The sequence below is a fragment of the Arabidopsis lyrata genome, assembly GCF_000004255.2.
Source record: "Arabidopsis lyrata subsp. lyrata unplaced genomic scaffold ARALYscaffold_5, whole genome shotgun sequence".
NCBI lineage: Eukaryota > Viridiplantae > Streptophyta > Magnoliopsida > Brassicales > Brassicaceae > Arabidopsis > Arabidopsis lyrata.
Window position 1 is genome coordinate 5,395,006 of NW_003302551.1, and position 69,739 is coordinate 5,464,744.

Sequence of the window (69,739 nt, forward strand, 5' to 3'; positions counted from 1 at the left end):
GATTTGAAACACCATTGGAAATGTTCTTAGTTTTGGTCCTTGTTCAAAAACGCGGGCGCCTAGGCGATTAATCGCCCAGTAACACCGCCGCGATTTTCAATAATCGGCCAATTTAATCGTTGACGGACTAATAGTCCATTAATCGTTGAAAATCGGCCCATTAACCGATTAATGGAAGAAAAAAAAACTGGACTAATTTTTACACATTTTGGGCCTTAATTGCTCAAGGCCTCATTTATTGATTTACAGCTAAACCATCTACTACTATTTATAAGACAAGTTTCCAAAAGCTTTTACTCTACTAACCAATGTGGGACTTTTAGTTTTAATTGCTTCCTTTTGTCTTTTGCTTCCAACAATCACGTTATTTCTCCAACGACCATATTATTTTTTATTTATATTATTTAGTTTGTGTGCATAACTTTTTACTTTACATCTAATTTTTATTTTGTAATAATAATAAAAGAAATATCATGGTAATAACTAAGTATAACTTAGATATTTATAATTTTGCTAACAAAACTAGTAAATTTTGAGTAGAGTCTCTTCAAACTACATTGAACATACCAATATTTTAGTAAATTTTGCATAAATGTTATATATATATATATGATAAAAATATCAAAAAAATAATCCCGATTAATTCCCGTTTAATCTCCGATTTTTCAGCTAGGCGCTAGGCCCACCCCGAGCGCCCGATTAACGCCTAGTGATTTTTTAAACAAGGGTTTTGGTTCATCTTCGTTTTTTTTTTTTAACCAGGTTGTCCGGGGCCCACCACTTGTGGTCCCGACTAGCACCGTATTGGGCATTGCCCTCAAGTGTGGTCCTGGTGGCCTTACATACCGGGTTCACGTTATCCCATCGCTAAGGGTGTGGCAGTGGCCAAATGGGATAAAATCCAGGAGTGTCGCGCTTGCAGAGAGTCGATCCCTGGCCTGGACCAACAGAGTCGCTCCTCTGCAAGTGGAAACCACTGGACCACCACCACTTAGGTTTTGGTTCATCTTCGTCATACACCATTCTTGGTTATTCCGATGTACTTATTATCATTGTTAATTTTTTGAAGTTATGTGTGGATAAGATATGTATTGAATAAGCTGTTCAAAGTATGAAACCCATTATATATTTGGTGTATTCATCATTAATTTGCTACATTCACAAAGGTTAAACACAGAGAGATTAATTTAATTTGTTGAAAAATTGGAAAGAGTCATTTTTCATATGATGTAGATGAGGAATTAATTCAAATTTAGCTGCTTTTTGTTTTGTTTTTTGGAATTAAAATTTTATTTACACAGTCTTACTTCCTCCAAGTTCTTGAAAAGGCAAAGGTACAGACTTGAAGGCTCTATATTTCCCCACGTTGTTCAAATGCTCATTCTCCAACCTGATTGCAAAAACAAAGATCATTAAAATTTTATCTTCCGATCTTTTTCTTCGATCAAAATACCTGAAAATCGGGTTTTAAGTTACAATCGAACCTGAAAAAGTTCCAAATGCCACGACGAACAATCTCTAAACTTGCAACAACAGCAACCAAAGCTCTTTTGTGCAAAAATGGAGCTTCTTTAATCCCAAGAACCGTCTGCATCCATGCCAGCCTCAGCACCACATTCACCACCTTTATTCCAAATCACAATCTAGCTGTTAGAAACCCCGCGAAAACACTACAATTCAAACCCGAAAAAGTGTATTTTTTCTTATTATTTATTTTTGGTTTACCATGACAATGAAGTAGATGCTTTTGTAAGGGACTAAGAGTTTGTCACGAAGCCACGGGTTCTTGGAGTTGCGGTTCATGAGACCCCAGTCCTTGAAAATGTCCCAATAAGTATTGAAAATCGTGGCAATGCTCGAAGTGGTTACAGCCACCGTGAGCCAGTAAGTCCCTCTCTTCATCTCAAAAATTGTCCTAGCCGCAACCGCCAATATAGTCGACAAATACTTCAGCGCGTTAAGGCCGTGCATTTTGTCTTTCTCCTCGACCAACCTCCTAATAGACTGAAAGAGAAAAAAACAAACAAAAGTAGTTTTAAACATTTTGAAAATGTTATGAAACCGTAAGAAATGCGGGTTCAATGTAAACTACGGAAACATTTACATGTTTAGCAACAGAAAGAGTGGCGGGTTTAATGTAAAGTATGTTTGTTTTTTCTAAGTACCTGAGCGAAGCGGAACCAGTAAGGAATAATGGCGACGACAAGGTAGAGTTCTTTGTAAATTTCACTATCATAGCATGTGTGTGTTCGTTTCTTAAAATCTCCGCCCCATCCATAGTAGCAAACATAAAACAATAAGCTTCTGAATGTTTGGACCTGTGAAACAAAAACCTAATTAATGATCTGTCAAGAAGAAAACATATAGATTAACCAGATGCTAAACCAAGCAACTTGTACCTGACTTGTCAATTGATCTGCGAGGAAGAAGTCCGGAAGAATAACCTGGCAAAGGAAACCATACTCACGAACTATATGTAACATTTTTTTCAGGTTTTATTTCTTGGATTGAACGTTACCTTGTAGAGAGGACTTAAAAGACAACGAAAGACGCTTCCAACAAAGAAATATCGGCTTGAGCGATATATTATATTGAATGGACAGAACAGCGCCATCATCAAGCACTGCGATCATAAGTAAAAGACGTCTCAGATCTAACAATGTTGATGTATTGTTAAAGATTGATATCAATGGTCTAATTTCAAGAACTTACGACTAGAAGAGCTAAAGGAACGAGCTCGGTGATGACACTGAAACTTTTGGTTCTTGGATCCATTTCCATGTCGAGATTTGAGATGACTCCTCCGAATGTTAAAACTGCTAGACCAGAGCCTACGAGAAGAACTTCTCTATAACCAAGATCATTTCCTTGCTCAAACCCGAAGATAAACGGGTAATTTACTCGGTATCGACTCCAGAAATATATGTCTGCCGCATACATAAACAAATGAACCGCAACAAACCCGAACAAGCTGCGGAAAAAGTGTTAGAAAATCGTAGGATTTATTAAGTTTCTTGAGGTTCTAACTCAAAATTAATTGACAATCGGATTGTTCTATGTACTTTATATTTACTTTTTCTCTATCTCTCTTTCGATGTAGGATTCCTATTCCTCGGTTTCAAAAAGGATGAATGTAACTTTATAACGGACCTGTAAAGAGGGAAAATGTTCTCCATGTACTGATGCCGGCCCTCACTTTTTGTTAAGCCTCTAATATGTACAAGAACCGTTATTGCAATGGCGAGAGCCACAGCGCAACCGGAAAAGAAGCCTATATATGAAAATGAGGTTTTAGTCTATGAGAAAGAGAAAATGTCTTTCTTTTTCAGTTTTATTTATAAAAGAACTTAAAATGATGAATTGAGTACCAAGGAAGTAGGTGATTCTGTGTTTCTCCCTCTTAGTTTTAGGCCTTAAACATTTCATTCCTTCTCGGTGATTTCCATTGGCGAAATGCTTAATAAACGTCGCTTCTACTCTCGACATGAGCCTCGAGACCTGAAAATGTACAAGATAAGTCTGGTTTTCTAACACTAAACTTAAAGAAAAGATGATCTGAAAATATATGTATTAACCTCATCGCAGCTACCCAAATACGAATGATCCACTGTATTTAGATAAGGCTTTGATGCATTCCTCGAAGTAGTCTGCGGAAACAATACACAGATATCACAGTAGGAACAAAAGAACAAATACAGAAAAAATTCGAAGTGAAAAGATTACAAACCTTGTCATACTTCTTTAGTATCTTTGCAAACGCCAATTGATTCAAGAAGCTGCAAAGAGAGATGCTGAGAAACAGAGTTTTTGAGAAACCAGAGGATCTTTATAAAAATATTCTTACCAATAACTCTTTAAAAACCTAAGTTTCTGATAGAACTCAACAAAAGCACGGTTCATAAGTTCCTCAGCTCTCTTAAGCTCGGGTTTGCTGAAGGTTTGCTCACTTGGGAGACCGAGGATCATCAATTTAAGAGTTGACAACGGAGTTTCCGGCTCAATTTTGAGCTTTATATGATCCAACATTTCTACTGGAGCAGGTTTAAATACTTTCTTATCTTCTGTTTGTTCCATTTCTCTGATCACATCCATTGGTGAAGTGGCTACAATATCAGATATATTCACATCAACCTTTATCAGAAGCTTAACGTTTGATTAAACATCACTTAATGCAGAGAGTTAACAACTTTACATTAAGAAAATAAAAACTTTAAACGCGGGAAAATTTACTTCTTGTACATGTCTTAACACATGTAATTTCTAGCACCCTTCAAACTAATTTGATTAACCAACTAAAAACATTTTTTTGTAACCGAGGTAGATCCTAGGCCGAAACTAGACTAATCTCCGACTCGGAAGCCTATAGAAAGCCGGGTATTATTGCAACTTAAGACTTCTATAGTAGCCGAAAGGTATTCCAACAATTTTGTAGATGGTGAGACTCATTCCCAAACCTAGACCCACTAGGAAAATCCTCACCCACTCGAACAAACCACTAGACCACACGCTCTTGGTTCGTTTTAAAAACTTTTCTGATACAAAAAAAAAAAGAAGATAAAACTATAAAAGAATTTGATGAAATGGAGCTAACTAAACCTGGAGTCCTCATTGTTGTATGAGGAGAAGCAGGAGCACTCGCGACGCTATTAAGGTCAGGAGGAAGATGAACATTAGGATTCTCAACTTTAACTCTAAGAGCAATCAAAACATTTAATTGTCTGCTTAGCTCATCAGCTTCCTCCATTACATTTTCAACCTTTTGCTTATAAAATCTCAAAACTTTGTTGAATTCTCCATCGAGTCGCCGAAAAAACTGAACCTCCATCTCCCCTCCTTCCTCTGCCGAGCTAAGAAACGTCGTCGTATAACTTGACGTCTCGTCTTCATTAATCAAAATGACCTGTTCCTCGTCATCGTCAAAGAGATGATAATGATGATGATGATGATGGCGTTTGCTGCTTAAAGGATTATGATGTTTGTGTGATTTTTTCGGAGAACGAGAAGCTCGGTTTGTTAGACCGCTAAATGCGCGGTAAAGAGAGATTCTTCTCGATAATCCTGCTGCGCCTGTTCCGCCTCCTCCGCTGTCTGTTTTGAGCGGTACGGTGTCCCCGTTGGGAGGAGGAGGAGGAGGAGCAGGAGGACGTTGTTGTTTTTGTAGGCGATAACGAAGGATCTGTTTAACTATTGATTTAAGAGAACGATAATCCATATAGGCTTCTTTCCATTCTTGGATCATCTGCGTTTCAAATTCTCTTCCAAACTTCATCTTTTTCTTTGGATCTGAATGTTTTTTTCCCCGGAAAGATTGGAGTTTCCCGGGAAAATCCAGCAAGAACAAGAACAAAGAAAATCCTCTGTTTTTGTTTTTTTTTGATAAAAGAAAAAAATCCTCTGTTTCTCCTTCGTAATCTTTAGTCTTTGAAATTTTGGTTATGGAATTTTGTTTTTTATTTGGGTGTGTAAGAGCTGGATCAAGTTTCTTTTTCTGGTAATCAAAGACTATATATGTGTGTGTATCAAGATTAATTTGGTAGAAAGAAAATTATAACTAGAAACATGAGAAAAACAGAGTTATTTTGTGCATTTTCATTCCCAAATCCGAATACAAATATCATGCAAATAATAGAAAAAAAAAATATAGTATAAACGGGAAAAAATCACTAACATCACATTCGAATCTGTGTCTTTTTGTAACCATCTATAGTACCAAATGGGATTTAGGGAAATACGAAACTTAATGGATTGCAATATAAACTTGTAAATTTATAATTCTAGTGTTGAAAATTCATGATCATATACCATAAACGTTCTTTATTTTCCAACCATGGGTAATATAGTTACAAAATATAAATTGATATGAAAAGAAAATTAAAATTCTCATAATGCGTTAGATATTAAACCCTTACTGAAAATAGCTGCATGCATGCTAAGGACAAAAATGTAAATATCTACATTTCCAAATCCCACATTTCCAAATCCCAAATATTTATCTGCTTTAGAGAAAAAATATCCTAATTGCAAAATTTGTATCATTTCAAACCAAATGATCGTCGAGATAAGAAAAAAATAAACAAACAAAACCAAAACTATGGCGGTCTAATTCATTTGAAAAAAAATATATGATACTCCCTCTGTTTCATTATATAGGATGTTTTTGAATTTTTATTGTTTCATTATATAAGATGTTTTACAAGTTTCAATACAATTTTAAATGTATTTCATATTTTTTATTATATAGATTATATGCAGTCTCTTTTGTAATTGGTTGATTTTTTAAAAGTCTAATATTAAATGATAACTTTAAAAAGAATATTAAATTTCTTACTTTTTCAAAAAAAATAAAAATATATTAAATTTCTTAAACAATGTGTTTTTAGCTAAAACTTCATATAATTTGAAACAGAGTAAGTACATTTTTTTCGAATATATGGTTATTAAATTATTGAATGGTTCTTTGTTTTCATTTTAGGCTAGTGATGGATGGGTCAACCTAATTTTATTTAAAATGGTTATCCCCTTATTATTAAAAGGGAAGTACAAATTGAAAAATGGTCAAATTTAGCCTCAATTTCAATTTCAATTTTGGATTTTGTTCTTTGTTAATCAAAATCGACAAGGGCATTTTGGTCATAAAGTTTCATTAAACTTTAAGAGATCCGCGTGTTAATACTCGGGTGGGTTAGGAGTAATTAACTCTTAATCACATAGTCAAGTTCTTAATCGGGTTTAGCATCCACATAAGTCAATCTAAGCCGTTCAAATTATTTTGTAAATTTAGTTCATTTTTGGTATCTAAATATGAGCATATTCGATCATAATAACTGCAAATTCAATGTAATTATCTCTCATAATAACTACAAATTCGATCATATATTGCCTAATCCCAAAAAAATCGTAATTACTATCTCTCATAAATATAATCCTAACCATAACCAACTCTACAATATTCATCATTTATCTAAATATAGCCAATCATTCAATTCTATTCCAAATTCGAATATATTTTGTTAATAGTATCTTTGATTTTATGCTTTGTCTCCAAGATATTCTCCTAGATTTTAAAATTATTGGAGCCAAAAACCCTAGCATCCTAGAATGCTATAAATATCAACGTCATTCTCATTTCCAATCCATCACTCAAATTCCTCTAACCTTAGCATCCTTCTTATTTAGATATCACAAATGGCTCAAGCAATTGCTTACCTCGATGACATCAAACCATACAAAACCACTTGGAGAGTTCAGGTCCGTGTCCTTCATACCTGGAAGACATTTACCACAAAGTTTGGTGAGACTTTCGACATGGTTCTGTCTGATGTCAAAGTAAGAATTCTTTGACATGTCTATATTAGTTCAATATATTAAAATAAGTTGTCTAATGATATACTAATATATTTCTATTTCTATGGTAGGGCAAGAAGATCCATGCGTCTGTGAAGAGAGAGCATCTCAACCGTTTTGAGAAGCTCATGGTTCCAGGAGAGTGGAAGGCTATTGAAAACTTTGGATTGACTTATTCAACTGGTCAGTTCAAAGCAACTGATCATCGTTACAAAATGGGCTTCATGGCGCAAACAAGAGTTGTGAGGATGGATCCATTGTCTGATTCTTATTACCTGTCATTGACTCCTTTCAATGATGTTTTAACTGCTGGTCTCAACCAGAACTACTTGATTGGTACATTTTCATATTAGCTATATTTTCATTTTTATCTAATCCTTTATGCAATATATATTGACGTTTTGATATTCTCTTTTGGTTCAAGATGTTGTCGGTCAAATCGTGAATGTTGGTGAAATGGAGACTATCGACGTGCAAAATAAACCTACTAAAAAGATTGATTTTGAACTGAGGGATCATACGTAAGTTTCATTCATTAGTTCTGTCGGCATTAAAATTAAATATGTCTTATTTTTGAATCTAATATTGCTATTACAATATTTAGGGATGAAAGGCTACCCTGTACTCTATGGGGTTCATTTGCAGAACAAGTTTTCTCTGCCTGTGAAGCTTCTGCTGGTGAGATGGTCATATGTTTGGTGAGATATGCTAAGATCAAGACTTACAAAGGTATTTTGTTTTGGTATTAATATCATACTTATAGTTTTTTTAAATCTTTTAAAAATTGAGCTGCTGACACTTTCTTTATGTTTTGCTTTCTAGATGTAAGGAGTATCTCCAATGCTTTCAATACATCTCAGATCTTGATCAATCCAGACATCCCTGAGATTGTTGCCTTCAAAGAAAGTTTACCAAAAGATGGGCTTGCTCTTACTCTTCTTGAGTCTAAACCAAAGCAGGAAATGATCGAGCTGACTACAGGGGATTTCTATCTTCAGTTTCCTAAGAAGACCATCAAAGAAGTCGCTGAGATGTTTGATGTAATAGTTCTTTTTTTCTATTACATTCTAATTTGATTGCATAGTTTATTCTAACCAACTTTTAAATGTTCCTATTTTCAGACTGGGAGGGTTAAGGTGCTCTGTACAATATATGATATTGACAGAGATTGGTCGTGGTATTATATTGCCTGTAGGAAATGCAATAAGAAAGTGTCTAAGGTTGTCACAACTTCTCTCAAGCCACAATTCTGGTGTGACTCTTGCCGATCACCTGTGTGCAATGTGGTTGCAAGGTATGGTTCATAATCTACTGATATATTAATGATTTATTTGTTACTGAAATGTCTAATTGTAACGATGAACTCAACAGGTACAAGCTACATGTTAAAGTAATGGATTCAACTGGTGAGATGAAGCTGATGCTTTTTGATAGTATGGCTTCTGAGATTGTTGGCTGTCCAGCAAACAGTCTCCTTGATGGATCGTTCGATGAGTTTGAGGACCCAGAGAACCTACCTGATGCGATCAGACATTTGACTGGTAAGACATACCAGTATCTGGTCTGTGTGGAGAATGAAAATGTGTGGAATGGACTGGATACTTATAAGGTATCCAGAGTTCTTGCTAATGATTGTGTTGGAGAGGAAGATCTACCAGATGATTCAATTGATCAGGTATGGAATATTATAAATTTTGTCTGAGGTCCTACCCCCTATGATTTGAGAAGAATTCGATATATCAATAATCCTAATCTTATTATGTTTTAGACTCAGGGGAGCCTGCTGCTTACCTACTCTGGAGAGCCTTCAGAGACTACTACTCCATCTTCTAAGAGGAGTAGTGACAGTTCTCTGTCACCAGCTGATAATTCCTCTACAACTAAGAAACTTTGTCTTGAGTCAATCAACGTTGTGAAGATAAAGCAAGAGAAGGGTGTGAAGACTAATGAAGATAAAGTCGATGGAGTCAAGCTCGAGTGTGTTGCTCTGAAGCAGCATGAAGAGAACACTGATGAAGACAAAGTCAATTTGGACAAGCTCAAGGGTTCTGATGTTAAGCAGAAGAACAAGAATATGAAGTAGTTGACATCCAACAATGTTTTTTCTTTTTAGATTTGTGTTTTCAATAAATGGTTTATGTTAGCAGTTTACACATTTGCTTCTGTTTTCTAAAATTTGGAATGTTATTTGGTTTTATTGATTTTTCTATTGGTTTTTATTACAGTTAATATCTGTTGTTTAATGTTTCTTTAAATGTTTCTTTAATCACTGGAAAACATACATCAGTGTTCTTATTATGTTGGTTTGATATTTCTCTAAAAACTTTTTCTTAATTGTATAAGTTTTTTCATTTGTTTTTTTCCCTATTGGTTCTTTAAGTTTTTAAGTTGAATTCTTCATCTTAATTCGATATATGATGTATAAGATATGTTCCAAGAAGCTAAACATTCACGTATAGTAAAAAAAGACTTACTTTTATGGTATTCTTCAGCATGTATTTTCCAACTGCACCATAAGGTTAATGCACCTAATCCTGTCAAAATGAATCAAATATGTAATTTTTACGGTTTATTGGACCAGGAGTAAGATACAAATATTCTCCTCTTACCAAATACACAAAGAGTAAATATATTAATATTTCAGAAAAATAATAACAAATATACGGTTTAAAGAATTAAAATCTTACCGGTGAGAGAAGTATGGAAACTCTAAATCTATCAAATCATTGTTATTATTACGTTTCCATTTTCAATGCTAATGTCAGTCCATATGTAATCATCACTTATAGATAATATTGAACTTTTATTGTTTTTTTAGGCTTAAACGTTTCATATAACTGCTAAGGAACTTCTCTTCATAAATATATAACAAGATCTCCACAGAATTAGTCATAGGGAAACCCTAAATCTAAAAACATTTTCCGCAATTCTAAAAGTTGCTGTAACGTATGGAACCTCATCATTATCTTTCTGATTTGAATGTTCATTCAACTAGATGGTTGGTGCATGTGAAGATCTTAAGTTTATGGAAAGAACCTACTTCTTCTTGGAGGACAGAGATCAAAATGATATTGGCTGACGAGAAGGTATAAAATTCTATGACTTATACGTTTCTTGCTCTTTTTTATAGAATGTTTCTTTGTTTTGCTAAAACTCATGCCAAAATTTTTGATTTCAAAAGGGAAACAGGATCGATGCAACCATTCCAAATCGCCATTACCACTGGAATTTCCTGGCTGTATTGAAACCAGGGTTATGGTATCGCATGTCTGACTTTGAGGTTGTGCGCCCTGATGAGAAGAAAACCAAATATTCTTGCTTCCCAGTCGAAATCAAATGCATCGCAGACACTACCATGTGGCCTATTACTGTAAAATGTCCTTACAGTTTTTTTGATTTTGTTTTCCCACAAACTGTTGAATTTGCACAGGAAGAGGAAAAAGAGTTTGTGACTGGTAAGAGATTTTTTAATGTTAGACAGTTTTAGATTATAAAAACCTTACTGAACTCTTTTTTATCTTAATATCATGTCCTTAGATGCTATTGGTGTTGTCAAGGCTGTGACTACCATCAAACGGTTTCCTTATGTCTGTCAGAATGGAGGGACAGATTATGAGTCAAGATATGTGGCTTTCAAGTTAGTGGACTATGAGTAAGTTTGACTTCAATTAAGTTTGTAAAATCCATTGTTGTTATTTTCATATCATTTGAAATTCTTTTTTTACATAAAAGTTTTGTTCAAACATACTATAGGGGTTTGGAGATCAAGTGCTGTGCTGTTGGTAGGTGCTGTGAGTTGTTTGTAAACAAATATGCTCAACAGATTAGTAAGATTACTTACAACTACCAACCTATAGTCGCTGTTCTCCGAGGTTGGAGAATCACAGAGGTTTTTGGTAAGTTTTTCTATACAACTTTCATGAGGATAATTTGTTTTGTCTATAGTTCAAGGGTTATGATATTAAGCAGAAGAACAAGAATATGAAGTAGTTGACATCCAACAATGTTTTGTCTTTTTGGAGTTGTGTTTTTAATAAGTGGTTTAAGGCAACAGTTTCAACATTTGCTTCTGTTTTTTTAAATCCGGGAAATTTGTTTTGTTCTATTGGTTTTGTTTTGGTTTTCCTTACAGTTCATATCTATTGTTTGTGTTTGTGTTTGTGTTTTTATATAAAGGTATCAAGTTAGCGGTTTTATTCAGTCTAAAAGAGTATTGCTCAGTCTAAACAGAGTACTTCTGTCTATATTTGTTATTAACTATACTGCACTTTCATCCATGAATATAGGTTCAAATGTTTTAATGAGTGAACATGGTTGTTCCCAGATCTACCTAAACCCAAGGTTTCCGGATGTAGATGTCCCAAGATACATGTAAGATTCAATTCTAGCTTATGATTCAAAAAACTACCTTCTTTTGTTGTGTTTCTACACTCACTCTTTGTGGAATTTACACAGTCATGATTTCATGGAGATGCAAAGAGCTGACGATGACAATGTCATGATGGAGGTGGTTGCAGAGAACCAGTAGATGTTCATTGCTGTTTGGTGGAGGACCTATGTTTAATTATGTTCTGTTTTATGTTTTCGTATTTCAGTTTCAGTATTGAACTCTTTTGTTTTTGTTTATGCAAACATTTGGTAACTAAGCTAGGACCCGGGTTCATATGTAATAAGTCAAACTTTGATTTATTACGTATACTTCTATCTATATCATGATAGATTCAAGCTATTTTCTAAAACTTTTTGTTTTACTATTCTAGAAAAAAATACATTTTTACGAAGCTTTATTTATCATTAACCATTATATGGTAACTTACTACAACTACTACATACAATTAAAAGTTTATCAAATTGAGAATAACTAACCTTTCCGTATGATAAGTTATCTGTTCCTTGCGTAATGGGACTTACTCATCTTATTGATCATAACCTGTTAATAGGAAATAAAATATGAAGATTTCTTTAACTAATTAATTATAGATTCCTTTTTTAAAGGTATATAGCAACGAGATAATATTCTTTTTTGGCATTAAAATATATCAAGAATATCTAATTGATTCTTGACAAAACAGACTTTATTGTTAGCAAGATATCAGACCCTACATGTTTAATCGTCTAATCCTTGAAACAATATTGATTATTTGATTACAGAAACGTTTTCTAAATGAAGAAAAGAAATTCATTGGTTGATAAAGGTTTAACTGACGTAACTCCATCTTCTAAGAGGAAGTGTTCTACACCTAAATCCAGAGTTATAAGTAATTTGCAACAACCTAATTCATCTGAAAAGCAGACATCAGTTCCTGTGAAGTCAATATTTGGTAGGGTATTTACAGACATAACAAATTTGACTCCTGTGGTGTTAGAAGAGTCTCTTTGTCCTAGAGGGAAAAATTTATCAGTAACTGATACAGGTAAATCATTATATTGATCATTCTGCTAATTTTATGATGTTTACAGTTTTGCTTTATGTTTTTCTAAATGTACAATTTAGAACTTTATAATTGTTTTTTAGGTTCACTAGATGAGAACTCATATCTAACACCTGTTTGTGTTAGACAATCATTGTCTTCTCAAGAACCATACTCTTTATGCTCGGTTCCAATTACTGCATCCATTCACTCCTCTCAATGCCAGGGATATATAAATTCAACTGGTATATTGATAGTACATTTTAACATATTCGTGTTTTTTTTTTTTTTATATAAATCTGACTTATGTATTAAATGTATCCTATAATATACTGCAGAACTTAGTGAATGTTTGATAAATGATGGAGCAAATTTAACAGATATACCAATTAAACAGTCAACCTCCTCACTGGCCAGCAAGGATTTCCTAAGTTCTATCAGATCCGAAGCAATCAAATGTGATCAGTTTTTATCAACATAGCTTCATTTTTTTCAGCTTTCGTTAGATAGTCTTTTTTATCGTACTCATATAATTATTCATACACAATTTTCAGCAACATTGGCTGATGAAAATGTTCAAAACCTTTCATCAGTCAGAATAAGTCAATCTTATGCTCAACTTGGAGCAGATACCTTTTTATCCGACATAAGAAGAGAAGCTACAAAAAGTATGTTTTTAGTAAAGTTTGGTTTTTGATATTGTATTTTATTATTCAGCTTATTTCACATAATATATATGTCCTAAATCTATTTGCTTTTTGGTTAGACACCATCATTCAGTCTAATTCAGGAACCCAGACCTTAAAGTCAGCTAAGAAGAGAGCACCTAATAGGGTGTTAGGAGACATATCAAACAAACCTGATAGAAGAAGACGGCATGAGCCACTTGGGAGCAGTGTATTATATTCTGCACAAAACAAAGAAAATTATACACCAAACTGTGAGTATATATTTGATTTCATTTGCAAATATTAATATCAATAACAAAACCTTTATATGACATTAGACATAAATTTACCATTTTATGCAATTTGTACAGTTGAATATTCAGAACAGCAACCAAAACAAAGAAAATCTAAGAAGACTCCAAATTTGGAAGATTGTCGTGTAAATTTATTTGACTCCACACCTTTTGAAGGTAGTAATCATCTTCTATATAGTTTATATTTGGCTTTGGATTTTTAATGTATACTAATAAAAGTTTGTTGTCAAACAGAAGAAGAAATTTCTGATCTAGAACAGGAATATGATGTGAGTAGTCAAGAAGATATGGGTTCTGATAGCAGTTCTGGATATGAAACAGAATTATCAGTTGAAACAGATGAAGTAATACATGTTCAGAATAAGAGGGGAACATGTAGTAAAGGGAGAAAAGGAATTAGTCTTAAACGAAGAAAATATACTAAAGGAGCATCTAACCACATAAAAAGAAAAACAGGTTACTATCAACCAAACTCATATGTCCATAATTTCAGTGTTTACATATAAAAAAATTATTTATTTGTCTTTATTTTATTTCTTTTTCAGAAGCCCTCATTGACATTCCTTATTTAGATCACGGTGATCCAAAATGGAAATGTCAATACTGTGGTGCTATGATGTGGTATGATGAGCGTGTTAACAAAAGAAGAAAAAGCAAGAAACCAAAATTCTCTCTTTGCTGTCTTCAGGGAGCAGTTAAATTGCCATTTCTTAAAGAAGCACCTGAGTTAATTAGAGAATTGCTGAGTAAGGATGATGCACTAAGCAGGCATTTCCGTGAGAATATCAGAGCTTACAACATGTTATTCAGTATGACTTCTCTTGGCGGTAAAGTTGATAGATCTAATCCACAGGGAAAAGGTCCTAACCAGTTCCAACTACATGGAGCCAATTATCATTTGATTGGTAGTATGATTCCTGGTGAAGGAGATTATGCTAAATTCTCACAGCTTTATATTGTTGATACTGAGAATGAAGTTGATAACAGATCTACTGTCATGAGGTACCATATATATTTACTATTATTTATTACTAATTTTTAGTTGTGTATTATATTACATTTTATGGTATTTTCACTAATTTAGCATCCATTCACTTTCTGTGAGTGTAGCAAGGGCAAAAATCCAAAGAAAACAACAGTCAAGAATCAAGTCAGAAAGGACCTCATTGCAAAGCTCATCAAATTGTTGGATGATTGCAATCCCTACGTTGAAAATTTCAGGATGGCAAAAGATAAGTTGGATAGTACTGATGGTGAACCGTTCTACATGAAGATTGTTAGTGATAGGGTAGGAAAAGATGGAAGAACTTATTCCAACCCTACAGCGTCTGAAGTTGCAGCTTTGATTCCCGGAGATTTTCGTCCTGAAATGCCTACACGTGATATTATTGTTCAAAATAAGAAAACAGGACAGCTTTCAAGAATAAGCGAAGTTCATCCTTCTTATGTCCCAATGCAATATCCTCTCATATTTATTTATGGTGAAGATGGATTTAGACCAGGAATAGAAAAGGGATATACAGGCAAGACAGAAAAACAAGCAAACAAGTGTATAAGTATGAGGCAGTGGTATGCTTTCAGAATACAAGAGAGATTTGATGAAGCACAGACACTACTACGTTCAAAGCGTTTGTTCCAACAGTTCTTGGTAGATGGATACACAACACTGGAATCCAACAGGCTGTCCTATATTAAGTTTAACCAGTCTAATCTGAGATGTGAGAATTATTCTACTCTTAAGGCTGCCTCAGAAGCTGGAAACACCAACATGGGTGAACAAGGTAAATCAATACGTATTCCATCTTCTTTTACTGGTGGACCTCGCTATATGTTGAACAGTTATTATGATGCTATGGCTACGTGTAAAATGTATGGTTTCCCAGACCTGTTTATAACATTTACATGTAACCCCAAGTGGCCAGAAATAACTAGATATTGTAAAGAGCGTAAACTTAATGCGGATGATAGACCAGATGTTGTGTGTCGGATATTCAAGATGAAGCTTGACTCTCTTATGAAAGATTTAACAGAAGACCATCTTCTAGGAAAAACTGTCTCTGGTAATGAATTGTTTTGTTTTTACAGATATGTTTTATGTTTGTTTATTTTATTGCCTGTTACTGTACGAATATGAGTTTAAAATGGTTATTGCTATTTGCAGCTATGTACACAGTGGAGTTTCAGAAAAGAGGACTACCACATGCTCATATACTCTTATTCATGGATAAAAGTTGCAAATTTCCAACATCTGATGATATTGACAATATCATCTCTGCTGAGATTCCAGATAAAGCTAAGGATCCTAAGTTATATGAGGTTGTAAAGGAGTGTATGATACATGGTCCATGTGGTGCGGCCAACAAAGATTCACCATGCATGGTTGATGGCAAGTGTTCTAAGTTTTTTCCTAAGAAATTGGTTGAGCAAACAACAGTTGGTAAAGACGGATACCCAATATATAGAAGGCGGGAATCTCAGCACTTTGTTGAAAAAGGTGGTATTAAGTGTGACAACAGTTATGTTGTTCCGTATAATCGCCTTTTATCATTGCGTTATAGAGCTCACATCAACGTTGAGTGGTGTAACCAATCCGGTTCTATCAAATACTTATTTAAGTATATTAACAAAGGACAAGATCGTGTAGCTATCGTTGTTGAACCTAATGACAAGAATACTGATACGGAGACTGGATCAGCAACTGGCAGTAAAGAAAAAAGTAAAGATGAAATCAAAGATTACTTCGATTGCAGGTATGATATAATATTCCTTAGTGAATATATCTACTATATCAGTTTTATATTTTCAGGTTGCAATAATTTACATTTTTTCCCTTAATAAATAGGTATGTTTCAGCTTCTGAAGCTGTTTGGAGGATATTCAAATTTCCCATCCAGTTTAGGACTACACCTGTGATGAAGCTTTCTTACCATCTTCCTGGAAAGCAACCATTATTTTTCGATGGCACCCAGAATATTGATGAACTATTGGATAGAAAAGCAAACGAAGATTCTATGTTTATGGCTTATCTTAATCTGAATAAGGAGAATGAGTTTGCTAGACAGTTCACTTACGCAGAGATTCCTCAATATTTCACTTGGGATGGACAGAATAAGCAGTGGAAGCTTAGGGAAAGAGGTTTCTGTATAGGGAGAATAAACTATGCCTCCATTAAAATGGAACCAGAATATTACATGAGGATCCTTCTTGGGATAGTAACTGGTCCAAAGAGTGATGAAGATATCAGAACATACAAAGATGTTGTGTATGAGACATACAAGGAGGCATGTTTGGCACGTGGTATTCTAACAGACGATCAAGCTTATATTGATAGTATAGTGGAAGCAAGCTTATTTTTCTTTGGAGATCATCTTCGTAATTTCTTTTCTATGATGCTTCTGGATAAATGTCTTGCAAGACCGGAGTATGTGTGGGAAATGTGTTGTGGAATTTTAACTGAAGACATCGAAACAAAGAAAAGAAATCAGTACAACAATCCAGGTTTGTTGAGATACAATTTTTTTCCGTTGGTTTGCTTGCTTTCCGTTTCTGTTATAATGAAATAGTGTTTTTCTTTTTTACTCCAGATTTAGTATTAACTGATGCTGAGAAAAGAAATTATGCTCTTCAAGAGATAGAAGATTTGCTGTTGTGTAATGGGAGTACTCTGACAGACTTCAAAGACATGCCTAAACCTACTCAAGAAGGTATAGATCATTCAAACCGTTTCATTACAGAAGAGAAAAATTATAACCGTGATAAGTTGCGAGAAGACCATGATGAGTGGGTTAATAAGATGACTTCTGAGCAAAAAGGCATTTATGATGAGATCATTGGTGCTGTTTTAGAAAACAGTGGAGGTGTCTTCTTTGTTTATGGATTTGGGGGAACCGGTAAAACTTTTATGTGGAAAACTCTATCTGCCGCAGTTCGAATGAGGGGTTTGATTTCTGTCAATGTTGCGTCTAGCGGGATTGCTTCTTTGTTGTTAGAAGGTGGTAGAACTGCACATTCTAGGTTTGGCATCCCTATTCATCCTGATGATTTCACAACATGTCATATCGTGCCTAACTCAGACCTTGCTAATATGCTTAAGGAAGCATCTCTTATCATATGGGATGAAGCTCCTATGATGAGTCGTTATTGTTTTGAGTCATTGGATAGAAGTCTAAATGATGTTATTGGAAATGTCGATGGAAAGCCATTTGGTGGTAAAGTTGTTGTTTTCGGAGGTGATTTCAGACAAGTACTCCCTGTAATACATGGTGCTGGTAGGGCAGAGATTGTTTTAGCTGCATTAAATTCATCTTATCTCTGGGAACACTGCAAGGTCCTCACTTTGACAAAGAACATGCGTCTTATGGCTAATGATTTGGATAAAGATGAGGCAGAGAAAATTAAAGAGTTTTCTGATTGGCTCTTGGCCGTTGGTGATGGTAGAGTTTCAGAGCCTAATGATGGTGAAGTTCTCATAGATATTCCAGAAGATTTACTGATTAAAGATGTAAATGATCCTATTGAAGCTATTATCAAAGCAGTTTACGGAGAATTGGATTTGTTGCAGCCTAATAATGATCCTAAATTCTTTCAAGAGAGAGCTATATTGTGTCCAAGAAATAGTGATGTCAACACCATCAACGACATCATGCTTGAGAAACTTAATGGTAAGAATTACGTTTTAATACTATAATCTTTAACTGTATATGTATAAGAAACTTATCTAACAAATTTTCCCTAAACAGGTGAAGCAATGACTTATTTAAGTGCAGACGATATTGATCCTCAGGATGGTGCTTCATTGAACAATCCTGTCTTCACACCTGATTTCCTCAATAGTATCAAGCTTTCTGGTTTGCCAAATCACAGTCTCAGTCTCAAGATTGGTGCACCGGTTATGTTACTGAGGAATATTGATCCAAAAAATGGTCTATGTAATGGTACTAGATTGCAGATAACGCAGATGGGTAATCATATACTTGAAGCCAAAGTGATTACTGGAGATAGAATCGGAGACAAAGTGATAATCCCTAAATCTCAGATATCACCTTCAGATACCAAATTGCCTTTTCGCATGAGGAGAAGATAGTTTCCAATATCTGTGGCTTTTGCAATGACAATAAACAAAAGCCAGGGACAATCACTTAAAGAGGTAGGGATTTATCTTCCTAGACCAGTATTTTCTCATGGCCAGCTGTATGTTGCCTTATCAAGAGTCACTTCCAAAAAAGGTTTGAAAGTTCTTATTGTGGATAAAGAAGGAAAAACTCAGAGTCAAACAATGAATGTCGTCTTCAAAGAGATCTTTCAGAACCTAAGGAATTAGGATAGTTTTAGTTTTTTTGCTTCTGTTATTTAACTTTGTAGATGTTTTGTATTGTTTTTTAGAACAGCAAGTTCCTTTCCATAGTCATTTTAATCCAAACATAATCAGACTCTCTGCAACTACAGTAGTGTAAGTTTAAGAGTTCATTTCTAGACAACAAAATCAAGAAACCTTAGTTCAATTATAACTCCGATTGAGACAAACAACAACTTCAATTTGTGTCTACAACTGAAAAAACAGATCCAAAACTAACCTTATAGAAATGACAATTGCTTTAAGTGTTGTCGATTTGCAAAATTTGATCTGCAAATGGTTTCATTCATCCTCTGTTCTTCACTGATCCCCTCTCCCAGATTTCTAACAGAAACAAATTCATCATCTCAAGTGCTTTATCCGAATCCTATATGAAAAAGGTAATTGATCACAGAATCTAAATTATCTTGAAACAATTCAATTGAATTAGAATGAAGCTTACATCATAAGAAGAATTGGCGCAGAGATGTGAGCTTATGATCTGATTATCAGCTTCTTCGGTATCATCGGTAAAGCTTAAGCGTGTCAATGGGTGTTAACTCTCGGTGGAGAACGAGAATCATCGTTCTCATATGTTTTTTTTTTTTTTTTTTTTTTGTTTTTTTTAATTTATTTAAATACACAACTTATGTGTCTTTAATTTTTAAAAAAACATAATTTTAATTTTATTTGTTTACTTTATCTTCAATTTTTTAAAAATTTTTAATAAATGTTAGAATCTTTGTTATGCTAAAAACAAATTCTCTTCAAAACTATATAGTAAAAGAACACTTATAATCACAAAAACAATTACACCACTTTTACTATTTCACATTTTAATATCTACTTTTACTTATATTAACATTACAAACCCATTTTATAATTAATACACCTATTTAAATATATTAAATCACATTCTTCTAAGTATTACATAACAACCAACCAATTAAAATACCACTTATTAGTTAAAAATGATTTAATTTAAAAACCAAGTTTATACCAGTTGAACATAAAACATAATCAACTACTTAATAAGAAAACCGCACAAAATCTACGCCCGCGGGATACCGCGGGTTAAATCCTAGTCATATCTAAATTCACAAAACATATTTAAATATTTGCATTACTTGTCTCAAATATACACAAAATCCGTGGACGAGGTTTTTCTTCTCTCCCTATTTGGGCATCTAAGTTTTTTTCATTTGTATACAACTTATAAAATCTATGTAACATAGATCTGCTAACAACTTTTGGTAAGAAAATCAAACTTAAACTCATCAGTTCCTTGTTACACGGAAGAGTGTAAAAACAAAAACAAGACTTGATAGTATTTTATTTTGTCTTTTTCTTTGAACAAATCTCAACTTTTCATTGTTGTTTGTTGTTGAAACTAGAAGATGGATTTGCTACCATCAAAATATAAGATTCACAAGACAAAGTTAAGATGGATCTTAACAACAATGACGATGATGATGATTAGAAGAGGAGAATCAATGAGATTAGATATGGAATCAGGTACCTCAAAATGTATCTCCGATGACATCAAAACAAATTACATGACCGTTGGGACTTATTCCATCGTCAATCCTAACGAAGGCCACCATCTTCCGCCTTCTCACAAACTCTTCGTCACTGTAAGTATTCACTATGAATCTATGAATCGTTTAATGGAGAATCAAATCTTATGTATATCTCTTTATAGGTGTCATCTCCTAAAGGGAAAAGCCATCATCATGCAGAGAATGTAGAGTCCGGGAAATTCGTGTTCACGGCAGATGAAACCGGCGATTACATGACGTGTTTTGTGGCTCCAGGTTATAGACCTACGGCGAGATTCGCGGTTGATTTCGAATGGAAAAGCGGTGTAGAGGCTAAAGATTGGACCACTATCGCCAAGAGAGGCCAAATAACCGTAAAAACTACATGTTACCTAACTATAGTTATTCTTTTGCATATATTAACACATATATCTCCATATGTATAACTTAGTTCTAATTTTCAATGTGATATGTTTATTCTCAGATGCTGGAGGTGGAGGTGAGGAAATTACTCGACGTGACCGAAACTATACATGACGAAATGTTTCAGCTCAGGGAGAGGTACAATTTAATTAAATTTAGTAACAGAAAATTTATTATAAATTTGACAATTTATCAGAATCGTATTTTTTGAACAAGAAGTTATATTTTCGTTATAGTATGGATGCTTTATACTAAAGTGAGAGCCTGTAACAAAAAAAATAATCTAATTAAACCTGTGTTCTATACTTCTTATTTGATTAGTTCGGTTGTTCAATTGTTGGAAAAAGTATGTTGAAATTTTTTTAACACTTTTTAGGGTTTCATATTTTAAAACATAATTTCATTATTTTCTATTTCTATCATTCAAAATAGTAATCAAATTTTTTACATTTTTCAAATCATTAGAAATAATTTTGTCATAATACTAGTTTACTACGAATTTGTTAAACATATAACTGCAAATAATTTAACACCGTTAATTTACTTAAACTAGTTTTTTATAGCGGTTTATGATTTGAAAATTTGTTATCCGATTACTTGACTATTCTGTTATTTCAAATAATTATCTAACATACTATTGAAACCGTTACAAACTCAACTATGAGCTTTCACTTTGATTGATGTAGGCAATGAGATTGTTTACAAATTCCATTTACCTGATGTAGTTAGCAACAAAAGAAAAAGCAATTCATGTTTATAACGGGTAATGTGAAATTTGTGACAGGGAACGGGAAATGCAAGAGTTAAACCGATCAACGAATTCAAGAATGGCAGCTCTCAGCTTATTGTCGTTTGTGGTAACAATGTCGGTCGCGGGTTTACAACTATGGCACCTCAAGTCATTCTTGGAGAGGAAGAAGCTCCTCTGATCATACTTGTTGCTTCGATTGCGTTCAATAGATTTTGGTGTTTTCGGTTTAGCTTCGTTTACTTACTTAACCAATCAATAGTCTTGATTTTTGAATTTTGAGAAATTAAAATTGCAAATTTGCTTAGACCAAAGTCCAGATCATATATTTGCACTGATTTGTTCTCTGTATTTTGGTTTGGATCTGTTTTGTAGTGTAGTATTAAGAAATTGGCTCTTTAGTCATCTTAGACACCAAAAGAGAGCCCTAGTTCTCACACGCTCGGAACACTATAGAGAACTTTATGTATCTCTCAAGAATGTTATGGAAGGCTTATGCCTCGCGGGTCCGCCCGTTTAGGCTCTGGAAACTCGAATATCAGTTTCATGTCATTCTGTTAGCAATTTTAAAAATCATCGACAGAAATGAGCTGGTTCCATAGATAACTCAACCCGCAAGTTCAGACGGCTGAGAGTAAAACCTGCCAAACCAGACGGCTGGGTAAAACCCGCCAAACCCGTTATTTTGCAGGTTAAAGGATCCTCTAGTAGATCATTTACGGGTCAGAAAGTAGTAGGCGGATTCGTTAAACCAAACGACATCACTAGAAAACACACTACAACTATTTCATAATAACTTATGAAGGTCTCATTTTGAAGTTAGCAAAAACACGAAGCAAAAAACAAAACAACAATTGACATAAACGTAGAGAGAAGTGTGTTTTTTTTTTGGTCGACTAGAGAGAAGTGTGTTGGTGGAGTTACTTATTTAGTCATAAGAATGCAATCCCAAATCATAAAGCTTTTAGTCATGTCCCTTGTGGTGCTTATCCTTCTTCTTCTTCTTCTCATCATCATCATCATGATGATCCTTCTTCTTCTTCTTCTTCTCATCATAATCATAGTGCTTCTTCTTCTTATCACCATCATCATCATGATAGTCTTTCTTCTTCTTCTTCTCATCATCATAATCATAGTGCTTCTTCTTCTTATCACCATCATCATCATGATAGTCCTTCTTCTTCTTCTTCTCATCATCATGATACTCTTTCTTCTTCTTCTTCTCATCATCATCATCATACTCATTCTTTTTCTTCTTCTTCTCATCATAATCATCATCATGATGATCCTTGTACTCATCTTTCTTCTTCTTCTTCTTGAACTCATCTTCTTCAGAGTTATTACCATCTTTCTTCTTATCCTTCTTCTTCTCCTTCTTCTTACTCTTCTCATCTTCATCATCATATTCCTTACCACTCTACAACATTTCAATAACCATTTCTTTAACATCAATGAATCTAACAAAAGTAATCTCTAACCGATTCAAACCTCCATTATCGAACATGGTAGTTGCTTCAACAAAATCTAATTTTCAATTTCAAATTTCTCAAACTTACTTGTTTTTTGTGACCATCGTTATCATCATCCTTATGACCGCCATGGCTAGGTTTCAAGTAATCGCTCTCAATTCTCCCACCATAGCCAGATCCGTGCTCCGATTCAGGTTTCCAGCCATACTCAACCTCCGTTCTTCCGCCATATCCAGAATTAGGTTTCCGGCCAAAATCAGATCCACCGGATCCAGATCCAATGGGTCCGGGTCGTGCATAGCTACTGTACTCGGTTTTTAGAGCTTGGTCGTCATAAGCAGAAGACTCGTGGTTTGAGGAAAAATTAGGTCGCTGATACTCAAAGGCGTCGCCGGAGCGAGACGAGAGAGGGTAACAAGTCTCGTCGGACGGTGGAATTGAGCGGCCGTATGTTACGGTGATGTCATAGCCTCCACTATACGGTAACGGATCGTATTCGGTGAAATCGTCGACGTCATTGTCGTCGTTGGTGTAATACGGCATCGTTTTCGCAGAATTCGTCTTCTTCTCTCTGATTCTTTTTGGGATCTCTGAAAAAATGAAGATGCTGAGTTTTGTTTTCCTCTGTTTACATGGCGACTACTACGTAGGAAAAGTCAATGGGTTCCACGTGGCTTTATCTGTATTGTCTAATAAGTTAAAGTAATGTTTATTATTTTAATCCAAAATTAAATGATGTGGCAGGACTTGTCCAACCTTAAAACTTCAAAGTATCACCAATCATCATTTCTTTTCGAAAATTCAAGTTTGAATTTGAATATTGTTGAGTTAGTAACATTTTTGAGTGATGTTCTTTGTAAATTTGTTGGATCAAAACTTAACTTATATAATTTTTCATGAATGCAGACAATAATTTTATTTAGGAAAAATGATTGTCAGCGGTTCAAAATATAACCTAACACATAGACCCTATTTTTTGAGTACCGTTGCGACAAATAGTAGCGACTCAAAATTGGAAAAGATATAAAGAAAAGAGATAAAAGTGAGATATGCGAGAGAATCGTTGCGATAAAACGAAGAGTGAAAGGAAACTAGAGTTGTTGGTGATTTTGAAGATAGTCACTGGAAATTTCGGCATCTCCGAAATCACCTACTAGAATAGCTGCGACATAGATGAAGGAGATGAAAAAGGGGAGAACTTGGGAGGCGAAAGAAAATTGAGGGTTATTTTTTTGTTGCTCTTAGCAGTCGTTGCATTTATTCGCTCAAGAGTGTCATAATCACATCTAAAGTCTAAACTAAGGCCATGACTGTGAATAAAGATAGTAAAACTACAAAAAAAAAAACTAGGGTATTATGAAGATATATTCAGAGGACTTAAAAATTAACTGACACAAAAAACACTATATGGAAAACACTATATATGTATAATTGACGATTACGCCCCCTATATATTTATCCAAGAGTGATTTTAGGATATATATAGCTGCATTGTTTGAGATAGCATGTTTAAGATCTTTTTGATTGATTTTCTTTAAAAAAACCAATATAATTTAAATTTAAATTAAATGATGTCTTTGAAATTCCAATCGTCATCTTCTTTGGCGGCTATATCAAAAGTTGGAATTATTTTTGTTTGGAGAATTAGAGAAACTGAAACCATTAATGTGAGAAAATTTCCTTTCTTTGGTGGAGGTCCTTGTGGTTGTTATCTTGCTCTATTGCGTGGTCTCGTTCATGCGAGCAACGTTCTTTGAGATGGGTAGGTCTTGCTCCTTGTCTTGGCATTTTCGAATCTGGTGAGATCGGATTGCTTTTATGATTTTTATCTAGGCGCTCCTTGACGCACCATCGTCTTTGCCGCATCCGGAAGTGCTTTATGAGGTTCAGTTTTGGCCTTTACTTGCCCAGTTATGAAGTCTTGGTTACTGGGTTTCGAGAGATCAGCTCTCATCGTGATAGGAGGAGGCAGAAGTTATCGATGGGTTGGCCGTGGGCAGCATTGGTTTTTCTCATTCGCAGGTTCCTCATTAGAAAAAGTGGTTTTTTGTGCTTGGGTTGAGTGTTTTTGTTCGGGTTTAAGTTTGTTTGCCTCTTTTCTTAGGTTTTGGTTTCGATTCCTTTCGATTTCGGTTTAAAAATTTCAGTCTTGTATTGTGTTCATGTTTCTCTTGTTTAGGGCTTAGACTCCGGAGAATTATCGTTTTCTTCCGGCTTAGTTTCTGGGGACTTTTCTGTTGTCCGCTGGCTTAGTTTCCCTTGTTTGGGCGTTGTATTTTAATTTGGTTCTTCAACAAGTTTCAATAATAAAATTTCAGATGACAAAAAAAACCATTAATGTTATGTTTTAGTAATAGATTTAGCGGACAACGGTTTAATAACCATGTTAATAGAATTTATACACGCTAACATTGAGACCTTTAATGTTATGTTTTCGTTATCATATCTCTGTTCATTATTATCATTATTAGCATAGTATTATATCACCATTGAGTCATGCTATATTCGCATATCCACGTTTAATTTATCCCATCATTTGTCCTGATACTAAGATAAATGCAGAAAAATATTTATCTTGGTCTGACGATAAAGAAGATGTGAGGGTTGATAACATGGTAAGTTAACGGGAAAAGAATTTCTATTCATGAGTGAGATGTTATCTTGGGAACACATCCAATCTAAGTTGGAAGTTACTCTGATTATAGTCTATTTATCACTTTATGTCAACGGTTTATCATCATGGTAACATTTTTTTACCTTATTATGTGTATAGATTTTCAATTTTTTCGTCTCCCATGTATTTATTTTTAACTCACCCAAAAAACTAAGTAGCTAAAAAAAAGGAAAAAGCATAAACACTATGTCTTCATATGTATAGTGTCCACCGTAAAAGAATAAAAAACAATTAAATAAATCAAATGTGGGCAAAAGTCATAATAAATGTATTTTAGCTAAATTTATTGCGCTAACATATAGTATTAACAGTCACATCCTAAATTAATATTGTATTAATACGAAAATGAAAAAGGAAATATGCATGATGACATGTACATATAAACAAGGGAGACTCACAAAAATGCCCTTTTTACAATACCTCTTTTCAAAAATGCCCCTTTTGGCTGTCTATTTTTAAAAATACCCCTTTTTATGTACAAAATGACTAAATTACCCTTCTTTTAATAAAAGATATCACAAATATATAAGAAAAATATGAGAATGTGCACACATCAAAATTACAAATTTGATTTTGTAAAAACTTGTAAAACCTTTAAAATAACTTAAAAAATTTTCCCGTAAAAATTTTTCCCGCCAAAAATTTTTTTTGCGGGAAAAGTGATTCCGCAATTTTTTTGGCGGGAAAATTTTTGGCGGTAAAAATTTACAAGGTATTTTAAAGGTTTTTACAGTGTATTTATAAGGTTTTACAATGTATTTTAAAAGGTTTTACAACGTATTTATAAGGTATTTATAAGATATTATAAGATTTTATAAGCTATTTTATAAGGTTTTACAAGTTATAAGGTTTTACAAGTTTTTTATAAAGTTTTACAAGTTATAAATACCTTATAAAACCTTATAAGTACCTTGTAAAACCTTTTAAAATACATTGTAAAACCTTACAAAACATTTGTAAATACTTTGTAAAACCTTTAAAATACCTTGTAAATTTTTCCCGCCAAAAGTTTTTCCGTCAAAAAAATTTCGCCAAAAAAATTGCGGAATCACTTTTCCCGAAAAAAAAATTTTGGCGAGAAAATTGCGGGATCACGTTTTCCGCCAAAAATTTGCGGGATCACTTTTCCCGCCAAAAAATATTTTGTATTTTGTGGACCTAATTTTGTTTCAAATAAGGGTAAAATGGTCATTAAAAATTAAAAGATGACAAACTTAAAAATGGACTCTCAAAGGGGACATTTTTTAAAAGGGGTATTGAAAAGGGGCATTTTTAACAATTTCTCTATAAACAATTGGAAACATATACCATTTCACACTTTAAGATATAGTAAAACTTCTATAAATTAATAATGTTGGGACCTGAGAATTTTATTAATTTAGAGAGGTATTAATTTATCGATAAATTAATTTATAGAAATTTTTTACTAATTTTGTAATTTCTTACAAAAATTCTAACTAAAAAGAATTTTTTATTTATTTTTTTAAATCAATTACAAGTAGAGAAGCAATTATAAATTTTAAAAAATAACACAAACTTTTTTTGAATAAGAGAGTCATATTTCATTCAAAATTATACATATAATATTTTAAATATATATTAAGGTAAATATACCTATATATATATATTTATAAGTTTATACAATTATTAATTTATGAAATTTATGGGACCATATGTATACATAAGATTTTTTAAAAAATTATTATATTATTAATTTATCGATTTTTGTCATTTTTTACAAAGGTCCCAACTCGAGATCGGAAAAATTTATTAATTTAAAGAGGTTATTAATTTATCGAGTATTAATTTATAGAGGTTATAATACTTTATTTTATTGTGTATATAAATATAAATAATAGAGAAATAATTTATACCCGCAGAAGAATCGGGATACTGAATAATAAAAAGATGAGAGAGAGATGAGCTTATTACTTCTCTTATAATTGAAATAGGGAATTGTGATTTACAACGATTGAATTCGATCGTTTATATAGGCGGAAAAAAATAAATTCCTATGTATGCATAGTGATGATAGGCTCCACACAAATTGATAAACAACAAAATATTTCACCATGTGTTTTACGTTCGCTGCATCTTTTGACATTTACAACAGTTAAGAATTTGCAAAAACTCTCAAAAACTATATTTTTCTTTCTTTAAGGAAACAAAAATTTCCATAATCTTGATTAGATACTTAAATGATTAAAAAAATCTAAAACCATTATAGAAATTACTACCATTCAAACTTTGGAATTTTTTTTTAGGTTGGACTGGTTTATAGGTCTCCGTTCATGAACATCGGGGTGAGTTTACAAATAAACAGAAATAAAGGAGATTTTACGAATTAAAAAAGAAAAGTATCCTGATCACTAAAAAAGACAAAACTAAAGAACAGCACACAGATGGTGATCGAACAATACCGACACATATTAATCGACGCGATTCATCATCACCCCAAAAACCTCTGTTTCGATTTCTCAACACTGTGACTAGGGGTTTACAAGTATGGCTACGACTCGAATAGTGAGGGTTGCGCAAGATGGTTCCGGAGATTACTGCTCTGTTCAAGACGCAATTGATTCGGTTCCTTTAGGTAACACTTGTAGGACTGTGATTCGTCTCTCACCAGGGATTTATCGGCAACCGGTTTACGTACCCAAGAGGAAAAACTTCATTACCTTCGCCGGAATCTCACCGGAGATCACGGTTCTTACTTGGAACAATACAGCTTCGAAGATTGAGCATCACCAGGTAACGTTGCTAATTCTTGATGTTTTGGTATGTGGATGGTTCTGATTTGGTTGTTTTGCAGGCGGCTAGAGTTATTGGGACTGGTACGTTTGGGTGTGGGAGTGTTATTGTTGAAGGTGAAGATTTTATTGCAGAGAACATTACTTTTGAGAACTCTGCTCCTGAGGTAACCATATAAAGTCTCTTCCTTTATACACAAAGTTTGGAAATTTCTTCTGCTGAGATTAGAAGATTAGTTTAAGTAGGCTTAATACTGAAATCAGTTCTGGGATCTATAAAGTCTCTTCCTTTGTACGTTCTTATTAGTGTTTAGATTCAAAGTTTGGAAATTTCTTGTGCTGAGATTAGAATTAAGAGTTGTGTATGTGTTAGAACTGTGGTGGCTTTAAAATGTTTAGTTTCTCTAAGTTATTACACTTTAAGTAGGCTTTATCATTTGCAAATGAATTACATATGTCAGGTCTGGGATATATCTGGTAATGATTTTGATCCTATTTATGTTATTTTGACTCTTTTGTATATAGGGTTCAGGGCAAGCTGTTGCTATACGAGTCACTGCAGACCGATGTGCCTTTTATAACTGTCGATTTCTCGGCTGGCAGGTTCGTTAAGCTGTCTCTTTATTCAGATAACATCAAATGTTTGTGTTTCTCAATTAAGTTCTGGAAGTTCATAGCGTTGTGGTTTGTTGTTGTCACTTTAATCCGATTGTCTTACAAATACTGGCGATGTACTTGAGTAGTTTAGAGGTGGTATGTTGCAAGTAGGTTTATCCAATTTTGTTATAGCTTATTGCAAAATGTGAAATGCAGGATACATTGTATTTACATCATGGGAAACAATATTTGAAAGACTGCTACGTCGAGGGAAGCGTGGATTTCATATTTGGAAACAGCACTGCGCTCTTGGAACATTGCCATATCAACTGCAAATCTCAGGGTTTTATAACAGCACAAAGCCGAAAATCATCTCAAGAATCTACTGGTTATGTATTCTTAAGGTGTTTTTGACATCTCTTCACTTGCCATCTCTTACAGCTTCGTCATTCTTCCTAGAAAACTAATCTTGTATTGACCTAATCGTGATCATTACCTTCATGTGTTGCAGATGTGTGATAACAGGTAATGGTCAGAGTGGGTATATGTATCTTGGAAGGCCCTGGGGACCATTTGGGAGGGTGGTCCTTGCTTACACATACATGGATGCGTGTATCAGAAATGTCGGTTGGCATAACTGGGGAAACGCAGAGAACGAGAGAAGTGCTTGCTTTTATGAGTACAGGTACATCATTTGACATCACTTAACTGTAACAAGTTACCATCAAGAAACAGTTTTTGATATTCTTTTGGATGTAAAACCTCAGGTGCTTTGGTCCGGGTAGCTGTTCGTCTGAACGGGTTCCGTGGTCGAGAGAACTGATGGATGAAGAAGCCGGACACTTTGTGCATCACAGTTTTGTGGATCCAGAACAGGACCGGCCTTGGTTGTGTCTAAGAATGGGTGTGAAAACACCATATTCGGCGTAGAGTACTGAAAAATGTTGTAACTGCCACTATGAGTCGAAGAATAACAAAGAAACCTGAAGAACCTACTGTAACCAATTATCGAACTTGGGATTATCTTTTGTCTAAGTGAATAAATGTACTGAAAAAAAAAAGAGAAATCTTCCATAGAATCTAGGATTGTACACTTCATAGTTTCTTCTTGTTACGCATTGGCAAGTGATATGTTTGTTTAACTAAAGTGATACAATGTTTGGTTATTATTTTGTATAACTAATACAATGTTTGGTTATTATTTTGTTTAACTAATATTAGACCAAATTGGGCGTTTGGTCTAGTGGTATGATTCTCGCTTAGGGTGCGAGAGGTCCCGAGTTCAATTCTCGGAACGCCCCAATATTTTGCTATTTATTTTTCACTCAACTAAAACTTATATACTACAACTAGGCCTGGGCATTCGGATTTCAAATCGGATTCGGATCGGATATATTCGGATTCGGATAATTCGGGTATGAGAGTTTATTATCCGTTCGGATTTTATGATTTTTCGGTTCGGTTTCGGTTCGGATATATTCGGATTCGGATAATTTGGGTAGGAGAATTTATTATCCGTTCGGATTTTATGAGTCATCGGTTCGGATAGGTGTCGGATTCGGATCGGTTTTCGGGAAAAAAAACTTAAAAATAGTTCAATCTTAATAAAAATTGGTTTAATCTTACTAAAATTTGGTTAAATTTTGCAAAAATATGTATAATTTTAACAAATATAACTAAATTTTTCCCAAATCTAGGATATTTTTGTTATTTGCTATAAAATTACAACTAAATATAACTAATATTTTTGGATATATAATTTTTATTTCCGGTTTTCGGATATCCTTTCGGTTTTCGGTTCGGATCGGGTTCGGTTCGGGTAATTCGGATAGGAGAATTCATTATCCGTTCGGATTTTGTGACTATTCGGTTTGGGTTCGGTTCCGGATTTTTCGGATCGGTTTCGGATCGGTTTTCGGATTTCGGGTTTTATGCCCAGGCCTAACTACAACACTACAAACAGAAAGCTTTTTCAATACTTCTATTTTATATATAGATGAATCAATTTACCATCTTCTTGACTTGCTTTTGCAGATTTTGATGGGTTTGGCGAAGAACATAAAGCAAAAGATTATCAAGAGCTTCATTGCCAATCAATCACACACAACAGCTTTAAATAGCACAGAAATGGACTGAGTTCTAATTTCAATATTAGATTCTCAGATTTACCATCAACAAAATCGCGACCATAACAATAGTTACTCAAGAGAAAAACACTCGAGAGAAGTAGACGAAGAGAACACAACACCAAGTTGTTCAGTAACAAAGATTTTGGCCAGGTAGGTGAAGAGAGAGGCTTCACCTGGTGAGTTTGAAGTACAAGATCAAGATAATAGCGAGGACAAGGACTGTGATGATCACACCGATAGTCCATTTGTTTCTATTCATCCTCCTTGTCATTGCTGTCAATATTTTCTTGCTCTTTCCCACGTTATCATCAACTCCATGAAGCGTTTCATGGGCGCGTAGGAGAGACTCTCTCTGCCCGTGCAAATCCTGAAGGATTGAAACACCAATCTCTTCAGTCTCCAGCATTGTTCTCCTACTGTCCTTGATTCTGTCTGTGGTTCGGCCTAAACGGTCTGTTGACATCATCAATCTTGATCTTTGATCAGCTGAAGCCTAACACCCATTTGTATCAATCCGCGAAATCAAAAATCTATTTTTGAATAATACGACCAAGATTGAACAAGTATATCGAGTCTTTCTACATACCGTCAATTTGTCAGCCATACCAGCTTCTAGTAACTCATCTCGAGCATTAGCATTTAAGTTTCCAGATGTGATTCTCTTCACTTCAGTCTTGAAATTGTTCAGATCGGATTTGTATTCCCTTAATTTGACAAGGAGGCTGGATTTAACATTGGGTGGAAGGCTTCTCGCCTCGAGGTCCATTTTCTTAACCTGGAAATAAAAAGCAACCATCAATCGGATACATGACTATGGTAAAACTTTCATATTCCATTAGAGCTCTGTAAATCACATACCAATGCTTCTGCTTCATCAACCCCAGATTTTATTTCAGATAGCTTCTGCTTCTTTTGTTCTGCAAATTAGTAAAGTCCAAGCTTATAAAAAAGGAAAAAAATCTTGGCATAAGTAAGCGGTAAGGAGTGATGATCTATTCATACTAATAACAAGTTTTTATCAGTGATCGATCAACGGCAACCTATGAAACTAAAGCAAACACCATATTTCTTAACCCTATAGGGAAAGCTTCTGCATTCTCATAGTCACATTCATAAGCTAAATAACTATACAACAAATCTATGTATATCTGAAGTTTTTATCGGTGGTCGATCAACCGCAAGCACCGTATTCGTTCTTTATTTATAGTCGCATTGACAAGCTACATAACTAAGGTTATTTGAATCTCTAATCACTATTTCTGAATTCTTCAACTACACTAACGAAAGATTTCGAAAAGAGATGAAACTATACCTCCATCAAGAGCATTGGCTGAAGTACATTTCTTTGAGAGATTTGCAGAAATCTCACAGTATTGTCGCTCATATCTTTCGAAAACTTGACTCATCGTTCTCAGAAACCACTACTTGTTAAAAATTCTGCAGAATCAATCACTTAATCAAAATCGCAAAAAACACGAATTAAACGATAATTGATCTTCTAAAACAACCTAATCCACCATGATATATATAGTTCACATTTAGCTAGATCGTTGAGAACGCATAAATTTAAGGGGAAGATAAAAATTGACATCGAAATTGAAGCGATCACGAAGGAAGATCGCCGGAGCAAAAAGCAGAAAAAATCATTTATTGTCTCTGCAGATTACATTGTTAAAGACGACAATTGGAAGAAGAACCGCCGGCGAAAAGGGAATGTGGATGACGAGGAGATCCGGCGAAGACAATTCTGGACAGAGCTGTGAGAAAAAGAAATTTTTTGGTTTTTATTATTTTTAATGAAGAAGAAATATATTTAGGTTTAAAACTGATTGTTTGAAAAAAAAAAAAAAAAAGTTTATGACTGAATAAACAAAGGAAAACTGTTATTTAATCTCCCAATTTTTAAATTATGGTCATTTTAAACATCATTTTCATTTTTATATGTGAATTGTGAGTATTTAAAATATGAACTAAACGTTGACTAACGTTTGGGATGTGGAAATTCGTTGACCAGACCAAAATATACATGTCGTTAACGAAATCTCTTACGCTCGTTATCACCCGTTAAGGACTCTGTTAGTCAACTTTCAAATTGTGGTCATTTTAAACATCAGCTTAATATGTGACCATTTAAAACATGAACTAAACGTTTACAAACATTTGAGACATGAGAATTCGTTGACCAGAGCAAAAGAGACATGCGGTCATCACTCGTTAAAAGAAACTATAACATCCGTTATTACTCGTTAACGATTTTGTTAGTTTTCCCAAAACGACGTCATTTTAAGGATAATCGAAAAGAAATCATGATTTTTTCCAAATGAAATCTCCGAATCAAAAAGTTTGTTTTAAAGTAGAACCCAATGACATAGTTTGATATAGAGACAATCGTAGAGCCAGTAATTGGAAGCAAACAGTTGTTTTTCGTTTATATATCTGTTTTAAATCTTAAAAGGAATCATGGAAGCAAACTTGTAGACCTATCATATGACTAAATGGAGCTTTCTGAAATGAGATATAAAAGGTCATTTTCTAGCTACAATTGGAAGAGATAGAGATAATAAGATTGTTCGTCTTGCTTGGGCTATTGTAGAAATAGATTTGAGGATTTGGGGTTTTTATTTGGCAAAAATCCTGATTTCTTCTCGATTATCCTCAAAACGAAATCGTTTTGGCATACTAACAGAGTCGTTAACGGATGTTATAGGTTCTTTTGACGACTGATGACGGCATGTCTATTTTGGCATTGTCAACAAATTCTCATGTCTCAAATGTTAGTCAACATTTGTTCATGATTTAAATGACCACATATGATCTTGATGTTGAAAATGACCACAATTTGAGAGTTGACTAACAGTCGTTAACGGGTGAACGGGCGTTAGAGGTTCCGTTAACGACTGATAACGGTATGTCTATATTGGCCTCGTCAACGAATGCCCATGTCTTAAACGTTATTAACGTTTAGTTCATGTTTAAAATGACTACAATTTTAAAAGTTGGGTGATTAAATGATATTTTTCCCGATTAAAAAAGTCGGAAGATTGCATTGTATAACCCCTAAAAAAATTATAATTCAAAAAGTAATCATTCTAATATAAAGATTATAATATGTTATGTATCTTTTACAAAATAACTATTTTATCCTAATTACATACATGCTCTGTATATACTTGGTAAAAATCCATGCATATTTTATATTGTTTAGTTTCAGTTACGTTTTAATACCACAAAGTTGTTGGGTTAAAATCATACATATTTATAGTTTTAAAATTTTAGATTGTTGATAAAATTAATAAGATTTATTTTTTTGTTTATGTATTTATTTAATAATTAAAAAATATTAAAATGGACTGTTATATTGATTTATTTTTTTTGTGGGAATTTTTAATGAGGAATTGCTAGAAATATTATCTTCACAAATATTTTTTAGCCATTTTCAAATTTATCCTTTTTAATTTGTAATGGTCAATTTACCTTTACTTGAAAAATAGTCAAATTAACAAAATAAAAATGTAAATTTTTCCGTCAAACAAATTTCTGTAAAAAATTCCAACCAAAAAATTTCTCGGCAAAAAAAAATATACATACTAAAACAATCTTATAAATACCTTATAAACGGTTTTACAAGACATTTATAAGGTTTTACAAAGTTATCTAAAAGATTTTAAATTTTACAAAGTTTTTAAAAAGGGTTCAAATACTTTGTAAAACCTTATAAATACTTTATAAAAATTTTCTACATACCTTTGTAAAACATGATAAATACCTTCTAACGGTTTTACAATGTATTTATATGGTATTTAAAAGGTTTTACAAAGTTTTTTAAAAGGTTATAAATTTTACAAGGTTTTTTAAAAGATTTTAAATACCTTGTAAAACCTTATAAAAACTTTTAAAAGGCCCTGTAAAACGGTTTTACAAAGATTTTATATTTTACAAAGTATTTTAAGGTTTTTATAAAGTTTTACAAGGTATAATTTTCTGTAAAATACGGAATCACGTTTTCCACCAAAAATTGTGGAATCATGTATTCCGTCAAAAATTACGAGATCACTTTTCGAAAATATTTTTGACGAGAAAATATCTTTGGCACCAAAAATAAACATTTTCATTTTTTACTCTCACTAAAAAGAATAATTTAGTCATAAAAATGAGTATTTAAAAAAATAAACATAAAGTATTTTTAAAAAAGAAAGTAAAAATGGCATTTTTATAAATGCTTCAAACATAATATAATAGCCACTGAAACACGGTTGAACAAAAAAAAAACAGAAAAAAAGTCACTCAAACACATTTATTTTTAAGACAATGATTAACTAAATTAATCAAACAGTAGAAGTGAAATTGAAGTTGGCGCAGTTAGTTTGACGGCCCAATAACGTAGAACTAAACCCAAATCTGTTACTCGCCAAATCAAATTCAATCAAATTATCCTCCAACTGAAACCCTCCGATCACCACAGAGGTTCTCGCGTTGACTCCTCCGTCAACGAAACCCAAACAGATGACATCATCACTAACACTCACCATCGAGTTACCTCCAAAGATCCTCCAAACAACGTCATTGCTATGAAGCACAAGCTGAATCTCCGGCACTGCGTATCCTAAGCGCGTGACGCCAACGTTCTGCGTGCTGAAACACGCGCTAAACGGTTTCACCGACGCTACTCTCGTCATGTTCCTCGCTGTTGCTTGTCTAACAAACATCGACGTAAAAGATTTAAAGATCGATGACTCCAACACAGTGTACGGATTTACGGAGCTGATCTTTGTACCTCCGAATCCAGTTTCTTTGTTGATCTTCAATAGCATTTGATTGATCGGAACTGTTTTCTCCACGATCTTAATCTCCCTTACGCCGATGAAATACTCACCTTGTGAATATACCCCCGGATTGATGAGAAGCGGAGTTTTTTGAAGACGTGAGATTTGGATTCCGGGGAGGAAAACGTAAGGTCCGTTGCCGAAGAAGGTGACGCCTCTACCGGAAGTAAGACACACGGCGAATTTACGGTTGAAGCTAAACGCGGCGGCGAATTGAGACGGTAAGCTGATTTTGTGACGTCCCATTCCAGCCATACCAACGGTTCCTTTAGCGAGTCCTTTAAGAAGAGAGGTTGATCCGCAACTGAATATTATATTGGGGATTTTAACGAACCGACCCGGGTTGGATCCGTTAGTTGACTGAATAGAGACAACGTCTAAAGCAAATTCGCCTGAAGTTGACCATCCGGTGACGGAGTTAGATGGAAAAGCGCCGCAAGTGTTGTTACTACAGCCAGGTTTTGGAGGTGAGAAGCATGTACCGCAGCTGATGGAGCCGGCACGTGAGCAGACGGCGGAGTTGCAGCGAGGGGAGTGGTATGTGGTTGAGACGTAGCCTTTATCACAGTCGACCCAGAGTTCTCGGCCACTGAGGTCGAAGACGACGGAAGCGGGGACGAGAGGTGTGCGTTGGTTGATGATGGTTGTGTATTGGAGGGTAGATTGGTCTTTTGTTACTGGGAGAAGGAGAGCTTTGGGACGGGAAGATGGTTTAGCTGATGATGAGAGTGAGAAGATGAAGAGAAGAAGAATGGAGAAGATGATTTGAGAAGATGCCATTGTTAGAGATGAGAGAGGATTGGTGTATAAGTGTATGTATTTCTAGAGAAGATTTGTGTGTCGGCTAATTTGAATAATTTGGATATGACTTTCAAAATGCAAATGATAGTAGCATTTGTTTAGTGCGTTTTTCTTTTTTGGCATCAGTTCTGTTGTTAAGACGATGATTATTTGTAGATTCTTAGCCAAATCTTAGTTAAATCTTAAGTATTAAAAAGTATTTAATGGTAAATGGTAAGTTTCTTATCTAAGAGCCAAAACATGTTTGTAAGAGATAAATCTTAAGATTTTAATACTAAAAAATTACTAAGAGTCATTGTTAAGAAACCTTTGATAATCATGTCCTTACTCTATCTTACTCTCCCTCTATTTCGGAATCTCCAACCCCATCCTATTTTTTCTCTAAAATTTATTATAAAATACTTTTTGTCCAGCGACTCTATATATTACTATTACTATAAAATAAAATAAATAATAGGATTGCTCTATATATATATATATAGAGTAATTCTATTTTTTACACTACCTTTATTTTAAAATAATAGATAGAATGATACATCGGAGAGAAATTATATTCTATTTTGAGTAAAAAATAAAGATTTACATTGGAGATGGTTTTATAAAAAATTGATGTTTTAGTGTTTTGCGTTTGTTCCACAAAAATTGATTTAGAAGATTTTTCTTTAATTTTTATTAATTGATATTAATAAATCCTAGATTTTAAGACGTAATGATTAATTGTTTTATATTACTACTGGTTCAAAGTTATTAATAATAATATTTAGTTTTAAAAAGTAATTGTCAAATAATTAAACAATAATTATTTATTAATATATGTGAAATTTCTAAAACAACAATCTTTTAAGAACATATGGAGTAATTATTTTTTTGGCATCGGTCTTTGATTAAATGAAATGAATTGTTACTACTTTTAGTTCAATATTGTCGGTATTTGAAATAAATTACATGTCTAATTATTTTAAAAAATGCATGTTTGTGCTTATGGAAATTTAGATTTTGGTTATTCTTAATCAACATGTAATTTGCATAGATTGGGATTGATTTAGAATAAAAAAAAATATTCGAAGAGAGGATCAGGAGGAAGCACCGTGGGATGGTCATATAAGCAAAAGTTGGGTCATGGACTGATGATGTGGGCGTGGGGCGGTGGGGGCGTGCCTTTTTCGACTGTTTCTCTTTCTTTCTCGATTGCTTCCATTTTCACAATTTCAAAATTTGTCAGTCTCGATTGAATATATATATTTGTTACCATATTCATAATATACTCTTTGACAAAAAAATATATATTCATAATATACTCTTATAGATTACTCTGACACTTCCATGGATTCCTTCTTTAATAATATCATCTTTTTCTGTCAAAAAAAATAAAAATAATATCATCTCTTTATGAATATCGAAAACTCCACGGTTTTACGTTACCACTATTCTTGAATAAGATAAGGTCATGACAGCATACTATTATATTTTATATGATCAGGCATAAATAATACATCGAAATCATTTCATATTAGTCTTCCAGTTTTTTTTTTTTTTTTTTTAAACAACTATATTAGTCATCCAGTTAAAAAAATATCGGAAAGGACACTAAATTGTTTATCAGAATTTTTGTTTATTTTTCAAGTTTGTGATATATATACCTATTTAGAATATAATGTTGACATACTAGTAGAAACTAGAAACTCATTAGGATATCTATTCTTTTTGGTAGAAGCTTAACCCCACTCCACACCGAAGTTGAAGCACTAATCTGGGCGATGAGATGTATGATCGGCCAAGACAAAAGAGAAGTAGCTTTCCTTACAGACTGCTCCGATCTGATGAAGATGGTGTCTTCCCCGCAAGAGTGGCCAGCGTTCACGACTTACTTGGAGGCGATTCAGAGCGAGAAAGAAGAGTTTGATTTTTTCTCTTTATCGCTAATTTCCGGAAATTTGAATGTGAAAGCGGATAAACTGGCACGAAATGTTCGTACCTTACCGCATTTTTCTACTTATGTAAACAATATTCCTACACATGGGCTAATTTGAGCCAATCTAATAAAGCTGTTGAAAAAAAAAAAAAAATCTATTCTTTTTGGTAATTATTTTTTTAAATGAACAAAGTTAAACATTAAAGCGGTAGTATTATATGAATAAGAGAAATTGTTAAAAATGTCTTTTTTCAATATCCCTTTTCAAAAATGCTTCCTTTGAGAGTCCATTTTTAAGTTTGCCCTCTTTTAATTTTTAATGACCATTTTACCCTTATTTGAAACAAAATTAGGTCCACAAAATACAAAATATTTTTTGGCGGGAAAAGTGATCCCGCAATTTTCCCGCCAAAACACTTGTAAAAACCTTTAAAATACCTTGTAAAATTTTCCCGTAAAAATTTTTCCCGCCAAAAAAATTTCCCGCCAAAAATTTTTTTTTGCGGGAAAAGTGATTCCGCAATTTTTTTGGCGAAATTTTTTTGGCGGGAAAAATTTATAAGGTATTTTAAAGGTTTTACGGAGTATTTACAAGTGTTTTGTAAGGTTTTACAATGTATTTTAAAAGGGTTTTACAAGGTACTTATAAGGTTTTATAAGGTATTTATAACTTGTAAAACTTTATAAAAAACTTGTAAAACCTTATAACTTGTAAAACCTTATAAAATAGTTTGTAAAATCTTATAATATCTTATAAATACCTTATAAATACGTTGTAAAACCTTTGAAAATACATTGTAAAACCTTATAAATACCCTGTAAAAAACTTTTAAAATACCTTGTAAATTTTTCCCGCCAAAAATTTAACGCAAAAAAGTTTGAGGAATCACTTTTCCCGCAAAAAAAAAATTTTTGGCGGGAAAAAATTTTATGGGAAAATTTTACAAGGTATTTTAAAGGTTTTACAAGTTTTTACAAGTGTTTTGGCGGGAAAAATTGCGGGATCACTTTTCCCGCCAAAAAATATTTTGTATTTTGTGGAACTAATTTTGTTATATTTCTTTATATATTTGTGATATCTTTTATTAAAAGAAGGGTAATTTAGTCATTTTATACATAAAAAGGGTATTTTTAAAAATGGACAGTCAAAAAGGGCATTTTGGAAAAGGGGTATTGAAAAAGGGGCATTTTTGTGAGTCTCCCTATGAATAAACTGACAAATACATTAATCGGAGCATTGATTTTGGGTCACATACTCACATTAATGAATAGATTATGCTGATGAATATAATAAACACGTTACTAGCTGATATCATTATCACTTACACTATTTAGGAGTATTAAATTTTATTTTGTACTAGATAAAAGTTCGCTTTATGCAACGGGATAGAGATGAAATTTAGAAAGTTCTTAATTTTTTTTCTTGTATTTGCTCGTATTTTATTAGTTTTTATTTTACTGTTATTTATGTATATAAACATTAATAAACATATATTATATATTATTTATACAAAATAAATTATTGATATAAATTTATAGATAATATATTAGTTTATTGATATAAACTCTCAGACCGTGTTCAAAAAATCGCTAGGCGCTAGTCGGGCGGTGAGGGTGCGCCTAGCGCCTAGCAAGAAAATCGGGGATTACACGGGGATTAATCGGGGATTAGTTTTAGGGCTATTTAATATTTTAAAAACATATTAATCCATTATAATTAAGAAATTTATATAATATTGTTTTTAAAATTGTATTAAACACATGAAAACAAGATTTTAATTTCAAATTTATGATTTTTATACAAATTACGAACATAAGTAGGACATTTTGAATTTTAGATGAAAAAAAAAAAAAAAAAAAAAAAAAAAAATTGGGCTAGGCGCCGTCTAGGCGGGCTAGGCGGCCGCCTAGGCGGTCTAGGCGGACAAAAAATCGGATCTCCGATTTTTCTCACCGATTTGGACAAAATCGCCGCGGTGCTCCTCCGATCAGCGCCTAGGCGGCCGCCTAGGCGGCTAGGCGGCCGATTTTTAGAACAGGGCTCTCAGATAATAGTTTAAATTCATATTATTTTATAAGTGACCAACTAAATTTGTTTTGGTTCATAAAAATCATATATGAAGTTCAATTTAAAGATTTTTCTAAAAAATTCTAAGGATAACTTCTATCTCTTTTTTTTTTAAATTTCACTCATCAATTTAATTATAGTGCTAGATCTCATACTAATGGTTTCATCTTTATATGATTTAATAAAATGATTTTTGATTTAATTATAGTTATTTTTTTCTATATTTCATTCTATTTAAGTATGAATGCTAAGTTTCATTCTATATTTCACACTAAACCTCAAATTTTAAATAAAATACATTATGGCGATCTATATATAATTATCTATTGGATCACAAACACTAAATATAATGATAGATATATTAAAAATGAATTACAAAATTTATTTGAGATAAGAAAAAAGGTAAGAAAAATATATTTGATAAATTTATTACAATAATTTATTTCATTCAATATTGCATAATTAGAAGAAAAAAAATACATGAATATGTTAAAAATAATCAAACACCAAAGTAGATAATGGAAATGGATATTTTCAACTTCATTATCTTGTTGTGCGATGATTGAAATTGATATATTGGAATTGAGTGCTAAGTTTCATTCTAACGGTTTCATTCTAATTTTCTATTCTAACTAAATTTAATTCTTTTTAAATATATGATTTTTTTTTAATCTTAAGGACCCAATATTTTTAACGAATTTCTTTTTGTTTTATAAAAACACTTAAACCTAAAATTTTAAATATAATAAACATTATAATGATCTTTATATAATTATCTATTGGGTCACAAAAATTAAATATAATGATACATATATTAAAAATAAATTACAAAATTTATTGGAAGATAAGAAAAATATATTTGATAAATATATTACAATAAATTATTTCATTAAGTGCTGCATAATTAGAAAAAATACATGAATATGTTAGAAAATAATCAAACACCTAAAGTAGATATGGAACTGGATATTTTCAACTTCATTATCTTATTGTGCGATGATTGGAATTGATATAATTAACTGCATCACCAATAAACGTGAAATTTTTGTTATAACCATCAAAATTTTATTTTATATATGTGAATTTAAATTAGAAATATGAAAATTAAAGAAGAAATAAGTATAATCTAGTATGGCTTTAGAAATATACAATGTTAGATATAGATAATACTTTCTAAAATAAATTTAGAATCAAATTTTTGATTTTCAACCCATAAAACAACATAAAAAATAGACACATAAATATAGTAGAAGAGGATGAGAGAATGATTACTTATTAGATGATAATCGAAAATAGACATTGAAGATATGTCTAATGTAAAATTTAAAATATAGTCTCTAATATAGTTATTATAAAAAAAAACTCATGTAAGATATATATCATATAGTCTCTAAATTTAAAATTTAGAATACAGGTTTTACAATAATAGTTAAATTGATTTTTTAATCTATACAACAACAACAACAAAAAAAACAAAAAACAAAAAAATATACAGTAAAACCTCTATATTCCAATTAATAATGTCGGGACCGGAAAATTCTATTAATTTATAGAGGTATTAATTAATAAGTTATTAATTTATCAATAAATTAAATTAATTTATAGAGAGAATTTTCTGTTCTCATATTTTTGAAAATTTCCTATTTAAAAATAAGAAGCTTTTGGTTATAATTCCATATTTAAAAATATTTCTTTTATTTATAGTACCTTATACTTTTATAATTTAAAAATTGAGTAAATTTGGGAAAATACCCTCTTTTTGTTTAGACTTTTGAAAAATACCCTCTTTTTCTTTTTCTTTTAAAAACAATTTTTAAATTTATAAAAGAAATAATTTGAATGGGTACCTTGCATATTAATAGAAATTTGAAAACTACACCATAATTTTAAAATATTTGAAACATACCTTATTTGTTTCCTAAAATGACATTTTTGCCCTTAATCACTAATTAAAAAATCAGAAAATAAAAATAAAATAAATTGATTAATTTGTTTTATAAACTATAAATATTAAGCTTGTTCATATTTGGAAAAAAAAACAAATACTCAAAATATTTTAGAGAAAATTTGTTTACGACCTTGTTCGTATTTTTTTTGTTATAGATATTTTGTTTTTAATTATTTAAGATAATGATTAGTATTTTCTTAATTTGTTTTAAATTAAGAAGATAATTATATATTAAATATATTTATAAGGTACGAAAAAACTAAATTGAAATAAATTTATAAATTTTAAATATATAATAAAATATTATCTAGATTTATGGTTATTTAAATACAATATATTTCATTCATAGTAATTACAAATATAATTATATAACTTAAATTAAATCGTTTGAATTATTAAATTATTATTTGAAAATTATAGACAAATAATAATTATCTAATTTTTTTTTATAAAAAAATCAGTAGTTCAAAAAGTCCACAATGTAAAATATCAATGAACCAAAATATAAATCGACTGTCTTAATATAAGTCGATAGAAAAAAAAATTAAGTCGATTAAAATAATATATAAGTCGATGGTTCAAAAAGTCTACTTTATTACTAAATCAACGGAAAATATAATAAATCTTTGAAGAATAAATAAGTCAACGAAAAAATTTATAAAATCAACAATAATAATAAATAAGTCAACAGTTTAAAACATCGTCTATGTAAAAAACCAATCAACAAAAATATAAGTCGAGTGTTTTAAAAGAAATCGATAAAAAATAAATTTAGTCGACGAAAATGAAATATAAGTCGTCAGTTAAAAAAATCGACCTTATTAATAAGTCAACGTAAAATGAAATAAGTCTATCATGAATAAGAAAGTCGACATAAAAAAGTTATTAATCGACGAACAAAAATATTAAGTCAATAGTTAAAAAAAATCGACTATGTTATTAAATCAACGAGCCAAAACATAAGTCGACTGTTTTAAAAAAAATCGAAGAGGCAAAAAATTAAGTCAACAGAAGTAAAAAATAAGTCGTTAGTTAAAAAAAGTCGATTTTATTAATAAATCAGCATAAAATGAAATAAGTCTACAGAAAAATATGGAGAATAAAATTTTATAAATTATTATTTTATTTATTATCAATTATATAATTTTAAATTATTTCTGTTTTTAATAAATTATGATTATAAATAATATTATCAACAATAATTTTTTTTTTTTTTTTTTATTCAAAATTTTAGATTAAGATTAAACTTTAAAGTAACCATTGTAAATAATTTTTTAAATATTTTTTCATAATTTTTTAATAAAATTAACTACCTTTTTAATAAAAAATTTAAAATATATCGTTAAAAATTAGTTTTAGATTTCATTTTTATAATTTAAAATTAATATTTAAATAATATTTAAACTATTGTAAAGGGTATTATTGTCAATTTTTAACAAGAAAAGAGTAGTTTTCAAATTACTATAAAATTAGGTGTAATTTTAAAATTTCTTATTATATTTAGTATATTTATAAAAATCTCCCTTTATAAAATTACTAAAAAATCTTATTGAAACTTAATAATAATTAAACCAAGAGGATCTATATTTTTAATATCAAATCAATTAATTGGTAATAATTAAATATCTAATTTTTACAAAGTTGTCCGTTGACCAAATCATGTTCGTCTTTCACCGTGGAAGTTGTTTTGTAACTTTGAATGTTATATAACTAATAGTTCCAAAGATTCATTATCCTAAATATTTTTTAAGAACAATAATGAATAATAGCATTCTACCAATGTTAAATCATGATTGTTTGTTAAGTCATATGGTGCAGATTTTAATGATTCATCATTATTGAAAACACATAAAATAGTTTACTTTGCAAAAATATGTTAAAGAGAATCGTTTAATTGAAACAAACTTTGGTAATATGTTTAGTTAAAAATGTGTTTCGTACATTGTAGATTTTTTAATTTATATAATATGATAGATATTAAGCGATAGACTTTATAATATTGTTAAAATTTAATATATCAAAATAAATAAACTATCTTGTGTTAAAAATATTTATATAACCATGATTAATATTATTTCGAATTTAGTATATTTTTTTCTCTAAATTTCGATTTTTTATTTATTAAAAATATAGCTTTAAATTTAAATTTGAACAAAATTGTCATCTTATATATAATTGTAGTTTTTATTAAAAAAAAATAGAAAAGGGGTATATTTCAAAATATAACTCAAAAACAGGGTATTTTTCAAAATCACCCTTAAAAATTTCTTTTAAATTTTTTTTATGAATTTTTCCATTTGTAAATTGTTTTAGGATTTTTTTTCTTTTGATTTCCTAATTGCTATGGTGTTTGATGTAGATATTTTTATATTAAGAGCATCGTAACATTAGTTTAGTTATTAATGCAAATTCAAAATTAGAGATGAGCTCCAACAAAAATGCAAATTCAAGAATAAACAAACAACACTAGAGTCATATTTCACTAAATTTTCTTAGATATATATATATATATATATATATATATATATATATATATATATATATTATATTTTATCTAATTATTAGTTTATAATATAGATGAGACCATATGTTTACATAGGATTTTCAAAAAAATCATTATCTTATGAATTTATCGATTTATGTCATATTTTACATTGGTACCAAATCACCGGAAAAATTTATTAATTTAGAGAGATTATTAATTTATAGAGTTAATTTATAGAGGTTTTACTGTATTTAAGATTTGAGATATAGTGGAAGAGGATGAGAGGATGAGAGAATAAAAAAAATGAGTATTTATAGGATGAGAAGTGAAAAAAGTTACAATTAAAAAAAAATTATGGGAGTTACAATTCTAATTTATTGTGAGTTAAATAAAATTAAATGAAGAAATATAGTTAAAGCATAATATATATGATTTTAGTTTTATATTAGAGTGTGAGTTAAATGTATATGATTAAATTTATTTTGTTAACTTTTTTCTATTTAAGTTAGATTGCCAAGTGGACCAATAAGGAGAGAGTAAAACAATTAATTTCTCCACAAACTTAGTTATTTTATGGGAAAAATGTCATTTAAATCATCACTTTGCCATTTGTGGAGGTTTAAAGCATGAACTTTGAGCCTGATGTTTTTAATCCTCAATTTCTAGTTGACTTTCAATTTAATCTCTAACTTTCGTTGACGAAGCCGATTGAGGCACGTCTTTAACTGGACAAACGGAGGATTAAGACGCTGTTATCTGTCCGTCTAATATATCCGTTAATAAGCGAAACGACGTCGTTTAATCAAATGAAAACTCCCAAATTCGATTAAGCTCGAACCCTAGAATACCAAATCGAAATTAGAAATACAAAATCGAAGATTCTCTCTCGTTTTCTTCTCTAATCTCGATTTCTTCTCAAATCTTGATCTCATCTTTATTCCTCAAAATCTGTTGACTCGATTCCGATGAGTTCTGGCTCCTAGACATCGATAGTACTCGCGGCACGAGTAGTTCCTTCAAATGAGATTGAGTGTGGGTTAGGAGTAAGGATCTTTACATTGAAAACTCACCACAGCTATGTAGAAGTCTTGATTAGAGAAGAAAACGAGAGAGAATCTTCGATTTTGTATTTCTAATTTCGATTTGGTATTCTAGGGTTCGAGCTTAATCGAATTTATTGGTTTTCATTTGATTAAACGACATCGTTTAGCTTATTAACGGATATATTAGACGGACAGATAACAACGTCTTAATCCTCCGTTTGTCCAGTTAAAGACGTGCCTCAATCGGCATCGTCAACGAAAGTTATAGATTAAATTGAAAGTCAACTAGAAATTGAGGATTAAAAGCACCAGACTCAAAGTTCATGCTTTAAACCTCCACAAATGGCAAAGTGACGATTTAAATGACATTTTCCCCGTTATTTTATCAGATTTGTACACATAACTTTGAGTCGTGCTGATAACTACGTGAACTTAATAAAATTTTGAATTTCTTATACAAATATTCCAAATACTGTTAAAACCATCAAATTGATAAACGATGTTAATATTCCGTTAACTGATGCTGATTAAGATGCCTCATAAGCATTGTTTCATTTAAATTTTAACATAAAAGCCATAGGAGGATTCGAACTCAAGACCTTTACTAGCAATGAGCAAACTCGATAACAAGTATGCTACCACAATTTTTTTTTCTACACTCTAACACACACACACACATATACATAACCAAACAATGGTTATGAGTTCGAATTAAAGATGGTGTCGAGCAATCTTCGGTCTTAAGCATTAAAGTCTTCCAAACTTAAGCATCAGCTAGAAGGACTTGGGAGGCTAATTACTGGTGTCGGATCCCGAACTCCCAGTTCGGACCTCAAGCCACGTGGTTGCAAAATCAACTAAACTTTCGTCAATAGTCAAACTCCGAGCCGAAGCGCCAGTTCTATTCCGAGCGAACCAAAGAACTCAGAGAATATCAGCAAAGAGAAGGGAAAGTTAGGAATTGGGCAATGGGCCAAACACTCAAAGGCCTAGTAAAAGCTAAGAGGAATTCAAACCATGGACATTATAATATTTATGATGGAATCAAAACGGACACATTAATGAGAAATTTTTACATTAATTAGACAATTAATGTAAATTATTGTGTATAAATATAGAGTTCCATAGAGTACAAAATGGACATAGAAATCTTACTATACTACTAATACTAGACTATTTCTCTTTACCTTCTGCAAACATTTTTCATATTATTTTCTATACATATTTATCTTGTATTTTTGATCTTGAGATGTTTAACCAACAAATAATATAAATACTTGAGTATGTGAATCCGACATCCACACGTGTTATGTAGTTTACCACAGAAGTATTAAAAGCACTCTTTTAATATATATTGGATTATTAGGAGGTGTTATTGGTTTGTGATTTAAATAGAGTTTTAGTGACTTCAAATGTTATTTAGAATCTGTTGTTATTCAATCAAGATTTTTAAAAACTTTGGTATTATTAGTTTAAGATTTGAAAAAAGTAACTTAAAATCTTCATAAATCTAAAGTTACTTTGGTATTATTAGTTTAAGATTTGAAAAAAGTAACTTAAAATCTTCATAAATCTAAAGTTATTGGATTCATACTTTTATGAAGTCACTAAAAGTTTTATGTTATTCAATTAAAACAAAAGAATATGTGATTGTTAATGAATTAAATTATTATGTTATTGGTTTATGACTTTCTCTAAACTTTTCTTCACAAAATAAAGTTATGAAAAGTATCATCAAAATAGAGAAATTGTTTGGAAACTTTACAAGATTATGAAAATCTAATCAACAAAATTAGAGAAAATTCTCTAACAATTGTTTAGAATCCTTCATTTTTTTACTTTCTATGTTTTTATTAAGTTATCAAAATTCCTTGTAAAATAGGAGCCAATAACACCCCCTTAATATAATGAGTTTTAGAACTACGTCAAACCTATTAAAGATGGAAATATGTCGCAAGACCATCAATGACTTTATTATGGAACTGTGAGAAGGCAGATCCATTCAAACCAGCAAGGGCTCCCAGAATCTTAGAGGGATTAGATTATGGAATGTGTCGCAGGACCATTGATGACTTTATTATGGAACAACAAGAAGGCATATCCATTCAAGCCATCAGGAGGACTTATACAAGGAGATCCACTCTCTCCCTATCTCTTTGTACTCTGTCTTGAGAGGTTGTGCCAACAAATTGAAATGTCGTTTGCTTCTAAGGAGTGGAAACCGATAAATCTGTCTTGGAGTGGTCCAAAGGTTACACATATCTTCTTTGTGAATGACCTAATCTTGTTTGCGGAGGCATCAGTGCCTCAAATTTGGGTAATAAGGAAGGTAATTGAGCGGTTTTGTGTTGCGTCGGGTCAGAAAGTGAGTTTAGAGAAATTAAAAAAAAAATTTCAGATAATGTGTCTCAGGACCTAGTGAAGCTAATTAGCGATAAAAGAGCAATTAAGGCCACCAGGGATTTAGGGAAGTCTCTTGGGATGCTAATCTTACAAAAACGCATAAATAAGGATACTTTCAGTGATGTTATTGAGCGGGTGTCTTCACGGCTGTCAAGATGGAGGTGTCAGTTTAAAAGCTTTTCGGGTCGGATTACACCCACCAAAAACGTACTATCATTGATATCAGTACACAAAGACCACGATATCCATACCACAATCTACTTTGGATAAGTTGGACAGATTGTCGCGATCTTTTTTTTTGTGGGAAGCACGATGAAAAAAACAAAACAACACCTCCTTGCATGGGATCAAGTGTGTTTACCCAAAGCATATGGGAAGGGGGACTGTAACGCCCCGACCGCCACCTCTCTTAATAGGCCCTACGTCCTCTCTCGGCCCATAGGCCCACCATCTTCCGACGGCCGGTCCGCTACGTCTAGGAGACTTTAATGACTTGTTTACGACCCTACAAATCCCCACATGATATTTTCCTGTGTTTTATCCTCACTCACACAGTTCCGACAATCATTTCTCGGAAGGTCACCCATCCTTAAATTGTTCTAGATCAAGCACGCTTAACTGTGGAGTTCTCTCAGGACAGTTAACCGAAAAGATAAGTGCACTTTGGTGACATAGGTGGTCAAATCAATTCTTTTAAACCTCTCTGCATGCACCACCATATTCCTGAAACCGGAGTGTTACAAAAACTACAGATTTGCTCTACAAAACAGATAAATAAGGCTTTTCAATCGAAAGCGGGATGGCGTGTTTTACATGATAATGTAATTCTTTGGTCACCGATCTTAAGGAGTAAATACAAAATTGGAGACTCACATGATAGATCTTGGTAGGTATCCAAAGGTAATTGGTCCACATGGAGGAGTATAATGGCAGGACTGCGAGATGTGGTGATACCGAGTTTGAGCTGGGTTGATAACATCGTATTTTCGCCCACTTTTACTATGTTTTTGTTAGGTTTACAATGGAGAAATCAAGAGATATTTGAGACTTCAAGGCTATTTTCATGTATTTGTGCTTCAAGAAGGGTTTAGGAGTTTCTAAGCAAAATGGACCAAAAGACGAGCAAAACCCGTTTCAGGACAGATTTGAAGCTCCAGAAGTTAGGCGTCCGTTGGAGGCCTTCCTGTGAAGAAAATTTGGAGATCTTGGACTCTATGGAAATCTGGAAGAGTCAAGATTACTATGGAGGAAGAATCAACTCAATTCCAGCTGCCAACCAGAAGTTACAGCCGATTAAAGTCAACCTATCCGAGACCGGTTGCAAGGCGTGCGACTTGTGGTGGAACCCTTGTTGGGACCGGTCACAGCCCCACGTGACCGGTCTGGAGCATCTTGGTGAGCACGGTCACAGACCCTCATGACCGGGCTTGGCCAACTCGTCCCCGCACTTATCGAAACTACGTAGTTTTGCCAAAAAACCCTAAACCGACCTTGAGGAGCCCTAGAAGACTTGGAGAGCTATAAATACACCTTGAGGAGCCCTAGAAGACACAAGCCGGCCTCTGGCCGCACCTATCTCCATATAACTCGGCCTCTTGGCCGCAAGTTCTCTCTTTCACTTTCACCATAGATCTAAACACTTTTTTTTTCATAGTTTCTTCGTTGTTCTTTGTTCTATTGCTTCAAGGGAGATGGATCCTTCTCTTTGTATCTCATAGATAAGTTTTCTGAACCCTTTTACTTCTATATTTAAGTTTATGATTTTGTTTTCTCTTTGCTTTCATCTCTTCTTATAGATCTAGGGTTTTGTTGATGGGATTATCCTATTGATTCGTTTAGTTGCTGGATCTAGGGTTACTTTCTCTTAGTAATTCTTTTGGGACATCTTTTACTCGATGCACCGTAGTTAGGTTCGCTACCTAGCTGCTGATCCAAGAGGTTAGGAGCTCTAATTGGGTAAACCTAACCTCGGACATTGTGTTACCAATCCTTCGTGTTGTTGCCTGCGTAAGTTAAGTAACAGGGCTTAGAGTACTTAGCGAATCCAATCTTAATGCGTCGAACTATGCGTTGTTGCCTGCGCAAGTTGAGTAACGGAGTATAGGGAGATTTGTCGGCTTATACTATAACCTAGGATAACTCGTTTATTCTCCTTTCGTAGTTATGAATTCGATTGTAACAAATCTAAGATCCTTAATATGCTTGAATGAAACGATCCTTAAATCCTATACGAACCCCTTGATCTCTAACGTTTATTTCCTTTGCTTTTTAGTTTCAAAACCGTTTCCAAAACCAACCAAATATATTTTTATCTTAGCCATATTCTTACTCTTAGTAGACTTGTGCCGCAACCTCAATCTCTATGGGATTCGATCCTTAAATACTACATACGAATCACTGTGCACTTGCAGTAGGCGTGTGGTCTTTTGAGGTAAAAGATTGAAGCGAAATATCACACGCATCATGGGTCCTAGCGACGAAGGAGATATATGCTTCTGGAAAGATAAATGGTTGTCAAATATGTCGTTATGTGAGTTGGTAATTGGAGCCAGGGAATTGGGAGGAAGTTCAAGTCAGCGATGTATGGAGAAATGGTACGGGTTGGGATTTACAACGGATCATTCCATATGTTTCAGAAAATATGAGACTCAAGCTAGCAGCCATCGTGGTGGATACAATAACAGGGTCGAAAGACAAATTGCCCTGGGGGAACAGATGGGACGTTTATGGTAAGGTCAACCTACTCTTTTTTAAGTCTGGATACGGCACTGAAACAGAGTTTAGGAAGCTTCTTTGATCGGATTTGGAGAGTTGTTGTTCCGAAAAGGGTGCGTGTGTTCTTGTGGTCAGGTGTGAATCATTTGATAATGACTAATGTGGAGAGACATATAAGACACTTAGGTGATTGAGGTTAATGTATGGTGTGTAAGAGTGGGGAGGAGACAATTTTACACATCTTTCGCGATTATCCCGCTATGGCAGGAGAGTGGAATCGTCTTGTACCTCCACGAAGAATACAAACTTTCTTTTCGAAATTCTTGTTGGAGTGGATCTACGGAAACTTAGGAGATGATACAAAAATAAGTGGCTGTCTGTGGGCTACGATATCTACACAGGCGGTCTGGAGGGGCTAGACATGGAGATGTGGAAATGTCTTCCAGAGTGGATGAGAAATGTCGGGATCGAGTTCGTTTCATCAAAGAATTATCAAAGGAGGTTTGGGCTACGCATGAGTCAAGGCCAAGAGCCTTGGATCAGATTGTCAAGGAAGAGAGGATGATCACTTGGACTCTACCTATAAAGGGATGGTTTAAGTTAAATACTAATGGAGCTTTACATGTTAACCCCCTGTTAGCAACATCTCGAGGGGTTGTGAGCCTTGGGTTACATTCATATATTCATAGGTAATAATAAAGAGATAAAAATTTTATTGTAGTTTACCAAACTAAAATCAAGGGTATCTTAGAATTTCAAATAAATATATTTTATGTTTATTGATTTTTCGAAATTTATTGGTTTTAAACTATAAAATAAATATTTTTTTTTATATAAAATCTGTATATATAATTAGTGAGTACTCTCTCCATCTAGGGTGTACACATCAATATCCATGTCATCATATTTTATATTTTTGTGGGCTCCACATATCTTATTTATTAAAACAAAAACTAAAATTAATTCACACACTTTATCTTATAAAAAAACTTAAAACTAAAATTAGTTCACACTCTTTGTTGGGGTCGGATTCCATCCTTTGGCGCCGAGCCAGACTTAGAACACCTCGGGAGTTTTACAGAGATCACCTCGGGATATCGCATCATCCACCCCGGGTTATCCACCTAATCAGCCTAGGGTATCCGAGCCCATCACCTCGGGGGTACCCGGACACGACATTAGGGATACCCGAGCCCAATCGCCTCGGAGTGCCCGAGCCCATCGCCTCGGGGTACTCGAACAAGACAGCTCGGGGTACCCGAGCTAGTCTCTCCTGTATACCCGAGCCGATTGCACAAGTTCTCCGAGGCGAAGTCTTCATCATCACCCGAGGCAAAGACTTGGTAAATATTCATCTTCAAAGTATCATTTCCAAGCAAGGCGTCATTTCCGAAGGATCATTTCCGATAGACCCGGAAATGATAGGGGAGAATCTCGAAAGATCAACTCAAATCAGGAAACCTTCCGAAGACCCCCGAAAATAAGGAAACTATCCTAATCCGCGATATTCTGAGCCGACTTCAAGATAAATGGAAATCTTCCGAGAATATCGCTGGAGAGGCGATTTATCACCCCTATATAAAGAGATTCAAGGCTCTCGCAGAAAGGAGGAGATATCGCTCTAGAATTTACACCACGCAAAGCTCTCACAGCACAAACACCTTTTTCTTTTACGATCAACTCGCAAATCGTATCCCTAAATTAAAACCCTAGACAAATCTCGATTGTATTAGTTTCGACTTCCACACTGTTTATATAATTATCTTTTTCTAAAGAAAAACATTAATTTATCAAAACAAAAATAAATATAAAAACGGAAAAATATACAACACAAAATATAAAATTTTTAATAGAGAGATAAATATAAAATTAGATAATTATATCTTAACTTATAATGAGTAAATATTTTTAAAGGTTAGAGATAAAAAAAATATATCATATATTTTAATGGTACAACAATCATTTTTAAGAGTTACACTTATTTAGTAGAATAAATAAAATAAGAGTTAAGAAAAAAAAACAAATTTAAAGGTTTTTACTTAAAATAAAAAGTAATTAATTTCTAAAAATTCACATTTAAAATTTGAGAATATATTTGTTAATGTTAAAGTATTAATTCATGATATGATTAAATAATAAGAAAGATTGAGTACATATAATTATTTATACCTCTAATATAATAAAAATAGGTCAATTAATAAAATTTTCTATTTTTATTAATGTTTTCTAATTGAAAAGTGGTGGTTTTTTTAAAAACGAATGAATACCTATAGAGAAATTGTTAAAAATGCCCCTTTTTAATACCCCTTTTCAAAAATGCCCCTTTTGAGAGTCCATTTTTAAGTTTGCCCTCTTTTAGTTTTTAATGACCATTTTACTCTTATTTGAAACAAAATTAGGTCCACAAAATACAAAATATTTTTTGGCGGGAAAAGTGATCCCGCAAATTTTTGGCGGGAAACGTGATCCCGCAATTTTCCCGCAAAAAATTTTTTTTTTCGGGAAAAGTGATTCCGCAAATTTTTTGGCGAAATTTTTTTGGCGGGAAAAATTTACAAGGTATTTTAAAGGTTTTACAGAGTATTTACAAGTGTTTTGTAAGGTTTTACAATGTATTTTAAAAGGTTTTACAAGGTACTTATAAGGTTTTATAAGGTATTTATAACTTGTAAAACTTTATAAAAAACTTGTAAAACCTTATAACTTGTAAAACCTTATAAAATAGCTTGTAAAATCTTATAATATCTTATAAATACCTTACAAATACGTTGTAAAACCTTTTAACATACATTGTAAAACCTTATAAATACCTTGTAAAAACCTTTAAAATACCTTGTAAATTTTTCCCGCCAAAAATTTAACGCCAAAAAAATTGCGGAATCACTTTTCCCGCAAAAAAAGTTTTTTGGCCGGAAAAATTTTTACGAGAAAATTTTACAAGGTATTTTAAAGGTTTTACAAGTTTTTACAAAATCAAATTTGTAATTTTGATGTGTGCACATTCTCATGTTTTCCTTATATATTTGTGATATCTTTTATTAAAAGAAGGGTAATTTAGTCATTTTGTACATAAAAGGGAGTATTTTTAAAAATGGACAGCCAAAGAGGACATTTTTGAAAAGGGGTATTGAAAAAGGGGCATTTTTGTGAGTCTCCGATACCTATAATAGAAAAACTAATGTTAATCAGTGTTTAGGAAATTAACATAGATTTAAAAAAATTAACGTGATTTGGAATCCAACCAAAAAAATCCTAAAATCACAATTAAAAATAAAATAATCTAATTGAATAATAAAAATGTGTCATAATAATATTTGAGAATGCTATTTGGAAATTAGAATAGTTTTTAATTGGAAATTGGAAATGGAAGAGTTTTTAGTTAGAAATAAGAAGGTTTTTTTAAAAATAGACGTATTTTTAAATTAGAATAAATTTTAGGAGTTTGTATGTTACACATTTGAGAAAAATCAACATTAAGAATACTATCTAAAATCATAATATACGCCAAATTATATATGTGAGAAAAGAATTTTTTTTTTAGTTGGTCAAAATAAATTGTAATATTTTACGTTTGAATCTTATGTTTATATATAGGAATGAGTATATATATGAGATTTTTTGTCTATAAAGCAATTTTAAATACACCAAAACATGGTCAAAAAACTTTATGAATAAAATCTCCCCAGATATTCTGATGTTTACTGATATGGTTCAAATTAACTCCTACAACTACTCTCTCAAATAAGAGATCGGATTGCAGTACTGTGGAAGTCGAAACTAACACAATCAAGATTTGTCTAGGGTTTTATTTTAGGGATACGATAAACGTGAATTCTCAAAGAACAACAGAAACAATTGTAACCAAAGATGGTGTTCTTGATCTTATTGACGAAAAGAATACTTTTGATCGTACAAGAGTTTGATCGTAAAAGGAAAAAAGTGTTTGTGCTGTGAGAGCTTTGTGTAGTGTAAATTCTAGAGCGATATTACTTGGCCCTCTATGAGAGTCTTGAGTCTCTTTATATATCGATCATAAACCGCCTCTCCAGCGATATTCTCGGAGGATTTCCATTTATCTTGAAGTCGGCTAGAATATCGCGGATTAGGATAATTTCCTTATTCTTCGGGGTTTTTGGAAGTTTTCCTGATTTGCGTCGATCCTTCGAGATACTTCCTTATCATTTCCGGGTTTATCGGAAATGATGCCTTGCTTGGAAATGATACTTTGAAGATGGATATTTACTAAGTCTTTGCCTCGGGTGACTCACGATCTCTTCTCGGGTAATTCAAAGGCTGATTGGAGAATCGGCTCGGGTACACGAAAAGAACCGGCTCGGGCACTCGAAGAGAACCGGCTCGGGTTTCCGAGCTTGCTGGCAGATCCTGAGGTAAACTACGGGCGTTTCCCGAGGCGACTGGCACACTGCTCCGAGGTGAATGGCTTGCTGCACCGAGGTGAATGGCTTGTTGTACCGAGGTGAATGGCCTGCTGTGCCGAGGTGAATGGCTTGTTGCCTCCGAGGTGTCTTCGGAAGTTCCCCGAGGTGGTTCAAAGTTTGGCTCGGTACTAAGGGATGGAATCCGACCCCAACAGTTACCCCCCCCAGCTCGTTGTCTTGAGGAGCAAGTGGCGAGCTTCACGATTATTAGTCCGAGCAGTTAAAAACTTTGTTCCGAGCCTATCCTTGTATGCCGCCGAGGCTTTCCATGTTTCAAAGATGGTTCGTGTCTTTTAGTGACTCGTATTCTCCTGACGATTTGGATTCCCTAGACGTTTCGTCTTCTCTTAGCGTATGACGTTTGAGTTTCCACCTTGAGAAGCGGAAAGGTCTTTGCTGATTCCCGAGATTCGTGCAGACGCGAAGCATTTTAGTGTTGTTCGCGCGTGCCCGACGCGCCTGACACTCGGGCGGACGCGAAAAAATTCTAAGGTCCACGCGTATCTGACGCGCCGAGGCATTCTATAAATGACGGATTCTTACTTTGTTTTCTCATTTCGCAATCTGCAAGGAAAAAATTTAAGGTTCGCTTCTTTTCTCTCTGATCTTGATTTCTTTGTTTTCCTTTGCTTAGTTTTGTTTTCCGTCGTTCCTCCGCCGCGTTAGATTCCAGATTCGATTTCACCGAACTCCAAATCTTGTTTCTCCGACTTCTTCTGATTTACCCGAGCTAAGAGATGTCACTTTCCGATTCAAGCGATTTGTCCCGAGGCAGAAACATTCCTGTTCACAAAAGAAAGATGGTTTGGAGCAGCTCCTCGGATGGACCCAAGGCCAGTTTATCAGATCGCTCCGAGCCAAACAGAGATAGCGCAGCGGAATCGTCATTCGAGGACCGAGATCCGAGCCGATTTGTGGCTCGGGAAGATGCAATTGCGAACGTGGCTTGGGATGAGGAGCTTCCTGATGACCCCGAGGCAACTTTAAACCAGAGGAGAATGCGTCCTCCGGCTAAGGACGAAGCTGGGGGTTCTCGATGGCAGGACGCACCCGAGCCGTCTTTGCTCCCTGTAAAGGCCGAGGCGATTCACTATGACTCCGAAGCGGAGGCGAGAATGCTTCAGGCCAGGGTGCAAGCGGCCAAGGCTCAACAGAGGAAGAAACGAACAAGAAAAATGAGAAGGCCTGACCCTCCCGGTTCTACGCTATCCACCGAGGACTCCCTTAGAGATTTGAGAGTTCGGTTCGGTTTTAGTGAAGGAATCACTATGAGGCTTCCGACCCCGAGCGAACGAGCTGATAGTCCTCCCGAGGGGTTCTTCACGTTGTACGAGGGGTTTTTCAATTTTTGTTTTCTGTGGTTCCCTCTCCCGAGGCTAATCGTCGAGTAATTATAGTCGTATAAGATCGCGTTGGCTCAGATCTCGACTCGCGGATTGCGGCACCTTGTTGGGATCTTAGTGAGGAGTTTTGAGGCGGACAAAACCTTATCCCTCGGGCATTTGAGGAACTTTCTGGAGGTTCGTCGTAGCTCGGGTCCCCTAGAAAGGTATTACATCTCGCCGAGCAAGAATAAAAAGATCATCGGCGGGTTCCCAAGCAAGGATGAGAAGTACACCGACCACTTCTTCTTCGTCGCGATAGATGAGGACTCTGTCCCCGAGGGCTACCTTGATAAAATTGTTGCGAAATGGGGCATTATCGGTAGTTTATCCGAAGCGTTTGAGTTTTCTGTTTGTTGGGACTTGATCGATCCGTCCTAACCCTTTTTGTTTTTATTTTCAGATCGTAGCCTGACGTTCCTCGAGCTCATCCCTGAAGATCTTTTGGAAATTCACGAGGATTTGGCCTCCCGGAAGTGTCATTGGACCAAGCACTTCACACTCAAAAGAGTCGAGAAAGCGCTGAGGCTTCTCCGAGGCGTGTCCTGCTCATCGTCATCATCCTCTTCGGATCATCGATTAAGCGGCTTTGTAGAGATGCAAAAGGCAAAGATGACGTTAAGGGAGAAGAAGGCTACTGAGAGGGAAGCGGCCGAGCAGAAAAGAGCCCTCGAGGCAATTTTCAAACCTTTGAACGAGGTGACTGACGCGCCTGAGGGGTCTGGAAGGCCCGAGGTGTCTTATCTGCCCGAGGCGACCAGCAGGCCCGAGGTTGCTGGTGGTCCCGAAGGATCTGGAATTGGTCTGGCCGTTACTTCGGTTCCTCCCAAAGCGTCCAAGGACGTCCCAGCTGGGGACAGTGGAGTTCGAGCTCCCGAGGTTGGGAATACCGAGGTTGTGGTTGGCTTGGCCGCCGGTGGGCAAGCTAAGTCTAAGAGAAAACATCCCCAGAGCGAGCACTCTGCTGATAAGAGGAAGAAATCGAAGAGCGATCACAGTAGCTCTCGGCTGATTTACAAGGATAGGATGGCTTCGGCCAATCTTGTCGCTTCGTGTGCATGGCCACTGCTGACGGCCCCTGAGAGCTTAGCCGAGGCGGAACGATACGCCGAGACTTCGGCCAACTTTCTGAAGGTAAATGTTCCTCGAATTTCTCGTTTTGAAGTATTTTTGTTCTTAACACGTTTTCGCCATCTTACCCCCAGGCTTTCTCCTCGATGAACACGCTGGTTCGTTCCTACGAATCCATGAATCGCAAGGGCGAAGCTGCCAACGAGCAGTTTGAGATAGCCCGTGCGGAATCGGAGAGGAGGGTAGCCGAGGCGACCGCAGCGAGGCAAAAGGCCGAGGCTCTGGTTGCGGCTGAACAAGAAGCAAGGCAGAAGGAGGCCGAGGAGAATGCTCGAATCCAGCGGAGAGCCGAGGCGGAGATTGAGCGCCTTAACCGTCTTCTTACCGAGGAGAAGTCTCTTCGGGAGAATGAGGTAGCCCGAGCCAAGAAAGCTGCCAAAAGGGAAGTCACTGAAGAGTTCACCAAGCAGATCAAAACAATCGAGGCGAAGCTAGAGCAGTTTGACCAGGTCGCCGACCGGTACATGTATTTCTCCCAGGCTAAAGCTAACGTCGAGCTAATTGCAGAGTTTGAGGAGGGCAAGTCGATTGAGGACGAAAAGAAAGAGGTGGAGGCGTGGAAAGAAGAGTTTGGGGACGCTGAAGCGGAGTATTCTCAGCTCGCGGTTGAGTTACTCGGAACTCTGAAGATTCCTCCGGTGTCTCCCGACTCCACTCATGATAGCTTTGGGAATAGGTCGGTGGAAGGTGACGCGATCGAAGTTGGAGTTATCGATCAAGCTGGGACGAACATGGGCTCCGAGGCCGCGCTTGTTCCAGACGAGGAGCAGGATAAGTGATTCCGAGGCGTCCCTTCTTTTGTTCTTTAGGACTTGTTTTGATTCTTTTTTTTTTTTTTTGTAAAACTTATGCCTGAACGGCTTTATCCATCTGAACGTATGTTCCTTTAAGTACTTGTTTATTTTGAGACGTTTCTGAACTAAGTTCGATACCAGTGTTAAGTAGCTGGGTTTCATAAACACGATTTGTTCATCGAGAGGTTAAGTTTTTCCAAACCGTTTTTACTTCCGAGCCGAAAGTGAAAAGAATTGTGCACCAGTGTTGAGGTAACTGGGTTTCATAAACACGACTTGTTCATCGAGAAGTTAAGTTTTTCCGAACCGTTTTTACTTCCGAGCCGAAAGTGGTTTTGATTAAATGGCTTTTGATTAAAGAGTCAGTTTTTAGGACTATGAATAGTGTACCAGTGTTAAGATAACCGGATTTTTATAAGTAGGACTATAATCCTTTTTCGGTTGCGACCCGAGCTAATATAGTCGATTGCCAGTGCTTAGAAGCGAACTGGGGTACCAGTGTCGGAGTCAACTGGGTTCTCTGTAGACAATTTCTTTATGGCAAGATATCTCCGACCGAATTGTCTTGAATGCTTATATAGCGCGCTGTAACCGAAGCGGTGAAATGAGCTCTCTGTTCGTGGACATGGCCATCGTCTGAACGAACCGTCGGCTTTATGGGTCGATAAGAAGACCGTAAAGGTTTCCGAGATGAATTTCGGGATAGATGTTGAGGTGGATAAAATTGAAAATCCGAAGGGTAAAACTTAAAAAATTAGTTAGAAAGTTCAGTGGGAGTATATGTATACGGACCCACTCCCCCCCCCTTTTTAATTAGGGGGGTAGCTGAACTTGTCCGAGGACGAGCTGCCTACGTACCCTTTTCAGGGATCAAGCAACCCCGTAGTTCAAGTACATGCGCACCTTAGGTTCTTAGCGATAATATTTCCTTAGATGCATTGCGTTCCAGGATCTAGGTACCGCTTTGCCGTTCATGTTGATGAGTTCGTAGACGCCGGGACGGATGACCTTTGCGATCGTGTAAGGTCCTTCCCAATTTGCGCCAAGCTTACCTGCGTTCTGTTCGGCGGTATTCTGGAAGACTTTGCGTAGCACATGATCTCCTTCATGGAAGCGGCGATGCTTAACGTGAGAATTGTAGTACCGAGCCGTTGCATTCTGGTAGTTCTGCATACGGATCAAAGCTGAATCCCTTCTTTCGTCAATCAAGTCCAGTTCGTCCAGCATCATCTGAGTGTTGGAATTTTCCCGTTCGGGGAGCAAACGCCTCCTTATCCCCGGGATCTCGGCTTCGGTGGGAATCACGCACTCCATGCCGTAGACGAGGGCGAAAGGTGTTTCTCCCGTGGCCCGCCGTGGCGTGGTTCTGTGCGACCATAATACTCCTTCCAATTCGTCGGCCCAGCAGCCTTTCTTTGCATCCAGGCGTTTCTTTATTCCGTCGAGGATCGTCTTGTTTGCTGCTTCTGCCTGTCCGTTTCCCTGAGGATACCGAGGCGTGGACTTGCTGAGACGAATTCCCCATTTCTCGCAGAATCCTTCGAACCGAGCCGAAATGAACTGCGATTCGTTGTCTGTAACGATCTCGTAAGGTATCCTGTGGCGACATATGATGTTCTTCCAGACGAAGTTCTCGACCTGTGCGTCTTGGATGCTGGCGTAGGAGTCTGCCTCGATCCATTTCGAGAAGTAGTCTGTTAACACTAGGACGAGCTTCTTCTGCTTGGAGTTGTGTAGATCCGCCGTGTATTTCTTCCATGACTCTTCGAGCTTCGTTTCCTTCGACACAGATTAGTAGGGGTCCTGAGAATCGCCACTTAAAGAGCTCTCCATCGATCAGAGTATACCGAGCCGCTTTTGCCTTAAGCTTCCGAGCTGCCCATTTTTCGGTAGGCACTTCTCCGTCGGCTATGTAACTTCGGATGGCTCCGATCCATTTGGCGTCACTTCCGTATTCGGGCTCGGTTGAGTCTGTAGCTTGTTGATCTAATGGTTCGGCATTACCTTCTTCCGAGTCCTCTGTCTCCCGAGCCGTTAGTATTTGATCGTTGCTTTTGTCTTTAACACTCGGCTTTTCGATGAACTCAACTGGTATGATTCTCTTCAGATTTGGATCGGAGGTTGATGCTAGGGCTGCCAACGCGTCGGCTGACGTGTTCTCGCCTCGCGGAATTCTGGTTAACTCGAATTCTCCGAACTGTTTTGCTAAGTCTTGCGTGAGGGCAAGATATGCTTCCATTCGTTCATCGCGAGCCGCGTATTCTCCGTTGAATTGATTGGCCAAGAGCTGGGAGTCGCAGAAGGCTCGTAGCTTGTTGATCTTAAGTCCCCAAGCCAGCCTCAGCCCTGCTATCAGCGCTTCGTACTCTGCCACATTGTTAGTTGCGTCAAAATTTAGCCGAAAAGATTGCTCGAGAATTTCTCCCTCCGGAGATGCTAAACGAATCCCAACGCCTGAGCCTTGCTTTGAGGACGAGCCATCGATATGGAGGTTCCATACGGCGTCGGGCGAATCTTCTCGAGCATTTTCTGATGACAGCTCGATGATAAAGTCGGCCAGGACTTGAGATTTTGCGCATGTCTTGTTTCTATATTCGATGTCGTACTCACTGAGTTCTACTGCCCATTTGGCCAGACGTCCTGATTGGCTCGGACTGTGCAAGATGGCTCAGAGTGATATGGGTGCCATGACGACAATTGAGTGAGACTGGAAATACGGCCGTAGCTTCCGAGCTGACATCACTACGGCGAGAGCGAGCTTTTCAGTTTGCGGGTAGCATGTTTCTGCGTCGGTGAAGGTTTGTGAAACATAGAATATTGGCTTCTGTTCCTCTCTGTCTTCTCTGACTATGACCCCACTTACTGCTGTGTCCGAGATGGCGATGTACAGGAACAACGGTTCGCTTGGGACTGGTTTTGCTAACACCGGTGGATTAGCCAGATACTTCTTTAGTTCCTGGAAAGCTTCTTCGCAGCGATCGGTCCATTCGAACTTCTTGTTTCCACACAGAGTATCGTAGAAGCAGGCATTTATCGGTTGAACGGGAGATGAATCGGTTCAGGGCTACAACTCTCCCGGTGAGACATTGAACTTCTCGCTTGTTCTGCGGTGAAGGCATGTTTAGTAAAGCATCGATTTGCTTTGGATTCGCCTCGATGCCTCAGTGAGTTATGAGATATCCAAGGAATTCCCCTGATTTTACCGTAAAGCAACATTTTGCCGGGTTGAGCTTCATGATGTGTTTATTAAGCTGGCAAAAACAGTCGCGTAGATGAGGGATTTGACTAGCATGTCGTCGATATAAACTTCCATCGTTTTCCCGAGCTGCTCGGAGAACATCCTGTTGACGAGCCGTTGGTACGTTGCGCCAGCGTTCTTGAGTCCGAAGGGCATGACTTTGTAACAGTAGATACCTCGGTCTGTGATAAATGCTGTCTTCTCGCGATCGTCGGGGTGCATGAGAATCTGATTGTATCCCGAGAAAACATCCATGAACGATAGCAACTTATTTCCCGCAGTTGCTTCCACTAAGCGATCGATATGTGGGAGCGGAAAACTGTCTTTAGGACAAGCTTTGTTCAGGTCGGTGAAGTCGACACAGACTCTCCACTTGCCGTTCTTATTTTTTACCACAACAGGATTCGCTAACCAGTCTGGATATCTTGCTTCGAAGATCGAGCCAATCTTCAGGAGCTTTTCTACTTCGGCATTCACGGTATCTGCACGATCCCGACCCAATTTTCTGCGCTTCTGCTTGATGGGCTTGAAAGATGGGTCAACATTCAGCTCGTGGCAGATTACGTCGATGCTTACTCCAGGTAGATCTTCAGCCGACCAGGTGAACGTATTGATATTCTCCTTAAGAAATGAGATGAGCTCGGTCTTAATTTCCTCGGTTATGTTACTGCCGATTTCCACGCATCGCTCAGGTCGTTCGTTGTCAAGACTGATGGAGGTTACTGGATCCGAGGTAGGCTTCTTCTCCTCGTGTGCCTCCTCGATCTGTAATTGCTATAACTGTTTAGATATAGCCTTCTCTTCGTTCCGGCCAAGTTTCGACTTCTTGTGGTCAGTTTCGGCCTTTGCTTCGGTGACAGGGTTTCGGAGTTTGTGCGCTGCCATAAAACACATCCGTGAATTTTTCTGACTGCCCCAGATCGTTTTTACGCCACTAGGAGTCGGAAATTTGACACACAGATGATATGTTGAAGCGACGGCTCGCATTAGATTTAGCCACGGCATCCCCATTATGACGTTGTAGATGGTAGGTTGATCGGTGACCGAGAAGTTGACTATCTTTGTCACCCCGCCGGCTCGGACCGGTAATTGGATAGTTCCAAGCGTCATCAAAGTTTCTCCTGAAAATCCGAGGACTGGCCTCGGGGTCGGAGGTACCTGTGACATGTCGATGTTCATTTGTCGGAGCGTTTCGCGAAAGATCATGTGGATTGTGCTGCCGGTGTCGACTAATACTCGGTAAATGTCATGGTCTCCTATCGCTAATGTGATGACGAGTGGATCGTTATGAGGCATGTCGAGCCCGTTCGTGTCGCTTTTCTCGAATGTGATCACGTCGTTAGGTCGATCGAAGGGTCTTGTCCAGTTGCTTGGCGCCTCGGTTCGGCGTTGGTAAGCTTTGATTGCCGCTACGGTGTCAGGACAGTACGGCGATCCACCCATTATGGTGAGGACTTTTTGCCGTGTATTGTCTCGGTCTTCGTCTTGCGTCCCCCGGGTTCTTTTCTGAGACTCCTGATTCCTTGGCTCGGGGTCTCTTCCCGGGTTGGTTTGTTCGGGCTCTGGCTCTGGCTCGAGGTCCTTGAGCGTGACGTTCGTCCCAAGCTCTCCCGCTAGGAGTTTGGCTTCTAACTTAGCGCCGAGGCTCCGGCATCTTGAGGTATGGTGGCCAAAGATTTTATGGTGTTCGCAATATTCTTGATCATTGCTCGGTGGTTGATCCCTTGTCCAGGTGAAGGATTCTCTTCCTCGCCCACAGCCTCGGGGCGTGTCAATCTGGTAGTTATGGTATCCCGAGAAATTGCGCCCTTCATGATGTGTATACGTCCCGCTCTCACGCGTCTTCTTCTGGACCAGAGGTGTTGCTTGGGTCTTCTCGGCTCGGGGCGTCTGCTTCGCTGGCTCATGCCTCTTTGCTAGCAGCGCCATCTCTTCTTCATGGGCGACGAAATCCGAGGCTCGGTGCAGCGCGTCGCGAATTGTTGTTGGTTTGGACAGGTTCAACTCTTTCCTGAATTCTGATTTGTACCAGAGAGCTTTCTTCAAAGCCGAAAGGGCGGCTACATCTGTGATTCCTTCGACCTTGGCTAGCGTCGATTTGAAAGTTGTGAGGAAATCTCTTAACGGCTCGGTGGGTTGTTGGGACAGAGACCACAGATCTGCGTCGAAGGTTCCGGGGTCGATGAGCACGGAGTATTGCTTGAGGAAAAGTGTCGACAGCTCGTCAAAACTGTCAATCGAGTTTCGTTCCAATCTTGAAAACCACTCTAAAGCGGGTCCCTTGAGGTGTTCCACGAATAGTAAGCATAGACCAGCATCCTTTTCCCCGGGCTTGAACCTGGCTCGGGCCACGGATATCATGAATGATTTAATGTGACCCTTCGGGTCGGTTGATCCGTTGTAAGAGTCGATTTTGAACTTCCCCAGATTGGACATCGTCGTTTCGGAAATTCTTTTGGTGAAAGGCGTATTCCGAGATTCTTCCAAAATTCGGTCGATGTTAGGTGCAGAGGATGAAACGCTATGTATCTGGGTTTTGACGAGCTTCATATATGCTTCTGCCTTGGCTAGGGAGGCTCGGATCTTGTTGAGCTCGTCTTCTCTTTCGGATTCTTCGGCCCATCTTATGTTTTCCTCAGTTTCTTCGTCATCTGTGAGATCAGTTCGCTCGGCAGAGTTAGCTCCGGCTCGGATACGCTCGTCTTACAAATCATCCGGCTCGTTCGTCAGGTCCACTGCGTCTGGCTTGGTGGGATCATCCTGATTCTTGCGTCTGGCAGGGTCAGCTCGGGTTGCGCCAAGGTTTTGTTAGCTTTCTCTTGATCGTCAGCTTTCTTCTGGAATTTAACCATCATATCTTTCAGTTCGGCTAGGGTCGCTGTAATCGTCGGATCGGCTTGAGGATTTTGAGGGTTCGGAGCATTGGGGTTCCCTCCTCCGGCTGGCGGTATCTGACGATCGTCTTCGTTCACCATTCTCTCTGGTATTCGAGTCTCGCGTTCTTAGGGTAAGAGAATTCTAAAGTGAATCCCCACAGACAGCGCCAAACTGTGGAAGTCGAAACTAACACAATCAAGATTTGTCTAGGGTTTTATTTTAGGGATACGATAAACGTGAATTCTCAAAGAACAACAGAAACAATTGTAACCAAAGATGGTGTTCTTGATCTTATTGACGAAAAGAATAGTTTTGATCGTACAAGAGTTTGATCGTAAAAGGAAAAAGGTGTTTGTGCTGTGAGAGCTTTGTGTAGTGTAAATTCTAGAGCGATATTGCTTGGCCCTCTATGAGAGCCTTGAGTCTCTTTATATATCGATCATAAACCGCCTCTCCAGCGATATTCTAGGAAGATTTCCATTTATCTTGAAGTCGGCTAGAATATCGCGGATTAGGATAATTTTCTTATTCTTCGGGGTTTTTGGAAGTTTTCCTGATTTGCGTCGATCCTTCGAGATTCTTCCTTATCATTTCTGGGTTTATCGGAAATGATGCCTTGCTTGGAAATGATACTTTGAAGATGGATATTTACTAAGTCTTTGCCTCGGGTGACTCACGATCTCTTCTCGGGTAATTCAGAGGCTGATTGGAGAATCGGCTCGGGTACACGAAAAGAACCGGCTCGGGCACTCGAAGAGAACCGGCTCGGGTTTCCGAGCTTGCTGGCAGATCCTGAGGTGAATGGCCTGATGCACCGAGGTGAATGGCTTGATGTACCAAGGTGAATGGCCTGCTGTGCCGAGGTGAATGGCTTGCTGCCTCCGAGGTGTCTTCAGAAGTTCCCCGAGGTGGTTCAAAGTTTGGCTCGGTACTAACGGATGGAATCCGACCCCAACAAGTACTTAAGGGTCGAATTCCACAAAAGTCTCGTTATCCACACAATAAACAATTCAGCAATCGAATTAGGCTAAATATAAAATAAGATAATCAAATAAAACTAGCAAGTGAATGAGGTTTTAAATCAATTGATGGAAGAGCTAGACCTAAGGTTGGTCTTTTAGTAAATCAGAATTACAAATTAAACAGCAGACAAGGGTTTATGAAGCACCGTTCTTGAACTCAAATCACAAATATCAAATTAACCACCTCTCGAATGAATTAATTCTCTATGCCTAATAATAGAAATTCCACCCTCTCGAATGCAAACTCCTATAATTAAACAAGCATTAAAGTCCAAGTTTGATATGTTCACAACAAAAGTACTAAACCACCTCTCGAATGAGAATAGTTCTTTTGCTCACCTAAGATTAATTCAGGAAATAGATGACCTCTCGAATCTATCTAATATCCTATGAGCTAGATTCCAGGTGATCAGTGTAGAACTAGTAATTATATCAAATCTAGGTGAAGAAACCTAAAATTACCCTAACAATTGTTCAACTTAGCAATTCATCAATACATGGAAAAACCCTAAGTCTAACAGATGAATTACTCAGACATGGTAATAGAAACACAAATCATAGTCTGAATAAATTGCATTAAAAAAAGGTAAGAGATAGAGTAAGGGAGTTCTGAATCTCTCTGAAGGAGTCTGATTATTCTCTCCAAACTAATACAAAATCTCTCCCAAAAATAAAGCTTAATTGTCTTACAAAGATAAAAAAAAAAACTAAGAATATAGTCTAAAACACGTCGGGACTTCTTTTGCAATAAACAGGAAAATAAGGGCAATTCTGCAATTCTTCAAAACTTGATAAAACGTGCAACGTTTAGTGAAAACGTTGATGGTGCCGGTCGACACCAAGACACTCTGATCGTTCCAAGTTGCTCTTGTTAGCCGTAATGCTCCAAATGTCCAGCTTTTGCTCTATAATTCGCCCAATCTTGTAAGTACCTGCAAAGACTATGAAAGACGCAAAAAGGACCAAAAAGACTCTAGAAATACAACTAATATCATGGTTAAAATCAGTAAAAACCATGATATATCATTTACTTTAATAAAAAAGATTATGCAACTTATAAAAAAGAATGGAGTATTGAAAGATAGGAAAGAGTAAATACATATGATATATCTTAAGAACTAATTCATAGTCGAATATATTATATGTGAGCCAATATAAAGTGAATAGATAATAGATTTCGAGAGACAACGAGTAAATCATAGAAGATAACGAGAGAAATTATTGTGAAAAGTATGAGAAATGTTTTACTAATTTGGAAAGATAATGCACATGAGAAAACTAATATCTTTTAAAATTCAAATGCTTATATATATACTCAAAAATTCACATTTATAAAAGTTTTATATTAAAATCTCGCGCAACGCACGGGTACATAATCTAGTAAAGAGTTAGATAGTTTACTTAATTATCCCTAGTTTTAAGAACCTTTTTAGAAACGATCACAAACATTTGCATTTTATTATTTTTCATATCAAAAATTAAATTTTCTACAAAAAATTATCATTTATGCAAAATATCATCAAATATATCTCCTTTTCATATCAATTATTCACATAAACTAAAATAGTATTTTAACAGAAAAAAAGGCCTATTATAACAAATTATCTAAATGACTTTCATTGTATGTTTTGCTTTCTTATTTGATATATTCTAATTTAACTTTGTTGACTGGAAAAAAGTATTGAGATAAAATCTACACATTCATTACACAATCTCATACTTTTAATTTCAATTACAAGTTGAGATCCTCGTCTATATTTATTTAATAATTTCACTCTCACAAAAACAGTAAATCAAAATCTGAAACAAACTCTATAAACACAGAAAAATAAACCATTGGAATTGAAGAAAAAGTCAAGATATGAAGTTTACAACACTAGCTTGCATCACATTTATTGTAGTACACGTTTCGTTTCTGGCTCCGGTCAATTCAGTGAATCCAGCTTGCGACAAAATTGAGATCACAGGATGTATACCAGCGATACTTTACGGAGATAAACCAACAGCACAATGTTGTGGGAAAATGAAAGCACAACAACCATGTTTTTGTGATTTCATTAAGAATCCTGTTTTTAATAAATACGTCACTTCCCCGCAAGCTCGTGCGATCTTAAAATTTTGTGGTATTCCTTATCCTACTTGTTGATGTCCAAAATATTATCAAAGTAATTATTGATTTTATAATTTTTATGTAAGAGCTATGATGATAGAACTCATCGCTACGTCGTGGATCATGTTAATTCCATGTCATGTTTTTTTAAATCATAGTTTGCTTATAATATATAAAAAACCTAGTTGTGTTCTTGAAAGTAAAATGCATTTAGATTAGATTTTAAATGTTACTCAAGAAAAAATGAAGAAAAATATTAATCTACTCTTCATTCCTCAAACACTACACCATGCACCATTTAGAAGTAACATTTTGTAACACTTAGACCGCCACTGTATATGGATCTCCACACTCCCTCTCGGTCTCCATCGACTTCACTTTTGTCTGACGGTCCGTTCGTTACTTCTAAAAGATTTAAAAACTTGTTTTGGCGATGCCACAAATTATCACGTGATTTTTCCTAGTGTATTATACTCATTCACATGGTATCGAAAATCACTCCATATAGGCCATCTATCATGAAATTCCTCTAGTTTTGACATGCTTAACTATGTAGTTCTGACAAAATGTTTAACCAAAAAAATAAATGCACTTTGTGACATACATAACCAAATAAAATCACTTAAAAACATGCACCACAATATTTACTGTACGCATACTAATTATTTTCGAGGTAATTGTAAATGACTATTTTACCCCAACTCGAGTAGCCTCCAAATTTATCCGTACGTAACAATTCAGATATTTTTTATTAAAAAAACAATAAAAAATGACTTGGATTTTAAACAAGTTAATCTAATAATAATAACAATCTCAATAAATGCATTTTGCACTTGTGAACGGTTGTGTCTTTTAATCGTAACTTTTCGTTAATTTTTTTCTAAAAATATATATTTTACGGTTATGTTTAAAAAAAAAAAATTGCAATCCGAATGTCTTTTACGATTGCGTCTTTTTATTGTAACTCTTCATAAACAGTTGCAACCGCTTATTCAAATCATTGCAATATTTGGTTTATATATTTAGTTTATTTCACGAACAATTGCAACCTTTGGTTTATTGTATAAATCGCTATAACATTAACTTATATACCGTCGCGTCTCTCAGCATAACTTTTCATAAATTATTATTTTAATTTTTAATTTTTAATA

At 35.1% G+C, this 69,739-nt stretch overlaps 9 protein-coding genes and 1 non-coding gene across 12 annotated transcripts; 6 read left to right on the forward strand and 4 right to left on the reverse strand.

Annotated features, from left to right (window-relative positions):
- Positions 1-1,167: 1,167 nt before the first annotated feature.
- LOC110228094 (phosphate transporter PHO1 homolog 9) lies at positions 1,168-5,387 on the reverse strand. The gene is made up of 13 exons (XM_021024241.1): positions 4,597-5,387; positions 3,845-4,103; positions 3,728-3,776; positions 3,576-3,647; positions 3,369-3,498; positions 3,151-3,271; positions 2,713-2,971; positions 2,519-2,623; positions 2,400-2,444; positions 2,166-2,318; positions 1,726-2,004; positions 1,485-1,624; positions 1,168-1,390 (listed from the first exon to the last, which is right to left on the reverse strand). Exons 1-13 carry the CDS (start codon positions 5,267-5,269, stop codon positions 1,294-1,296), a joined length of 2,382 nt encoding a protein of 793 aa, XP_020879900.1. The 5' UTR covers positions 5,270-5,387; the 3' UTR covers positions 1,168-1,293.
- A 1,786-nt stretch (positions 5,388-7,173) lies between these two features.
- Positions 7,174-9,539, forward strand: LOC110227998 (replication protein A 70 kDa DNA-binding subunit B-like). Its single transcript, XM_021024004.1, has 8 exons — positions 7,174-7,326; positions 7,416-7,680; positions 7,769-7,865; positions 7,949-8,073; positions 8,167-8,384; positions 8,466-8,638; positions 8,716-9,019; positions 9,113-9,539. The coding sequence occupies exons 1-8, from the start codon at positions 7,186-7,188 to the stop codon at positions 9,425-9,427; spliced, it is 1,638 nt and encodes a 545-aa protein (XP_020879663.1). The 5' UTR covers positions 7,174-7,185; the 3' UTR covers positions 9,428-9,539.
- Positions 9,540-17,274: 7,735 nt separating this feature from the next.
- LOC110227999 (ATP-dependent DNA helicase PIF2-like) lies at positions 17,275-18,439 on the forward strand. Its single transcript, XM_021024005.1, has one exon. It carries the CDS (start codon positions 17,420-17,422, stop codon positions 18,422-18,424), a length of 1,005 nt encoding a protein of 334 aa, XP_020879664.1. The 5' UTR covers positions 17,275-17,419; the 3' UTR covers positions 18,425-18,439.
- Positions 18,440-18,476: 37 nt separating this feature from the next.
- On the forward strand, positions 18,477-19,304 carry LOC110228000 (ATP-dependent DNA helicase PIF1-like). The gene is given in 1 exon segment (XM_021024006.1): positions 18,477-19,304. A coding segment is annotated over 1 exon segment (573 nt). The 5' UTR covers positions 18,477-18,484; the 3' UTR covers positions 19,058-19,304.
- Positions 19,305-20,355: 1,051 nt separating this feature from the next.
- Positions 20,356-22,127, forward strand: LOC9311558 (transmembrane emp24 domain-containing protein p24delta11). The gene is made up of 4 exons (XM_002875444.2): positions 20,356-20,703; positions 20,772-20,981; positions 21,092-21,168; positions 21,815-22,127. Exons 1-4 carry the CDS (start codon positions 20,467-20,469, stop codon positions 21,957-21,959), a joined length of 669 nt encoding a protein of 222 aa, XP_002875490.1. The 5' UTR covers positions 20,356-20,466; the 3' UTR covers positions 21,960-22,127.
- Positions 22,128-22,520: 393 nt separating this feature from the next.
- On the reverse strand, positions 22,521-23,882 carry LOC9311559 (uncharacterized protein At5g39570). 2 transcript variants are annotated; one of them, XR_002332150.1, is made up of 3 exons: positions 23,335-23,882; positions 22,692-23,195; positions 22,521-22,660 (listed from the first exon to the last, which is right to left on the reverse strand). XR_002332150.1 is itself a non-coding variant. In XM_002877108.2 (2 exons), the coding sequence occupies exons 1-2, from the start codon at positions 23,788-23,790 to the stop codon at positions 22,743-22,745; spliced, it is 909 nt and encodes a 302-aa protein (XP_002877154.1). In that variant the 5' UTR covers positions 23,791-23,882; the 3' UTR covers positions 22,521-22,742. The 2 variants fall into 2 exon arrangements, 1 of the variants encoding a protein (XP_002877154.1); XM_002877108.2 differs by having other exon boundaries at positions 22,521-23,195.
- A 4,398-nt stretch (positions 23,883-28,280) lies between these two features.
- On the forward strand, positions 28,281-30,361 carry LOC9313223 (pectinesterase 31). Of its 2 annotated transcripts, XM_021026505.1 has the most exons (7): positions 28,321-28,672; positions 28,734-28,838; positions 29,197-29,274; positions 29,485-29,672; positions 29,780-29,953; positions 30,036-30,114; positions 30,212-30,361. In XM_021026505.1, the coding sequence occupies exons 1-7, from the start codon at positions 28,427-28,429 to the stop codon at positions 30,305-30,307; spliced, it is 966 nt and encodes a 321-aa protein (XP_020882164.1). In that variant the 5' UTR covers positions 28,321-28,426; the 3' UTR covers positions 30,308-30,361. The 2 variants fall into 2 exon arrangements, with proteins under 2 accessions (XP_002875491.1, XP_020882164.1); XM_002875445.2 differs by having other exon boundaries at positions 28,281-28,672; positions 30,036-30,329.
- A 136-nt stretch (positions 30,362-30,497) lies between these two features.
- TRNAP-AGG lies at positions 30,498-30,569 on the forward strand. Its single transcript has one exon. It is a non-coding gene; the product is annotated as a tRNA-Pro (tRNA).
- Positions 30,570-31,327: 758 nt separating this feature from the next.
- On the reverse strand, positions 31,328-33,182 carry LOC9311560 (vesicle transport v-SNARE 13). Its single transcript, XM_002877109.2, has 5 exons — positions 33,065-33,182; positions 32,710-32,834; positions 32,256-32,314; positions 31,984-32,172; positions 31,328-31,890 (listed from the first exon to the last, which is right to left on the reverse strand). Exons 2-5 carry the CDS (start codon positions 32,801-32,803, stop codon positions 31,567-31,569), a joined length of 666 nt encoding a protein of 221 aa, XP_002877155.1. The 5' UTR covers positions 32,804-32,834; positions 33,065-33,182; the 3' UTR covers positions 31,328-31,566.
- A 2,409-nt stretch (positions 33,183-35,591) lies between these two features.
- LOC9313224 (basic 7S globulin) lies at positions 35,592-37,147 on the reverse strand. Its single transcript, XM_021024153.1, has one exon. The coding sequence runs from the start codon at positions 36,998-37,000 to the stop codon at positions 35,723-35,725; it is 1,278 nt and encodes a 425-aa protein (XP_020879812.1). The 5' UTR covers positions 37,001-37,147; the 3' UTR covers positions 35,592-35,722.
- Positions 37,148-69,739: the final 32,592 nt, after the last annotated feature.

What these genes read in the sequence shown, in the direction of transcription:
- LOC9311559 (XM_002877108.2), bottom strand. Translation starts at nt 23,790, where the DNA reads ATGCCGTATTACACCAACGACGACAATGACGTCGACGATTTCACCGAA. An exon ending in ACGATGGTCACAAAAAACAA is followed by an intron (nt 23,196 to 23,334) that starts GTAAGTTTGAGA and finishes GAAATGTTGTAG; the next exon opens with AGTGGTAAGGAATATGATGA.
- LOC110227999 (XM_021024005.1), top strand. Translation starts at nt 17,420, where the DNA reads ATGCCTAAACCTACTCAAGAAGGTATAGATCATTCAAACCGTTTCATT.
- LOC9313223 (XM_021026505.1), top strand. Translation starts at nt 28,427, where the DNA reads ATGGCTACGACTCGAATAGTGAGGGTTGCGCAAGATGGTTCCGGAGAT. An exon ending in GTCGATTTCTCGGCTGGCAG is followed by an intron (nt 29,275 to 29,484) that starts GTTCGTTAAGCT and finishes TGTGAAATGCAG; the next exon opens with GATACATTGTATTTACATCA. An exon ending in ACTGGTTATGTATTCTTAAG is followed by an intron (nt 29,673 to 29,779) that starts GTGTTTTTGACA and finishes CATGTGTTGCAG; the next exon opens with ATGTGTGATAACAGGTAATG.
- LOC9311560 (XM_002877109.2), bottom strand. Translation starts at nt 32,803, where the DNA reads ATGAGTCAAGTTTTCGAAAGATATGAGCGACAATACTGTGAGATTTCT. An exon ending in AGCCAATGCTCTTGATGGAG is followed by an intron (nt 32,315 to 32,709) that starts GTATAGTTTCAT and finishes ACTAATTTGCAG; the next exon opens with AACAAAAGAAGCAGAAGCTA. An exon ending in GTATGGCTGACAAATTGACG is followed by an intron (nt 31,891 to 31,983) that starts GTATGTAGAAAG and finishes AATGGGTGTTAG; the next exon opens with GCTTCAGCTGATCAAAGATC.
- LOC110227998 (XM_021024004.1), top strand. Translation starts at nt 7,186, where the DNA reads ATGGCTCAAGCAATTGCTTACCTCGATGACATCAAACCATACAAAACC. An exon ending in CAACCAGAACTACTTGATTG is followed by an intron (nt 7,681 to 7,768) that starts GTACATTTTCAT and finishes TTTTGGTTCAAG; the next exon opens with ATGTTGTCGGTCAAATCGTG. An exon ending in CAGATGATTCAATTGATCAG is followed by an intron (nt 9,020 to 9,112) that starts GTATGGAATATT and finishes ATTATGTTTTAG; the next exon opens with ACTCAGGGGAGCCTGCTGCT.
- LOC110228094 (XM_021024241.1), bottom strand. Translation starts at nt 5,269, where the DNA reads ATGAAGTTTGGAAGAGAATTTGAAACGCAGATGATCCAAGAATGGAAA. An exon ending in TACTAAAGAAGTATGACAAG is followed by an intron (nt 3,648 to 3,727) that starts GTTTGTAATCTT and finishes TTGTTTCCGCAG; the next exon opens with ACTACTTCGAGGAATGCATC. An exon ending in TTTTAAGTCCTCTCTACAAG is followed by an intron (nt 2,445 to 2,518) that starts GTAACGTTCAAT and finishes TTCCTTTGCCAG; the next exon opens with GTTATTCTTCCGGACTTCTT.
- LOC9313224 (XM_021024153.1), bottom strand. Translation starts at nt 37,000, where the DNA reads ATGGCATCTTCTCAAATCATCTTCTCCATTCTTCTTCTCTTCATCTTC.
- LOC9311558 (XM_002875444.2), top strand. Translation starts at nt 20,467, where the DNA reads ATGGATTTGCTACCATCAAAATATAAGATTCACAAGACAAAGTTAAGA. An exon ending in CTCACAAACTCTTCGTCACT is followed by an intron (nt 20,704 to 20,771) that starts GTAAGTATTCAC and finishes ATCTCTTTATAG; the next exon opens with GTGTCATCTCCTAAAGGGAA. An exon ending in CCAAGAGAGGCCAAATAACC is followed by an intron (nt 20,982 to 21,091) that starts GTAAAAACTACA and finishes GTTTATTCTCAG; the next exon opens with ATGCTGGAGGTGGAGGTGAG.